At 32.5% G+C, this 72,089-nt stretch overlaps 1 protein-coding gene across 1 annotated transcript; it reads left to right on the top strand.

The window, feature by feature from the left end:
- Window positions 1–25,703: 25,703 nt before the first annotated feature.
- On the top strand, window positions 25,704–49,771 carry LOC129921419 (uncharacterized). Its single transcript, XM_056003234.1, has 4 exons — window positions 25,704–26,236; window positions 26,320–26,568; window positions 26,636–30,150; window positions 49,305–49,771. Exons 1-4 carry the CDS (start codon window positions 25,704–25,706, stop codon window positions 49,769–49,771), a joined length of 4,764 nt encoding a protein of 1,587 aa, XP_055859209.1.
- The last annotated feature ends 22,318 nt before the right edge of the window (window positions 49,772–72,089 follow it).

Below are 72,089 nucleotides of genomic sequence, written 5' to 3'. Positions count from 1 at the left end.
TAAATATTTTTTTTTTTTTTTTCATAAATACAAGTGTCATAATTTTTAACTTAATTTTGTATCTAGCATTAAGTTTTATTTAATTTTTCTTTTTTTTCTGTATTTACTTTAATTTTATTCTAATATGTTTTTCTTCATTTCATTATCTTGTCAAATTAATTAATTTAAATAAAACAAATATAACTTGCTTTTGTGTACCAAACTGATTCTCTTTTATTTATGCTACAAGAAAAACCACCCTCGAACACTTTGAACATTTTCTTTCTAGTTCGAGTAATTTCGATCACATTGATCATAAACATTTTGTTCACGATCATTTTACTCGATTATACTCGAAAAGAAAAATGATCGTTTGAACTCGTTTGAAATGTAGGATTACTTACGAGTCATCATACTCCTAAACAGGAAAGCTCGAACATATTTGAGTTGTGTTGATTCTGTTTGTTCGAGATCGTTTTTTTCGAGTAAGTAAACAATACTCGACTCGTTTGGTTCTCTGAACCTCTATTCGTGGTGGAAACACATTGTAGTTGCGATGCATAGCGATGATTTTATTTAATTTTGTAAAGCCTTTTAATTATTACTAAGCACGATATGAAGATAAATCTACTAAAATTTGGATTCGTGGGCCATTTCTAATTGGCCCGGGCAAAGTGCCAAAACATAAAATAGACGGATTTTCGTCATTTGTCGGGTTGATTTATACGTTTTAAGAAACAAAATTTGGATTATGGATACAAAAATAAGCTGCACGACTGGGTCGCACGAACTTGCTCTTAGGATTAAAGTTGCTAAAATGTTTGAGATTTTTTAAATAGAAATGTAGAAAATTAATATGAAAAAAAAACAACACCTGAAAGCAAATTGAGCTCCAAAATAGGTATGCAATCAGTGTTGTTCCTCTACGCGTCGACATTGACTGTCTACATTTCTTCGTAGACAATTGTGTCAAAAATGTAGACAATGTCGACAATGTAAACAATGAAGTCGACAATGTAGACAATGAAGACAATTCGTTTCAATCTGTTAATCTTGATGGTTATTTCGCGTGGTTTATATCAATTGAAGGGTCCAGGGGAAAAACGGCACATGTCCACTTTTTGTCAAAATAAACTAATGACGAGGTCTTGTAGTATTTACTAAGCAGTCTGATGGCATCATTACTTTAAGAAATTAAATTTAAGCCTGGCCAAGAAAATAAATAACTGACGTGCCTTTAGTACTAAATGCGCTTTTCTCGGAATTAGCTGGAATGGACTTGTGCTGTTTTTCTCCTGGACCCTTCAATTTATAAAACGCTTGTGTTGATTTAAGGTCAATATTTGAAATAATCAATACTTTGTTGTTGAAATATATGTCTGCTCGAACTCATAAAGAAAGGCTATGGTGAACTGGGTTTCTTTTAAATGAAATCTAACAAATATGTAGTAGTAGTTGGATATTGCACAGATGTCTGCACCAGCAGTCACAGGATAAAATAAAAATGTAGATATTAAATAAATTATAAAATCATATTATTTTTAAAAGGCAAAAAAGTTGAAAATGTGTAATAAAATTGATTGTTTACATTGTCGACATTGACATGTAGACAATGATGAATTGTCTACGTTGAATTGTCTACACGTACATAATCGCGTAGTCTACATTTTTTGTCTACATGGAACAACACTGTATGCAATTTTATTTCTTCAATTAAGATGCATTTTAGAAAAAAAAAATTCAAAATTGTTAAGCATGGAATACACAATCCAATCGTCGTACACGATTTGCGTTGTACCGATATCGTTAACAATATCGAAAGAAAGCAAATACACAATGCGATTCACTTACAATTTCAATAACTGTCATTCAAATGTTTTCATTTTTAATTTCAAAAATAAAAAATTGGTATGCCATTTTGTAGAAATTACTAATTAACATCTAAAACTAAAATTTCAAAAAAAAAAGATAGACCTTGCCTAAAAACAAACATTTGAATTTTTTAAACAAAATCGTTTTTTGACAAAATTAAACTTTTCCAAAATTGGTAGATATACCTACCAATATTTTTGGTCCAAAAAAATTAACTCCACAAACCCTCTGTAGAGACTCCAAATAATGCTTCATACCAAGTATGATGCTAATCGGTCCATCCGTTTAGGCTGCACCTCATTATAAAGTGCAACGAGTGAAACGGGTATGTTTGTTATTTGTAAAAAATGCAGTGGCATTGTATGCACAACCAAGTACATACTGCTGTTTCCTATTATAACATGTTTCAAACCGGTTTGAGCTAGCAAATAATATTTTTGCACCATAATATCAGGAGACGTTCGAATTTAAAAGTAAAAAAATATTTTAAAGAAATAAACAGATAGACAAATAATCAGCGTTACCCCTCAGGGAGGGGTCTCCTATGGAACGTGGTAGTCAAAGAACTGCTGCTAGACCTAGAGGAGGAAGGTTTTAAGGTTAAAGCTTACGCGGACGATGTGGCAATTGCCGTATCAGGCAAATACGCACAAACCCATGCAGAACTTCTACAAACAGCTTCAAACAAGTTAATTCACTGGGCTAAGGGATGTGGATTGGATCAAGCGTTGCCAACCCGTTCAGTCAAAATTATGCCTCACTTGAAAAAAAATTATGCCTTTTCAAATAAATTATGCCTCAACTTAAATTTCTTAGTTTATGCTTAAAAATTATATACAAAAAGTACACAAGTACACAAAACGAAATGTTTATTTAATCAATTTATACTTTAAGGGTCAATTTTTCAATAGTCAGATAAACCTCAGGTAGAGATTATTCCTAGGAATAAAATTTTTTATATTGAAATTTATTCTTCTGATAGTCTAACTGACGATTGAAAAGGCAACTTATTTGTCACGTAACGGAAACTTTTTTCTTCGAAAGGAATATTTCAAGACGTTGCTTCATATAATTGGAAGAAATTAGCGGCCAATTTTTTTCACCAATAAAAAATATTAGCCTATTTGCAAGCGTTTTAGACCATTTTACAGCAACAAAATTAGATTCTTTTCTATTAAAAGTTATTAGTGTGAACAAAATTCATCGAAAAATTAAACAATACCAAGAGTTAAATGGTAAAAACAAATTCTGTATATAAAATTTCGAACAATCTTTATTTAAAAGATAGAAAATATAAGTTTTTAGTCTTTTTATCAAAATATTTAAAAAATTATTAGAAATTTTTAAAATATAAATCAAGAGTAGAAAGAAAAAAATTATGCCTTTTTGGCAAAAAATAAGCCTCAATGCCTTAGCTAATAAAATTATGCCTAAAAGGCATAATTATGCCTCAGTTGGCATCGCTGATTGGATATTAATCCCCACAAAACGGAACTTGTGCTCTTCATGAGGAAATACAAGATTCCAGACTTTAAGGGGTAATAACACCTTGTAAACCATGAAATCGAGCGTCATATTCATCAGCGTATAAAACAAAGAAGAAATATTATTTTCTTTTGGTGTTTGTTTAGTTTAATTAAGTATATTAATAGGTAACAGAATAGGCTTATGTTAAATTTTTTTAATAATGTGAAATTTTTTAAATGGCGGTGTATTTCAGGATGATAGTAAAATCCTGTGCTCCCATCGGGCGACCAACTAACTCCTACAGTTTTTGACCGATTGGGCTGAAATATTGTGTGGAGCTTAGAAATACTATTCTCTAGTGAAGTACGTAGGATTTTTTTGAAATATTATAATTTAACGATTTTATGGTCTTTTTTTCAACGAATTTTCTTTTTGGAATGAAATAATTTTTTCAAATTAATGCCATTTCTTTATAAATTAATATTTCAAAAAAATCCTACGTACTTCACTAGAGAATAGTATTTCTAAGCTCCACGCAAAATTTCAGCCCAATCGATTAAAAACTGTAGGAGTTAGTTGGTCGCCCGATGGGAGCACAGGATTTTACTATCATCCTGAAATACACCGCCATTTAAAAAATTTCACATTATTAAAAAATTTAACATAAGCCTATTCTGTTACCTATTAATATACTTAATTAAACTAAACAAACACCAAAAGAAAATAATATTTCTTCTTTGTTTTATACGCTGATGAATATGACGCTCGATTTCATGGTTTACAAGGTGTTATTACCCCTTAAACTCCCTTAAATTATTTTAGAATAAACTGTTTGTAATCTTATTACTTAATTTCCTTTTTGAATACACTTTTTTATTAATCAATATAAAACACTAAGTTGTATCTATGGGTAAATTCACAAACGTCAAATTTTTTGGTAGTGATTACGCATCACTGCTTTTTGGTGATGCTGATCGTTGCTCAGCTGATGACGATGCGATTGGGCACATTTTTTACATCAAATAGGTACCAAATGACTAAAAAGTTATTTATAAGGAAAATTTTTCATTTTCTTGATACAGTAAACCCAACTAACAATTTTACTTTCACAAGTGTCTAACGATTTTAGAAATATTGCTTATATACGACCATAGAGAAGCCCATCTGGCCCACCCGAGAAGCTTGATATGCCTTAGAAGAGTCATATATGCAAGTTGATTGGAGAGACTCATGTCATAACATGTCTTTAATGCCTTATAGAAACAAGCAACATTCAAAATTTGAAAATGTGTATTATTGCTCCAGGCTTTTATTTTTATTTAGAAGCTCTGAGCAGACTTTCAGGGGCGCACGTTGAGTTGTCGGGGCCCCGGGGCAAGACTAAATTTTTGGGGCCCCTTTGATATAGAAAATAAGAACAAATAAAAAAGTACGTATACGCCCACTTATTTTTTTTTTGGGACCCCTGATGTACCTATCATATTGTCTCCTTACGGGGCCCTGGCGATGGCGTGTTCTAGTCATCCTCCAACGGAGTTTGACAATTATTGGCTTGACAGATAGAAAACAAAATATACCTTCCCGTCAGATATATGTTTCGTTCCAAATGTCACCCGGATGCCGCAACGGCGCACACTGGGGAAATTTGTATGGGAGTGCGGAAAAAATTAAATAAAAACTGAACCACTGAATAGATTTGGATGAAATTTTCAGGGATGAAAGTTTTCGTCGTAAGAAATTATTATTATTCATTTCCGCCCACTGCCACGCCCTTTTAAAAAAAATTGTGAGAGGAATAAAGAATTCCAATTCTCAATTTACTTGTACTTAGAGCATTTTTTTTTTTAATTTTTTTGTATTATTGGAACCACCTCACCGATTTTAAATACATTAAATGGAAAAGAATAACTCATAGTAGTACTGTTGTCGACGTCCACGCAAATTAAAAAACCCAAATTATAGTTAAAAATTATTAAAAAAAAAAACACACTTTTTTCATTTTTTTATACAAATTTTTCAAAAGTTTATTCTTTTAAGAGAGCCATTTTTTCCTCAATTAAATGACTCTGATTCTTCTTAATAAAGGAATGGGTCAGATGATCTGATGATGATGATGATTTCAATAATAATTTCAATTTAAATCTTGAGACATTCCATTAGATTTCTGCTTAGATCTTCGCATGAAATGCTTAAAATTCCCATTATTAATAAAATGTATAATAATAAGACGCATAATCCCTTTTCACTAGTTTTTAATTTGAATAGTTTTCAATATATTATGTACATACATTTCAGTTACATATAACGAAAATTAATTTTTCTGAGCCAAGTTCAAAAAATCAAATGTAATTTTATGTATATATATGTATGTATATGTAGATTTGTAAAAAAATGTGTTACGAATTAATTTTATTTTCTCTATTTGTCTTTTCGGATAAGAATTTCAAGCTTGCAGCCAAAAAAACAAAAATCTGACAAAAAGGAGATTTTTTACTTTTCAATTTTCTAGGAAAACTAGAAGGCATAGAAACATATGGTTTTCAGTGTTTGGTAAGGAATTAATTAAGGCAGTGTTCTTCATTATTCAAATTGAATTCAAATCCCCAGCCTTGTCAAAAATAGTATTGGATATGTTTTTTTAATTTTTTTTTTTCAAAATTTTGACTTTGAAATCGATTATTTCAAAAACAATTCACTTAAAGAACTTAATTTAATAGCTCAAATTAAGCCTATTTAAAAAAAGTGTCATTTATAACTGTAAGTATTACCATTGATTTTTAATATTTTTTTGTTATTTTAAGTAATTTTTAAGAAAATGATTTTTGCGACCAAATGATGTTTTCAATTACCAATAAAAAACGCAGTGGCACCTGGTGGCACCCAAATTTGGTCTTCATCGAAAGGGAATTTCATGAGAAAAAAGTTTTTAATTGTCTCTAACTGTAGGCAAGTGTAGCTAAAATTATATATACAAAAATATGAAAAAATCAAGCCATATTTTTCTCTTTTCTTTAAATAATTATATAAAATAATTAACATCTTTAAAATTAATAATTTCTTCGATTTACAATAGACAAACGATGGCTTCTTTACGGAAAAATAAAAGTGTATGAGTCGGCTCAAGCTAAAAAAAATTACACAGCTTTAATTTGAGGGTATTTTCACTTCGTTTTTTATACTTTCAACAACTTGTCCCTTTACAAAGCTCTAAAAAGTAAACTACAAATCCGATTTTAGTAATTCTTTCTGATTTTGATTCAGATTTTATTCTAGAATTTAGAAATACTATTGAAATATTTTTCGAGGAACTTTAAATTTTGGACTTTTTTCCGCAAAATCCCCAGTGTGCGGCGTATACAGGGGGGGGGGGGTCACGGGGTCATGACCCCCCCAAGAACTCAAAACTTAAACAAGAAATTGTTATGTGATTTGCAAAATGTCGAAGTTTTGGAACATGAACGAAAATGAAAAGTGAAAAAAATTTTCGGTATTCAAACCAACTATTTTCCTATATTTGGGGATATTTTTAGTAACCGCTATGCTGGATTAGGATTATTTTGATTCGTTCGATAATATAAGGCATTGATAGGCTACAAGTTAAGCTGTGTTGTAGAGTTTTGTATGGATTTAAAATCCAAATATTTGTTTAATTTTGACTAAACCGATAAAATAGATAATAATATAAACAAGCTTTTCTAAAGGCAAATTAAATATTTAAGCAAGCTTAGATCACTTAAAATATCCTTCGATAATCAATTTAAGAAAATCTAATAAATATAACTAAATATGATTTATATTTCAAACCGCCGATAAATACTTCAAAGCTGATGAAATCAGAGCCGAAAATTGTAAAATCCTTACTGAGTGATCTAAAGCATTTCTTTACTTAGTATTGGCGTTTGAAATTTCGAAAAAATATCTACCCTAAAACTAGCATAATTCTGTTTAATATTTTCTGTTACGACAAAAATATTTTTTTGTCTTTACTATATTCACAGAGGTACCTATTTGAATCCTGTAACCCCCTCGTCTTAAAAAAAAATAAAAATTCGCGTATACAATTTTAAAACAAAATTTAAAAAAATTATATTTTCAAACACAATTTTTTTGGAAAAACTTTGCGATTCGTTTGCCTGAGGTTAGGAAGACAATTAATTCGAAAGTTACCAGTGTTATTAAATTAAAATGGTTTTTATTTTAACTTATAAAATAATTCTGGACTAGCGGAAAACAATGCAGAGTTGTTTAAAGGCAAATAATTGAATCGAAGGAATTTTACATCACAAGGGATCGGGTTTCCATGCAAATGCATGTTTTTTTAGGAACACCTCGGAAGCATGGCAACGAAGTATGTACACGAATCAGCATATTTCCTTTAAAATGGCAATCAATCGTTAGTGCATATTTTTGCATTTATTAGCATTTTTTTTTTGCATATTTTGACATATTTTGGAAATAAATGCATGTTTTTCGTGCATATTTTCGCAAAAATTGGCAAAAATAACGAAATTTCACGCATAAATTTTTTGACTGAAAGTCAATTGGAAAAAAGTAAAAAACGTAAGCAAATGCTGTGCAAAACTGGCAAATCAACGTTGTCCAAACTCATAAAAAACACGCTCAAATTATAAATTGGATTATTTAAGAGTAAATTTTCGCCAATTTTATATATTGTTTTTAAAGAAAACCCCAATATTTCCAAAAAGTTACATCTTTGAACTCATCTTTGAACTGATCATTCTATGATCAAGTACATAGAATCACCTATGTCATTGAGAAAGCTCTTGAAGAAAAGAAAATTTGTTCAGCGGTCTTTTTAGATGTGTCTCAAGCTTTTGATAAAGTATGGCTCGAGGGTCTCAAATTCAAGTTAAGACAAGTCCTACCTGAAGGACTCTTTATCATTCTTAGAGAATATCTAGAGAACAGAATTTTTCGCGTTAGGCACGGAAATGATTACTCAGACTTTAGGGAAATAGTGGCTGGGGTACCACAAGGTAGTGTTTTAGGTCCCATTTTGTACCTTCTATTCACACGCGATATACCTCAAACAGAAAACACAATTGTAGCTACTTTTGCTGACGACACCGCAATACTTGCAGTAGGCAAAACAATTAACGAATCGACAAGTAAATTGCAAAATGCTCTTAACAATGTCAATGAATGGACACAAACATGGCGAATAGCGCTTAACGAATTTAAGTCAGTCCACGTGGACTTTACATATAAGAAAATAAATAGACTACCTGTTTTTATTAATACTACTCAAGTCCCATTTGCAAATGAGGCAAAATATCTCGGGATGACTCTCGACGCGAAATTAAAATGGAAACCGCATGTTAAAAATAAATGTGATCAATTAAATATTAAGTTAAGAGAAATGTACTGGTTGCTCGGACAACATTCTAGACTTAGTATTGAAAACAAATTATTAGTTTACAAGCAAGTACTTAAGCCTGTCTGGACATATGGTATTCAACTCTGGGGTTGTACCCGCGATACAAATTTAAATAGATTACAAACCTTTGAAAATAAATTATTAAGATCAATTGTAAATGCGCCGTGGTATATAAGAAACGAAGATCTTCACAGGGATCTTGGAATCCCCACGGTTCGCGAAGAAATAAAAACGTTTGCCCAAAAACATCGAAAACGGTTAGTCGAACATACTAATAGAACAATACTTTCTAGTATTAGTACTCGACGAGACAAACTTAGTACTACGTTTGCGAAGGACTAAACCTTCCGATTTGGTACAGTGAAATTTTTCAATTTAATTCCTTTATTTCAAAATATCGGCATTGATTAATATAAATTTAAATGTTTTAGAGATTTTATTTGTTTAACTTCCTTTAAAGTATTTTTTTGATAACAAAATTTAAACCATTACTTAAATGATTTAATTTAAAACGAATGTTATTTATTTATTTTTAAATATCATCAGTAGGAACTTTCATCGGAAAGTTACCTACAACACGTAACTTAACTTCGAGAAAGATAAATTGCTAGATAAGTTCCATCTGAACTTAGTTGCAATCGGGAGGAGGAGGTGGTTTTAGTGGTTAAGAGTCCCACATATCTATGAGCACGCGTTTTCCGGGCCTCATAGAATCTTTTGAAGATTTCAACACCTACCCACGGACAAAAAAAAAAAAAAAAAAAAAAAAATCTTTGAACTCGGAAATGGTTTCGTAAAAAGATTTCATAAATGTTACGTAAAATCTTTTTATAATTTTAAAGAAATATTGATATTTTACAAATTCATGTGGCCTTAAAAGCATATTTAAAGTGCATATTTTTTTTAAGAGTATACTTTGAGCGCATATTTTTCGTTTTTAAGTGTATGAAAATCCTATCCCTATACATTACACTGTACTTTAATGACAGGATGGTCTTAATTGGTTAGACTTAAGGTTGAACCCTAAACAAAAGCAAACGAATCACACAACGTTTTTGTTTGGTTATTCTTAGACCTCTTCGGAACTGCTCGATTCGATATGCAAAACGAACAAACTTTAATATTTTTAATTCAAATAGCACATTTTCAAGTTTATGCCCACTATCAAAACTTAAAAAAAAAAAATTTGGCATGACACCCCCCCCCAAGAAGAAATCCTGTATAGCCCCTGGGATGCCGTCAAAACGCATTTTCCCAAAGCAGAAAAAAAATCTGAAAAATATTGCATTTTTTGGAGATTTCTTTATCCTACGAGATCGTAGCAATCCTCCAACGGAATTTGACAATTATTGGCTTGACAGATAGAAAACAAAATATACTGTCCCGTCAGATGTATATTTCGTTCCAAATGTCACCCGGATGCCGTCAAACCGCGTTTTTCCGAAGCAGAAAAAAAATCTGAAATTTTTGTTTTTTTCTTAAAAATTAGAGAATGAGCTTTGTTTTGAGCTTAGATACAAAATCTAAAATGTCCATCACTATTTTATATTCGATTAAGTGAAGAAGATTAAAATCTTGTTTTCCTTTCTTCTTCACTTATTCGAATATGTATAAACTCCTAATTGGTCAATAAATCATCTTTAATATCACTATTTTAAAACAATTATCGATATATGGAGCAACTATAACACATCTATTTTGTGGAATATTTGTTTTAAAAGGCAAAACCGTTTAGCTGCGGTTTATTTGAAATTCAGCGCATTGTTTTTTTTATATGAATATCACGACTCACATTATTGACATACTTTCGACTCACATTATTGACATAATTTCGGTAATATACAATTATAAGATTATATGCATTTAACCCTCTACTGCATACGAAGCCAAATATGGTTTTGTCTGTTTGTATGCACGTTTCTCTTCTCTGTTACAAAAAAATGGTAAAGATTAAATATAATCCTCTTCTTTGTGTTTCTGAGAACCCATAGATATAGTTTTTTCGTGTGTCCGACACAAAATAAAGGTGAATTTTATGATCACAGGTGAGTCGATCAGTCGTGTGGATTGAAATCGAAAGTGTAGAATATATTCATACTTTAAGTGTTAATTACTGCGTTTGTTTGGAAAGTTAAGTGGAATTAAAAATTTATTTTGATCGATTGTCTAATTGTGTATGCTATGAACCAATTTTTATTGAAAAAAAAATTATTGGCCTGGTCTTGGGAGGGCAAAAAGTACGGAAGCCATATTTGGCTTCGTATGCATTAAGGGGTTATCAATCTACACAATTTGTTAAATTTTTTGTTGGAAAATTTTGTTTGTGTACATTGTTATTTTGCTTGGAAGCTATGTTTTACTTCAGAAATGGAGCCCCTTCGCTTTTAGAGACATTTTTCTCATGTTAACACCATTTCCAGCGGCGTAACCACAAAAATGTTAGGGGGAGAGGGGCTCACCTGTAATATTTTTCAGTCATTTTATTACTTTTTAGTTTTTGTAAGATCTGGGAGTGGCTGAAAATGTTGGAGCAAGACTTACTTGTACAGTGGAAAGAATGTGAACCAGAAAAAATATATACAACGGACAGAAATAAATTGCTTTTCTCGGTTCCATGTCTTAAAATGAGCCAAATTTGAATTAATTCTTAACCTTTTGTAATGCAATGTATTTATTTTACTTTATTTTGTTTTTAAATGATAAAAATTTATCTTTTGATATTTTTAATTGTATTCTTTACATAATCTGAATAAGTAATATTAGTAAAATTTCTTACCCCTTAATGCATACGAAGCCAAATTTGGCTTATAAACAAATTTTTTAAACAAATTAGTTTAAACAAATTTTTTTAATGAAAACCGTTTTAAAACAACCCAAAGAACCCATGTAAAGCATTTTTTAATTTTTTCGTCCGCTAATATTAATTCATGCAGTAGAGGGTTAAGGCAAATGTATAAGTTGTACTTCTACCATATTTAAAAACCTACTTAAGTAATTTTTGATTCTGATATCGGACTGAATTAAAAAAAATAGGTCAGATCTGCTTAAGATGACATACTTTTTCTATAAGGGTAAAAATAAAAAAATCTACAACTCATAGCATTGAAATTGAAATAAATTAAGTTTATTTATTTATTTATAACAAAAAATAAATTATATGCATGGAATTCCAACATATATTAGTATTTTTAAAAATTATTTTAAATTTGGTCCTCAGCCCTGTATAAGTTGACATACCTTTTGGTAAGATGACATACCCCTTTTTTTCATTCTTAATTGCAAAGCTCGCAAAGAAATTGTTACATTTTGTGATCAACACCGGCACACAATGCGTGGTAATATGTAGTGTATGCCTTGCAACACAGCCAATGCTCTCCTGGACGTGAAATACTATATGCTATCATCAGCAGCATTGTAGTTAATGCAAGATACATACCGTCATTATCTTCTGAAGTCTGGTGGAGTGGAACATCATTATTCTGTAATATGCGTCGTTTTGTAACTTTTTACGCTTTTTATATTACATTCCGGGTAAAATAATGTATGTCATCTTGGACGGACAAGCGTCATGTCATCTTACCCGACATGATCAAAAATGATTTAAAAGCATACAAATTACACGATCTAGTCTTAACTAAAACAAAAACTTCATAAAACACAAATTACTGTATTCATAAAATACTTGAGATACAACATTGTACCCACCTTAAAAAAAATATCTTCTATAGAACTTTTGCTCAAAAAAAGTTTAGGTGTGCAAAATTGTTCTTTCTGCTTCTGAAGATACACTTTTGCAAATTAAGGAAAGTAACAATAATTGAGGAACTGACATTTTAAAACTGTACATTTGTGCGATTTTAAAAGTCCCGTAAGAACTTTAGTTGCTGAGAAAATGCCACTATGTCATCTTGTCGACTATGTCATCTTAAGCAGATCTCCCCTACATTTTCTTTTGCAAAGAAGTAATTTATTGGCTTTTATTTCTTGTGCTACTACAATGGAATTTCATGTGCCAATATTGAAATTTAAGACTGGGTTCCCTTTTTCAGCGAAGTCAGATCTCATGTAAAAGCATTTGTGTGTATTAGTGAATGTGTTTTGCTCTCTCGCCATCGAATTCTCTGGTTTTTTTTCCTCTCAGGATGTTGGTTTTCCTTCATTGTCTCTTTATGAGATCGTCATCTCACTCACGCGTGCAGGGTGACATGCAAATGGATGTAGGTATACATAGATCTTTATATGGATATGGTGTTGTTGACGAAAAATGGTTTGAAATTCTATATTTTCATGAAAGATTTCTGGAGTGTATATCTATTTATTTTTAAAATGAAAAAGAAACTTGTTTTCATGTTGCTGTTGTGGATGGCATTTGAGTTTTCTGTGTATCAGAGAAATTTTTTGCATTATAATAATAATTATAGTTGTTCAGCGGAGTAGCAGTTAGAGGATGTGTTATGTGGGTGCTTTGATATAATATACTTGACAGTTAGCCCAGTCGGGATGTACAAAAAATTAAGCTGAAATGGAAATAATTAGATCGTGCAATTTTTTTTCATAGGACGGTAGAGGGGATCACTGAGAGCTAAAAACCAGTTTTTCGAGAAAATCAACCTTGTGCTTAAGCCGCCATATTGGATTAAAGGTAAAACACGTTTTAGTGAATAACTCGGCCATTTTTGATTTTTGACAAAAATTAAATATGTAAAACTAGTAGAAAATTTTATTTTCTATAACTTTTATCTTAACAAATTTTTCTATATGACCCAAATCTTTCGAGTTAATTTGAAAAAACTATACCCCTACTCAGCTGAAACTTTATACCCGCTTTGATTATAGATTTTAAGATCAACGCAATATGGGAGTGTTTTTATGTTTTTGGGGATGATAAATCTAGCTGCAATGTTAGTTTTTGCAAATTCTTGAAATATTATAATTGATGTCTAGCAAGACAATTAAGTCTTTGAATTTTTCAAGTCGGTTCATTAATGCCTGAGATATGACCAATTGTTTATAATAATAGCTTAAAAGAGAGAGTGAGTTATAAACAATTGGTCATATCTCAGGCATTAATGAACCGATTTGAAAAATTCAAAGACTTAATTGTCTTGCTAGACATCAATTATAATATTTACTAACTTTGTTTAAAACGACACTTACCGATTATGAGATAGTTCCTTTTGTTTATAAAATTTCAAGAATTTGCAAAAACTAACATTGCAGCTAGATTTATCATCCCCAAAAACATATAAAAACACTCCCATATTGCGTTGATCTTAAAATCTATAATCAAAGCGAGTATAAAGTTTCAGCTGAGTAGGAGTATAGTTTTTTCAAATTAACTCGAAAGATATGGGTCATATAGAAAAAATTTATTAAGATAAAAGTTATAGAAAATAAAATTTTCTACAAGTTTTACATACATAATTTTTGTCAAAAATCAAAAATGGCCGAGTTATTCACTAAAACGTTTTTTTTTGCCTTTAATCCAAGATGGCGGCTTAAGCACAAGGTCGATTTTCCCGAAAAACTTTAGCTTTCAGTCATCCCCTCTACCGTCCTATGAAAAAAAATGCACGATCTAATTTTTTCCATTTGAAATGTTTAATTCTACTGGGCTAAGTATCCTTTGTGATATTGATTGATTGATTTTCAGGTTCTTGCTCACTTTTGAGTTGTCCTTCGTTGACAAATTTTTTGTCTAGCACTCGCGCGTGCCGGCTGACATGAAAATGTTTTTACATACCTGTATTTAGGTTCTTATGTGTATGTTTTTTGAGGATGGACTAGAGATAAATCTTGTATGACATTTACCCCGTTTGTATGGCAAATTGAATCCGAATTGAATCAGGATTTAGGAATGGAATTGAATCCGGATTTGTCGATGCGATCCGATTCGGGGAGCTGAATCGAATCGAAAATATGCATATATACCTAACGAATTGAATATCTACTATCTACCTACTCTCTGCAGCATCTTCATAATTTCATGAATGATTTCTGCCTGCCTGAGTGAGAAAATAAGAAACAAAAAAAAAAGTATTATGTAAACACAAAAAAAAAAAAACAAAATATAACGAGAAAATCAGAGCGCAAGAGCAAGTTTTTTTTTCAATAAATAGAAAAGAACAGAAAGAAAGAGTTCATCAGCGCCAGCTTACGCAGTGGCATTCTTTTGAACTAGGTTTGTATGTGTGCGTGATTAATGGAATTTTCCAAGTAAAAAAAGCTAATTGATTTGGATTTTCCTAATTCCACTTTATTATTTTCTTTTTGTTTCATCTAAAAACACTTATAATTGGTAAAGTTATTTTAAGAAGAGTGAGTAAAAAAACATGAAATTACAACAAATAGACGAAGCTTTTTTTCGAATAAAAAAAAAAAAAAATCTGTTACACCTACTGCATGAAAACACATTTGATCATTATAAAACAAAAACAAAAAAAATAAAAAGTTTATAAACAACGGTGCCCCAACCAAAATTCTGATTCAATCTAAATTTGCAGGAAAAAAAATCAATTTCGACTCTTATAAAAATCGCAAAGAAATGTTTCTAAAATTTAAGTGATGCAAAAATGTGCATACGTTTATTACTTTTTCAGAAAAGTACGTTTATCTTATAAACTGCAAAAGTTATACAACAATAAGTTAACCATCTTCCATTAAAATTCTATGGAAACCCCCCCTTAAACGAAATGTTAAAATTAATGCTTGTACAAATTTGTAAATTCTAGGTTTCTAGGAAACTGTTAACCAAATTTTACCTTCGAAAGCTTGAATCTTCGATTCACAAACTAAATACAAGCCCTGTAGAGATAATAACTGCGAGAAATTAAAGATCCTAACATTATGGAAATAAAATTGTTAGTTGGGAAATCCACTTAAGTGCTTACCTCCCGATTAGCCGTGAAAATAAAAATGCACGTACAGTCCTAGAAATTTATTCTTTATTTTGTTTTTTTATTCAAGTTGTTTCATTAAGTAGTTTTTGAGCAATTAAGTTTTAAAGATGAAATTTACAAAAAAAAAAAAATCGTTAATTAATTGATTCTGTATAAAATTTAGCAATATCATGGACCTTTTTTATCATTATTGAATGACCTGGTAGTTTTAAGTCAAATAGAATTCATTCTAATAAATGACAAAGTTCCTAAGGAAATTTAAAATAAAAACTGAACGGGCAAACTCTTGGAAAGCAATATTGTTCTACATATCTAGCAGTTGAATAATATACAAGGTGATTCAGGAGCAATATGCCAAAAAGGTAGAGCGTGTAGGTTGGGTCAGGAAAAGAAAAAAATCGTATAGGTGGGGGGTCTATTCCCCTTCGTTTAGCGGGGAAGGGCAATTTAAAAAAAATTTACTTAATTTGGAAAAAAAATTATTAAAAATAAACGGTTATACCTACAATCACATGCTATACTTTTTTGTAAAGCCAAAACCCTAGTGTTTTACAAAAATTCTAAACAAAACCAATTTTTGAAAAATTAATTTTTAAAATCAAAATTAAAAAAAAATTAAAGCTAATTTTTTTTTAATTTTATGTAATTAAGGATTAATTTAGTTTTTAAAACTCGATGCTCTTATTTATTTTTAAACAAAAAACCGGATTCAAAAATATCTTGCCATTTTCGAGAAATCATCAAAAAACCACATAAAGTGGTACAGTATTGGATACAAGGACTTATTCACAAACTCTTTCAGATGAGGTTTCCAATTTCATTAATCAAAATTATTTACAGCTTTCTTCATTCCAGATCGTTCTTTGTACAATTAGGAAACAGCCAATCAATAATGAGGACAATTAATGCCGGAGTTGCCCAAGGATCGAAGCTAGGACCATTCCTCTTAGACGACCAGCCACCCCAGGAAATCCTAGAATACGCTCAGCCAGGAACTAGAGGAACATCAAGATAAGCCTTCCCCATAGAACACAAATTTCAGCAAAAAATAACTTTAATATCTGGGATTACAATTCGATGAGAAGAACCGATTCAACCCTCAAGCAGCAGCCGTTTTGAAAAAAAAAAAACCAATTTTGCCTTTCATCGCATTCATGCACTTATGCGGAAAAGAAACGGACTCAGCCAAAAGACAAAGCTTCTCCTGTACAAGCAGCCAGTGGCGTACCTTTCCCTGTGGAGGCCTGTATCCAAATTATTTTGAAAAAAAAAAATTTAAATAATTTTGTAAGTTCGAATTTTTTAGCAATTGTTAATCAACATCTAAAAAAATAAATGTTCCATTTTCAAAAATTATATATATAATATATAATAATATAGTTGAATTTTTTTTTATCCAAAATTTTAAATTAAATTAAATTTGTTTTTTGTACACTTACACGGACTTCATGTCAAAATTACAAAAACAACACTTTAAACAATAGGGCTTGTGACAATAGTGGGTCTCAAGTCCGTCTGCCTGTCTGCTTGTGAAGCGTACGAAAGTTTCCAGTCTTGGTATAGTTTGTCGATAGAAAAAATAATCGCGAAAAGAAACATAAATGCGATTAGGTACAAAAAGTAATTATTATCATAGTCATTCATAACAGTTTTAATTATAAAATTATATTTTAAGTAAATAGATTTAGTGAATGTTTTTACACGCGTCTTGTGTTTTGTATCTTTGGGGGCCCGTATAGCCCGGGGGACCTGTTACATGGATACAGCTGATACAACGGTAGCTACTCCACTTCAAGCAGCTCATAAGGCCTATCATCACTTACTCTTTCACGGTGACAAAATCCCATGCCCATCTAAACAAGTTGGCAATCCTGGAGAGGAAGATCTTAAGACTGGGTGAATGACGAACTCAGACTTCATGTAAATGAGCTTGTGTGTATTAGTGACCTTTCTTCGCCATACATCTCTCACGCAACCGAATTCACTTGTGTTTTCGTTTTCCGTGGGTTTACTTTATGTGCAAGAGTCATGGTAGGTAAAGGCATCTACAAACTATACCAAGACGGAAACTGAACGGTCAAATGACGTTTGCCTTCAAGCTGCGAGGTGTGGTGAATGTCGTGAATCTTTCTATGTGTGAGAGTTGGAGGTGTGGTGAATGTCGTGAATCTATCTATGTGTGCGTGTTAACGTCATTTACCAGCGGTGGCTTTCACATATATTCACAGACAAATCTGTACTCAAAAAGGTTTTGGGTGGTAAGACGTACGAAAGTTTCCAGTCGTGGTATTGTTTGTCGATGCGCAGGAATCTGATCGACTTTTTTTTCTTTGTTATGGTATTCAGTGATGATACTTATTTTAGTAGTTTAAAAAAACAAATTTTTTCAACTTTTTTTGGGCAAATAAAACGTTTATTTTTTAAAACTATTAAGTATAGTTTTAAAAAGGTATCATAACTATCCCACGTAACTGTTTCACACTAGTGATCCGCCTGTGGGGTTCGCCGGGTTGACCTCAGAAGAAAAATCTGGCCCACCTATAATAAATCCAAAACATATGACCTAATCTCTCGACCCAGAAAAGACATTAGCAGAATCGTTGCGGTGTGCACAGGACATTGGCCGATAGGGGAATATGCAGCAAAGTTGGGTATACCGCACAATACTTACTGTCGCAGCTGCTTGGACCAGCAAGAAAAAGAAATGGTCTTCCATTTCCTATGCCAATGTCCCGCCCTTGCTAGGAATAGATTACTCTCTCTGGGGAGTGAATGTCATAAATAACATCTCAAAATCAAAGATCAAAGATTTGATCTAGTTCCTAAATGCAACAAAGTGGATTTAGAATTGCCTAACACTTGTTTTTCCCTTTTTTTTTAAAACCAATTTAAAATTTATTTAAAATAAATCCAATTATCACTCACAGGTTTCATAAGTTTTGGTATCAAAACGGCGCATCCTGCGCTACTTGAGTCATCAAGCACGGTTTGCTTTGACCGCCATCTCTACCTACCACCTACCTGGCCTCAGAAATCGGCGGCAAGCCTCCCGGTTTTGTATAGTTCCATTTCTAAGGCCAACTGAATGCTGATGTTTTTGCATTTGCTTGTACCAGAAGTTTTTAGGCCTACCTTTCTTTTTATTTCATGTTGGAACGTTGTATGATATTTCTTTTTGACGGGGTTCTCAGGATCTCTCTTGATCGTGGCAATACCAACTGAGTCGGTCGTGTTCAATTTTTTGGGAGATGGTGTTTTTAACATGAAGGCTTCCTCGGATATTCGTACTTCTAATTCTATTAAGCTTTGTTAATCCTGCTGTCATACGAAGCATCTTCATCTAAGCTGCCGTTAACTTACTCTCATACTTTTTGTACGGTGCAGGGAAACCACGGGAATCTGCTCCACATGGGAATTTATTCCACTTCAAGTGGGAATCTATTACACTTTTTGAAGTGGAATAAATTCTCACCATGAAAGGGAATTTATTACACCTATTTTTTTGTGGAATTATTACCCACCAAAACTCTGAAAAATACATTGATTTCTGAATATTTTTGAAACATTTAAATTCATATTAATCAATACTCTATAGTATACGAAAATAGAAGGTTTGGTTTAAAATTTTTTTTTTTATATAAAACGACGTTGTATTCTTTTTCAAAACAAACGGTTATAGAACAATTTATTTTCAGAAAAAAGGCCAACTTGGCCATATTAATCTTAAATAAAACGAAATGAAATTTTCACAAATGTTTATTATAATTTCAATTCTTCAAAAAATAAGTTTTCTTTCAAGTTGGTCTTATTTACGTTTGACATTTGGACATAAATCTGCCCTGAAATTTGTGTTTATGTGTTTATAACATACCTACCTACTGATATTTTATACATACACATATGTATGTATGTACACTTATAAACTTATATGTCATATAATCCGGCAAACGCGAATCGGAAAAAAATTTGCTTACATGATAATTTACTCAAATTTCACAGCTCAAATGCGAAGCGGAAAAAAATTTTGACCACGGGAGAATCAATTTTGAGGTGTGAAAATAAAAATTCGCGCGAATTTGAGACCCTCCTGTCGACTTTTTATTCATAGGGCCACATACGTCACTGTGCACAACTTCTAATAGATCTTGGGAGCGGGTCAATGTTGCACTAGGAAATGGCTTTGCACATATTTTACTTTTCGCACAAGTCACGCACTCATTATTAGCTGGCACATCTCTAATTGTAAGTCCATTTACTAGTTTTTTAGTCGTCATTTCTTTAAGACTATCAAAGTTTAAATGACCGTATCGATTATGCCACTCAATTACATCGTGAGTTAAACCTCTTGCAATCATACATTTATTTGCATCAGCTTTAAATAAGAAAAGACCACCGCACATGAAGGCCTTTATTATGGCGTCTCCTCTTTGGTTTTTTATCGTTGCAGTCTCTTTCCCAAAAACAACCGACAGACCATTGTCCACTGCCCGACTTACTGACACAAAATTGCCTTGCATTGAGGGAACGAACAACACATCACGTAAATTCATATTTCGCCCATGAAATTTAAAGCAAACATCGCCTCTCCCCTCGGCCATTATAAAATTATCCCCTGCCAGAATAATTTTTTCTTTTCGCTCTGCATAAGAAACAAACAAATTTCTATCACAGCACAGGTGTGACGTGGCTCCGCTATCAATGCACCAAGAATCTAAGCTAAAGCCAGTAGATGTAGAAGCGAGAATGGAAAACGAATGTTCATTATCTCGGTCTCTTTTTGCCTCTTTGCAATGAGACGCGAAATGGCCGTGACGACCACAATTAAAGCATTTGCCATTTATTCGTTTTCCTTTCTTACTACTTTCGTAGCTTGATGAATTACTCCCGCCTGCACCGTTCTTAACCTTGGAATATTTTTTGGCGCGTGCAACAAATGCATGCTCTCCCTGATCCACATCTTTCACCTTATTTATTCTTTCATGCCTTCTAGCTCCTTCTTCCATAAGCTTCACTTTAAGCAACTTTAAAAGTGGGAGCTCATCGCGCGTCTCTATGGCAATTACAAAATTCTCGAACGAATCGGGTAGGCTAGAGAGCAAAATTATAACCACCAATTCATCATCAATTATAACATTGATTTCTGCTAGCTTATCAATTGTCTCACTGAATGTATTTAAATGCTCCGACATACGGGACTCGTCAGACAATCTAAGTTGAAGCAATTTTTTAAACAAAGTCACCTTACGTGCAGGACCTGAAGGTTCATAGATTTCTTTCAATGTGTCCCAAGCTTTTTTAGCTGTTGGACAATTACACACGTGGTTCAACTGAGCAGGTTTAATGCACAACATTATGCTCGCTAGCGCCTTCTCATCTTTTGCATCGAACAAAATAACTTCTGCTGGAGTTGCATTTTCTCGTTTTACAATTTTTCCACTGGTAATTCCCCAAAGATCAGCATGTATTAGGATGCTCTTCATGTGTATTGACCACGAGGAATAATTGGAGTCGTCCAATTTTTCAATGGAATACAAACCTTGAGAACTCATTTTATGCGGTTACCAGAAAAATAATTTAATTAATTATAAAAAAAATAAGCTAAACTTCCCTTTTAAATAAACTAATTAAATTTTACAAATCAAAAAAAATGTTAGGCTTGGGCACCATAACCTGTTAGAATTTAAGCTCGTTCGAATTAAAGAGACACGTCTTAACAAGGCAAAGTTTATTGAAAGAATAAGAATGTAATGACAAAAGGAATTACATGAAATGATAAATCAAAGAATATTACAATGGAACAAAGAAAAAAGAACAAATATATAGTATTGCCATAATAACATAATTTTAACAATAAATTCCCTTTCATGGTGAGAATTTATTCCACTTCAAAAAGTGTAATAGATTCCCACTTGAAGTGGAATAAATTCCCATGTGGAGCAGATTCCCGTGGAATTGTTTCCCTGCACCATTTTTAATACGTTCTACATTAAATCAATGGTGAAAAATATATGTATTCATTAATTTTCTAAAAAGCGTCCTATGCTTAAGTTACAGTTTGTCACATCAATTTTTATAAGTGAGATGGCACAGTGGTAAAGCACAAGCTTGTCAACCCAGGTGTAGCAGGTTCGATCCCCAGCGGATGCCAGTTTTACTTTTTTTTATTTTTTTTTTAATGTTTGTGGATCATGACGTTGGCTTTAGATATATTTTGGAAAGAAAGAAGAAAAAAGTGTAACAGTTTCAGAAAAATACAGGGTGTCCTTTAAAAAATGGATAAGCCTGAAATGGCTGATAGCTAAACTTATGACTCTACTAAAACCAAATAGAAAAAAATTTCTATCGGAACCATTTAAGAAAATATTAGCTTTTTTTCGTTGATTGTATTTTAAATTTCATCATCTTACGTTTTCGTCCACCACAGCCACGAATGAATGAATTTTTTTAATTTCTTTTTTTTTTATAATTTTCTACAATAATCGACTTAAACCATAATCACTTAAACAATTTTATAGCTGTTGCACATTTTCTTTGAAAAAATATTGAAATTCATTTTTCGATGCAAAATGTAAAAAAAAAAATACTTTATAAAAATTTTAAACACCTGTGGTATAAAAAAACCTATAGGAACGTAGGTGGCCAACTTTTTTAAACACCTGTGGTATAAAAAAAATCTATAGGAACGTAGGTGGCCAACTTTTTTAAAAATATGCGCGTCCAAAGGGTATTGCAGAATGGTAACAGTTTTTATCAAATCTTAAGTTACTAGGAAGTTATTGGTACCAGAGTAAAAAAAAAACCTATTAATTTAATAAATTATTTTAACTGTAAAATCTTAAGTTTTTTGACATTGCTGTGACAAATGCATGGATTCCATCAGTCTTTTTGATCAGTCATAATGTAAAACAAATTCTTCTAATACATTACCATAAAAAAAATGTTATAACCGTTGAATAGTGGCTATAAAAAAGTAATTTTACTGTTTTTAATGTAAAGTAGAAAAAAAAAACATTTGTTTGCTGTTTAAGCATGGGCATACAATTGTGCATCGGAACAGCTTGCTCTCAATTTTGACTTATTAATGATCTCGTTTAAAAGAAATATTGAGATTTTCTGTCCCGTTGGCCCAATGCAACCTTATCAAAAATGTTGGTACGTTTTCGAATTTATGTTGAGTTCCCAAATCCCAATCTTATTGGGCTACGAAAAACATGCAATATTTGTTAGATGCAATTTTATTAAGAGTTATAATGTAATCCCATCTTTATTTTATATTTTTAAACTTTTTAAACATTTTTTTTCTATTTTGCATTAAAAAAAAGTTATATTATTACTTTTTTATAGCCACTATTCAACGGTTATAACACTTTTTTTGGTGGTAATGTATTAGAAGAATTATTTTAAAATATGACTGATCAAAAAAACTGATGGAATACATGCATTTGTCGCAGCAATGTGAAAAACTTAAGATTATACAGTTAAAATAATTTATTAAATTAATAGGCTTTTTTCACTTTGGTAGGTACCAATAACTTCCTACTAACTCTAAATTTAATAAAAACTATTACCATTCTGCAATCCCCTTTGGACGCGAATATTTTTAATAAAGTTGGCCACCTACGTTCCTAGTTCCTATAGATTTTTTTATACCACAGGTGTTTAAAATTTTTCATAAAATATTTTTTTTTTAAATTTTGTATCGAAAAACGAATTTCAATATTTTTCCAAAGAAAAAGTGAAACAGCTATAAAAATTTGTAAGTGCTTATGGTTTTAGTCAATTATTGTAGAAAATTATAAATTATAAAAATTAAAAAAATTCATTCATTCGAGGCTGCGGTGAATGAAAACGTAAGATGATGAAATTTAAAATACACTGAACGAAAAAAAGCTAATACTTTCTAAACTGGTTGCGATAGAAATTTTTTTCAATTTGGTTTTAGTACAGTCATTAGTTTAGCTATCAGCCATTTCGGGCTTATCCATTTTTTACCGGACACCCTGTATAAACAAAATCGCATGATGTCCATACACCAAAAAAATAATGGGATCGTTTTGTAATGTGCAGTTTTCCTTGCACTTGATAAAAATGATCGTCGTTTTTTTAGTACAAAAGTATCTCCGCTTTTCTGAAGATATTTTAGTCTTTTCTTCTCGACTGCATCGTTAATAAGCAAGTTTTTAATTGATGATAGGCATTTGATTTCATACATATATGCCATCTTCGCCTACTAAGCCATCAGGTGTTGCTCCAAGGTAGTGAAACTCATCATCAAAATGAAATTATTTTCATTGTTTTCGATTTCAACGGGTATTTCGAAGTTTTCAACGCCCTGGGTTTCTACATAAGTTGGTGTTGTAACCGTTTCAGGGTGGCTCGCAGTAAAACTTTTATTTAATCTGTAACAATTAGATTGTTTACCAACAATGGTAATAGATACAAATTTAATCAGGGTCGGACTGGCCATATAACTACTTTGGCGATTGCCACTCGGGCCCTCAGTTATCCCATTGTTACAAAATAAAAATACATAAAGAACATGTAAAAAACAAGTACAAATACAAATTTCAAACAAAGAAAAGGGGCCCGTTTAACAAATGCAGGCCCTTACTCTAATTTTTTAAAAGTTATTTATAATTATATAAGAAGTTAAAATGTTTTGGGCCCCAGGGGTGTACAATTGGGCATACCCTTGTATCGGGGTAGTGCTCCGGGCCACCACGTACATTAGAGTGTCCCGACAATTTTATTTTGCTGCGGATCCCCACGTAAAACCCTGCGTATTCAATAGCACATTACGGGAAAAATATACTAAAACAAATATTCAGGGGTACTTTTGGGCCTCTACTAGCCGCACAAAGGAGAATTTACCCTCAAAAATCGGTCAAAAGTCCTAGTTACAAATTTCGGAAAAAAATCACCTAATTATTTTTTTATATTACCTGAACAATTAAGCTATCATAAATTGGTTTTAAAAATTACCTAAACCCAAACACCGCGAAAGGAGGACTGTTGAAAGTTAGACTTTATTATAGGTTTTATAGGGTTTATACATATTGGAAAGTTAAAAAACATTTTCCACGCCTTCCACCAATTATGATGTACGAAAGTACGTAAAAGTACACAAAAAGTACTAAAGTACTAAATCAAAATTAAATTATTAACGTACATGGCAATGATATTTAAATACATTCCACAAATTAAAATGTTATAAAATTAATGAAATTGCTATACAAATCGAATGTACAATTGGTCTTATGACCTAATAAATCACAACAAATTATTACTTCAAATATAAAGGTTGTGTTTTTAATTATTAAAGAAGTTGGAAATTTTTACATTTACATTTTTTGCTATTTTTTAATAAAAGTAGACGTTAACATTGGTCCTTCGAGCCTTTTTTAAGAACAATTAACAAACATTTATAAACATTTAATAAACATTTAAACAAAATAGTGTGTGCTGTGTGTGCAAATAAAAAAAAAAAATAAGAAAAAGAACAAATTAACAAATTCGCGAATTAATTTAAATTGCATTGACAATAATCGTTTAAATAAAGTGAATATCGAACTTTTTCTTAATATCTAATTATAAATAACTTAAAAATATCTTAAAGATAAAATTTAAAAAAAAAAATCCGTGCGCGTTATAATTGCAATCGTCAGCGGAGCCCCACCAACAACATAATTTCTTGAATAAGAAAGCAGCAGACAAATCCGTAAGTCTTGCACATTTACTTTTTTATTTCATATATCTTCTGGATTTTCTGAAAATTAAATATATAAATTTTAATAAATAAATATGGCTGAGAATAAAAACTTCAAATACGGTGAATTACAAAAGGGTATTTTAAGTAAGGTAATTAAAGATCTCACCTTAAAAAAGCACCGAAAGAACGAAGGGTTCCGGCATATGCTTCAGGTCGTCTAGCGAAGTTAGAAGACGACATGGTGACATCTTAAAAGTACCACGAAGCCATCATCGGTGCCGGTATGCTAGAGGAGAATCTGAAAAAGGAGGAGTTAGTGGTTGTTTATGACCAGATATTTGACATTTACCTCGAGTATAGGGCAGAGTTGGTGGACGCAATGGCAAAATCAACACCAGTCAGTGGGGCGTCTTCAAGTGGGGGTACTCTACCATCAACAGGGCAAACGTCATCGGGGATCTTACTTCCACGCATCGATCAACCAAAATTTGACGGGTCGTATGTTACGTGGCGTGGTTTCCATGATCGGTTCCTAGCTCTCGTTCATAATAACAAGGTTTTAGATGAGATCGATAAACTGCATTTTTTGCAGTCCTGCTTAATTGTAGATGCCAATCGGTTTCTGCAGAACATATCGGTGGAAGCAGCTAATTACCAGAAGGCGTGGGAGCTTTTAGAGGAGCGTTATGACCACAAGCGCATTTTGGTGCATATTCAAATGCAAAATTTGTTTGGTCAACCTTCTCAAACTCGAGAAACTGCTTCTGGTCTGCAAGAACTTTTGTACACCACAAGAGAATGCTACCTCGCTCTTGAGAATATGGACGTTCCGGTGTCTACCTGGGACACAGTCTTGATTTGGTTCATTGTCCAGAAACTCCCCAGCATAACTCAAAAACTGTGGGAAGAGAAGTTAGGAAATCGAAAAGAGTTGCCAAAATTTAAAGAACTTACCGAGTCTTTGGAGATACGTTTCCGGACTCTTGAGGTTGTAGGCCAACAGGAACTTGGTGCAGCAGGCAGAAACAAGAACGAGCAAACCGTCAACAGCAAGCCGCGTTTCCAGCCTGCGAAATCGAAGAGTTTCCTTGTGAAACAATCAGCCAAGTAGCCTTCCAAGCCAGTGCCGAAGACGAACACTGTGGAGCTGTTGGTATGCAAGCTATGCAACCAGGAGAAGCACTCGTTGAAGAGATGTCAGCAGTTCCTGAATATGGACAATGTGCGACGAAGAGATGTCGTTCGTAGGTTAAAGGTCTGCGAAAATTGCCTTTCTTACAGACACTCTCTCCACGAATGTCCCAGTTCCAGCTCCTGCCATTTCTGTCAACAACGACACAACACATTGCTGCATACTAATCAGCCGAGTTCCAGCACACACACACCACAACAACAACCACAGCCTGCAGCTACTTCAGCTCAGGCTAATATACCCAGTTCGAACGCGTTATACTCGTCCGTAAATCCGAACGCGCCTGAGTTCCAGCCAATGGGTCAACAACAACAACAAAGTTTTAACTACCACACGTCGCATGGTGACCGTTTTACAACACATCAGGTGCTTCTAGCGACAGCAGTTGTTAAGGCCCGAAGTGCAGATGGCCGGCTACGCCTTTTACGAGCTCTGATCGATACTGGGTCAGAAAGATCTTTCATCACAGAAGCTGCTGCACAACTGCTGAAGCTAGAAAAGCGGCGTAACATGGTCGAGGTATCTGGGTTAGGGTTGGTCAGCAGTGGCAAAACGCGTAACTCCGTCGAAGTAAGTCTTGCATCCCGCCACTCGACGTTCGAGATTGCCATTCAGGCATTGGTCTTCAAGTCGCTGACTGGCCATCTCCCGACCCAACGCGTGATACCTGGAAAATGGAACCATCTCGATGGTCTCTCGTTAGCAGATCCCCATCTCTACGAGCCTGCTCACATTGACTTACTACTGGGAAGCGATGTTTGTGCCCAAATATTTTTACCCAAAATAAAACGGCCTCTAGATGGTATCGGCCCGATCGCGCAAAATACGCAATTAGGGTGGATCGTGTTAGGGAAAGTTCCAGCGGAAATTCCCCGGCAAGTGCGCAACTTTCTTCAAATTGCCGAATTATGCACACAGATGGAGAAGTTTTGTGAGATGGAAGAAATGCCGTTCCAGACACATGAAACCCTTGACAACATTGCTTGCGATGAGCATTTTTCACAACACACTAGGCGTTTACCTGACGGGCGTTATGAAGTGAAGCTGCCGTTCAAAGGTGAAAGTCTTCCAGCGATGGGTTCCAGCCGACAAGGCGCTCTTCGACGATTACAACATCTCGAAAAGAAACTCGATGCCGATCCAAGACTTTTTGCGGATTACACAAAGTGTATTAAGGAGTACGAAGACCTCAACCATATGGAAGAAATAGATCCAAATGACCCGGTTTTGGCAACACCTTATCACTATTTCTTGCCACATCATGCGGTGTTTAAGGAAGCTAGCTCCACTACAAAGCTGAGAGTAGTGTTCGACGCAGCTTCAAAAGCTTTGGATGGGAAATCCCTCAACGACAGTCTTCTGGTGGGTCCAAAATTGCAGACTAGCATCATAGATCTAGTTCTTAGATGGCGGACTCACCGAGTCACATTTACGGCCGACATAGAGAAGATGTATCGGCAAATTTTGGTAAGTTTCCCAGACCGATACTATCAGCTGATTATGTGGAGAGAGCAGAGAACATCGCCAGTACAAATTTTCAAAATGAACACCGTAACTTTTGGAACAGCGAGTGCTCCATATCTTGCCATCAAGATTCTGAAAAAAGTAGCTGATGATGAGAGCGACAATTTTCCGGAAGGGGCAAAGGTGGTACGTGAAGACATGTATGTTGATGACCTGATCAGTGGTGCCGATTCGATCGAAGAGGCACGAAAGAAACGTGATGAAGCCAGCCAACTTTTATCGTCAGCGGGACTCAATTTAAGAAAATGGACCAGCAATGTCAAGGAACTTGTCGAAGACATTCCAGTTCAAGACCGGGAGCTTGATTTTGAACTTCCATTTAACTGGTCCAACCACGTCAAAACTCTAGGAATCAAGTGGTTTCCCATCGATGACTGTTTTTCCTATCAAAATTTACAACCTTCGACAGAAGCAACCACGAAAAGGTCAATATTATCGACCATAGCCAAGTTGTTTGATCCACTTGGTTGGATCTCACCATGTGTCGTCACTTCAAAAATTATAATGCAAAGACTATGGAACCGTGGTTGTAATAGGGATGATCCAATTCCATCGGCTTTGATGAAAGATTGGGAAGCTTTTCATCGAGAACTTCCTCTTATCGAGCGACTCCGAATACCCAGATGGACTCATATAAGTCTGACCAACATGGCGATCGAGCTGCACGGATTTTGTGACGCTTCAATGAAGGCATACGGGGCAGCAGTTTACGTACGCGTTCTTGATAGCAATGGCAACATCCACGTCAATCTCATCTTGTCAAAAACAAGAGTGGCACCAAGCAAGAGAACAATTACTTTGCCACGGCTTGAACTTTGTGGTGCCGTGGTTTTGGCGCAACTATTGCAGTACATTAAGGAAGTTTTGGCGATTCCAAATGTCAAAATGTACTCTTGGACGGACTCCACAATAGCTCTAGCGTGGATACGAGCAACTCCTGCTAAATGGACCACATTCGTGTCCAATCGAGTGTCCGAAATCCAGCGTTTAGTAGGGATCGATTGCTGGGGACATGTTGGTACGCTTCATAACCCAGCCGATCTGGCGTCCAGGGGTGTACTTCCATCAGAACTTCAGTCGCTGCAAACTTGGTGGAATGGTCCAGAATTTCTGCATCGCAAATGGGATTTCGATTCTCCAGATCAGCCCGTTGAAACCGACACTGAAGAAGAAAAACGCACGGTCAAGGTACTAACTGTACATGTTTTGGAAAGCGACAATATCCTTCAGGCTATTTTTAATTCATCAAATCTCCTAAGAGCAACCAGAGTCATCACTACGTGTGTCCGCTTCATCATTAAGTGTCGTCCTAAACTGTATGGAATCATCACCGGCTCATTTTATCCATGGGAGTTAGAATTAGCTCGTCTTCTCATGGTCAAAGCTGCCCAAAGTGAAATGTTTGAGACAGAGTTAAGCTACTTCAAGGCAAATTCTAAAATGCCTAAAAGTCTGAGTTCATTAAACGCATTTATTGATATAGATGGGATCTTGAGAGTTGGGGGTCGTTTAGAGAACTCCCTTTTATCTTACGATGCTCAACACCCCATACTACTACGAAACAACCACCACTTCACGACTTTGGTTGTCAGAGAAGCTCATAAAAATACGCTTCATGGCGGTATCCAACAAATGATAAGCTATATCAGACAACGATATTGGATTGGGCAAATTAGAAGAAGCGTCAAGTATCAATTATTCAGGTGTACTTCTTGTTTCCGGCAAAAGGCATCTGAAATGCAGCAATTACTGGGTAATTTACCAGCTGCTAGAGTGCGTATGGCTAGGCCTTTCAGCCATACCGGGGTCGACTATGCAGGTCCAATTGACATTAAATCATGGAAGGCACGTGGTGCGAAAATCCTAAAAGGATATTTCGCGGTATTTATTTGTTTGGCAACAAAGGCCATTCATTTGGAAGTTGTATCCGATTTGACAACCCAAGCATTTTTGGCCGCATTCCGCAGATTCACTGCAAGAAGAGGAAGCTGCCAGCATGTCTACAGTGACTGTGGAACGAATTTCGTTGGAGCTAACAACGAACTAGCGAAGATGTTAAATGAAGCAAAACACGACTTTAAAGAAATCGCGACAACCCTAGCTAACTATGGTACAAATTGGCACTTTATTCCCCCGGCTTCTCCCCACTTTGGTGGATTATGGGAAGCGGGTGTGAAATCCGTCAAGAACCACTTGAAACGCGTTGTAGGAATAGAGAGGCTAACCTTTGAGGAGCTCGCTACGCTTCGAGCGCAAATAGAAGCGTGTTTGAATTCGAGACCCCTATGCCCACTATCCGACAGCATAGACGATTTGAATGCGCTCACACCTGCGCACTTTCTAGTCGACGAATCGCTACATGCCGTTCCTCAAGGCGAAACCAACACTAACATCTCACATTTGGACCGTTGGAGACGCGTTCAATTAATGTCCGAAATGTTTTGGCAAAAATGGAATTCAGAATACCTGTCCCGACTTCAGCAACGTCCGAAATGGACCAAAATAAAAGAATTGCCGAAGATTGGCGATTTAGTTCTTCTAAAAGATGAGCGACTACCACCCACGTACTGGAATCTAGCCCGAATTGAGAAAACTCATTCCGGAACGGATGGCCTAGTGCGCGTGGTCACCGTCAAAACAAAAAACGGATCCATGAAGCGACCGATCGCAAAAATATGCCTCCTACCGTCAAACCAATCCACCGCTGAAACCACAATAATATAAAATTTAAATAAAAGCCAACCTGCAAACATTCATCAAAACTCAAATAACATCGATACAAAATAATTTAAAATCTTGAATTAATCTTAAAACCAAATCAAAATATTCATTCTCATTTAATAAATTTCAAAATAAAATCCTAAATTATTTCGAAATAAAAACACAAAATATTTAAAATATTTACTCAAATCAAATAAAAAACCAAATTTAATCGAAAATTGTATTTATTTAAGTACAAATGTACTGTAGAGTACTAAAAACAACAATAAATTTTCTTCGAATTAAAATTAAATGTTGTCACAAAACACATAAAACTTTAAAAATAATAACAAAATAATGTTCTGCAACAACACAAGCATTAAAATAATAAAAACAAATAAAATAATTTATTTCAATTAAAACTGAGAAATTACAAAATTCATCACAAATTATAGAATGTAATATGCTCCATATTGAGAAAAAACAAGATCCACACGCCTGTCAAAATGATCGTAAACAAACAAAATGTCAGCGGCATCATGTTTAAAATAAAATAAAACAACAATTTAAATGTACTTAAATTTTTTAAAATCAAATTCACAAATATATCATTTAATTTAATTCATCAAAATTATACTTAATTAAAAACTAAAACAACAATTCATATTAAACAAAACAATATTGAATACAAACATCAGTTTATAATTAAAATATAAAATACAACAACAATAATTTAAATACATTTTAATTTAATTAAATTCACAAAATTACATTTAATTCGAATCATCAAAATGATATAAATTCACATATTCAATCAATAACACATATTAATCAAAATAATAATGAATATCAAAATCATTTGTAATCAAAATATAAAACACAACAATAACAATTCACTAATCCATTTATTCACCACTTGAATTAAAAAAAAAAAAATAATGTCAACACGAATCAGCATTCAGCAACTGACGTCACAATTAAAATAATTTGTCGAAGACAATTCACAAATTTCATCACAAAATTAATTAACATTTTAATATTTAAATCGTATCAAATTGCTGAAAACTAATTCATCGACACTAAATTTCACCGAATTAAAACAATTAAATTGCAACACCAATTAATTTCATTGAATTTAATTCGTCACAAAAAAAAAACCACTTCAAATAAAAGTAAACAACAAAAAAAAATGTATCCCACTGTTTATAAACGTCAAACAAAATTTAATATCACTGTTTATCACTTCAAACATGTATGAACACTTTAAACTTGAAAACACTCAACTTAAAACTCACTCAATTTGAGATAAACAAACGTCGCGAACAAATAAAATTGGAAGTCGAGCGCTTTTCACTTTCCAATTAGAATTTAAATTTACCTTGCTATGTATGTATATAACTAAATACATAAATTCAACAGGTACCTATATAAACAGATCACGCCATATCTGTTTTATACCCAATGCACATACATACATATACAGGGTGTCCCAAAAGTTAACGTCGAAACGAAATTTTTTCATATTATTTAAGTTTTTGTATTCTGAAAGGTTCTGAAAGGGTACAAAACTTGAATAATATGGAAAAATTACCTCATAAAAAAGTCGGATTTCTTAAGAAAAAAAAATTTATCTCGGTTATTTATGGAATATTCCCAACAATGTTGTACCATTTTGAAAAGAGAATTGAACACACCAACTTTTAAGTCAACTTGCCGAAACATCGTAGTGCATTTTTTTTACACTACGGCTCATTGAATTAAAGTCATGTAAAATTTTTTAGTACTAAGTTGGATAAAAAAGTAATATTTTCCTTAAAACTGATGCAGCTGAGTTAAAATTTTTGAATGCATTTGATAGCAGGGTTATTCAAGGTTCCGTAACAAAAGAAAAAATGAGACAAATTAAGATTTGAAGTCACGGCACATGAAAAACCTTCAAAGGGTGACCATTTTTTTGACTTTTTTTCAAATGCCCATAACTCCCAAAATATATTGCTGCGATTTTTTTTTATTATTTTTCTGATAACTGTCACCACCTACCCTATCTACCGTTTTCGTTTCGACGTTAACTTTTGGGACACCCTGTATATGCATTATGCATATAAGACACTATATTTTAATCAAAATGCTATTGAAAGCCAATTAATAATTTATAATTCTACCAAAATTTAATGAAAATTTACAACACAACACTCATGCACACATTAAACATGCACACCCGCGATCGAAAAATTGTCATTATATGCGCGCGCGCTCACTTCGTCGATTTAACAATTAAAATCATTTAACCCACATTCAGCAAACACTTACCTGAATTAAAAACACATCGAATTAATAAAATTAAAACTACGAAAACTAAAACTCCGGCACTTTACAACTTAATTAAATTTATTTTAATATAAAATTTGCACGAGACTAAATACCACACACGACCGACGACCGCACTACGTCTTGTAAAACTACAACTTACTATGAGATGATAACGGCTATGGGTGTACGTGTATGAATGCAACGATGCTATCGTCATTCATTCAAGTCTTATTGTAGCAACAGAGATAAATATAAATTACTCATTTAATTTCTGTTTTTTGTTATATTGTTGACTTTGTTTATCTTTAATTGTCAAATGCACTAATTATGTTGTCTCTTTTCATGTTCCCATTGCAATGAGAAATATGAATTATGATGTCGGTAAAGCAGTTCCTGATGACGATTTGGTTGGAATTCCACATTAATGCCAGTATGCACCAGGCGAAAATAAATTCCGATAATTTCATCACTTTTCGAGGCGGGAGAATGTACGAAAGTACGTAAAAGTACACAAAAAGTACTAAATCAAAATTAAATTATTAACGTACATGGCAATGATATTTAAATACATTCCACAAATTAAAATGTTATAAAATTAATGAAATTGCTATACAAATCGAATGTACAATTGGTCTTATGACCTAATAAATCACTACAAATTATTACTTCAAATATAAAGGTTGTGTTTTTAATTATTAAAGAAGTTGGAAATTTTTACATTTACATTTTTTGCTATTTTTTAATAAAAGTAGACGTTAACATATGAAAAAAAGCATGCTTTGAAGTTTTCATTTATTTTCTTTAATTTGTTTAGCTTATAACTTTTTTAAACCCAAAAAAAAAATTTTTCTGGAAAATTTTAATACTAAATTGTATTAAGCTATCTACATATATAGAGTTTTGTGTAAAAAAAAATTCGTTGAAATCAGAAAAGCCGTTTAGGAAAAATCAACACATTAGTCCATTCTGGTCAATCAAACTAAGCCAAGACCAGACCTTACTGTTATGATACTTTTAAGGTTTTTAGATTTTTTTCCAAAAATATACTTCATTATATTTAAGCATCCCGAGTCGAACATTTGGTTCTATTTAACCCTTAACTATAGTGGTGAAAATTTGTGGTGTTTTGAAATGATAAAATAAAATACAAAATTGAATTTTTTTATAAATTTTGTTTTTAAGCATCAAAAGATAACAATTTAAAAAAAAATAAAAAAATAAAAAAAAAAAAGAGAAAATTCATTTTCAACGGTTTTTATTAACTTTTTAAAAGTTGATGTGGGTCCCCTGGACCCACCACTATAGTTAAGGGTTAAAACCCAAATATTCTCTGTTAAGATTTAATAGGCCATAAATATCACCCATTTTGTAAAGAAAATACCACTACTTAAGACCTCAAATAGTTATCGGAAAAAATCCCACTTTGGGTAGTTATTTAGGACCAACAAAATTACAATTTCTTGATATGCTACAAAAACTCATTATGTCCTATTTATTCTAATTATATTTCCTAAAATTCTATTGGTTTTTTTGTTCTCATAAGCATCTTAATATTTTTACTACAAATTCTAATTAATGGGTAATAACACTTTGTAGACACGAAATCGTTTCACCATTTTCATCAGCGTCTGGCAGAGGGAAGGCTGAAAAAAAACTGGCTTAAACATTTTCTAAATCAGGAAAAGGCAGAGAAGGTTAATATTTGGCCATCATATGGTTACTCTAAGCAAAAAAATATTATTTCAATTTTATAAGAAAAAAACAGAAACTAGGTGTTTTATATATGGAAAAACCTGTTTGGGAAACCTAACCGGCAGAGGGAATACTGAAAAATATCTGGCTTAAACTTATATTTTCTAAACCAGGAATAGACATAGAATTTTAATTTGTTACCATCATACGGTTATACCCAACAGAAAATAAGCTATTAGGTTTTTTATTAAAAAAATGCATTTCAAAATGCTTCAAAGCGGTCTGGCGGGCCGAAAGCTGAAAAAAAAACTTCTGGTACCCACATTTTTGAAATCAGGGGATTTTTTATGATTTTTTAGTGTATCATTTATTCGGTTAATACCTAGCAAAACGCCAAAAGTTGATTTTTGACTGCACTTTGGGTGCGTCTGGCAGAGGGAAGGCTGAAAATTAGCTGGCTAAAAATTATATTTTCTAGACCTGGAATAGACATAGAATATTAATTTGTTACCATCATACGGTTATACCTAACAGAAAATAAGTAATTAGGTTTTTTATTAGAAAAATGCACTTAAAAATGCTTTAAAGCGGTCTGGCGGGGGGAAAGCTGAAAAAGAAACTTGCGGTACCCACAGTTTTGAAATCAGTGGATTTTTTATGATTTTTTGGTGTATCATTTATTCGGTAATACCAAAACGCCAAAAGTTGATTTTTTGCTGCACTTTGGATGCGTCTGGCAAGGGAAAGCTGAAAAAGATCACTGCCAGACTTTTTCCGTTGACATACTGTGGTGCATATCTAGATATGTGCACACTCGAATTTCGGTTATATCAAAACTGCCAAAATATGCTGCCGGCTCTCGGTCTAAGAGTAACTAAACCAAATTATTAGGGAACCCGGCCGAACAGCTCTGATTTTGACGATTTTTTTTTCAAACGTAGGTTATTAAAAATACTAGTCTATGGATTAAAAATTGCCGATGTTGCCGTATTGATTTTTAAAATTAAAATTAAATTTTTTCTAAACTAAACCATTTTTTTTGCTAAAATTTCATAAAACAAATGATAGCAAAAGATTCTCTAGGTAATTTAAAAAAAAAATAATATATGGGAGTAAGGGACAATCTTCCATTGTTTGAGTGATAAATGCAATTTTCTCACAAACTGACTTCAAACACAAAAACTTTTTTTTAAAACAACGGCAACATCTACAATATTTACAAACACGTTTTTAAAAAGCCAGAATCTCATTTCTATTTGTAAAATTTAAATCCACTACATTTAATCAAAAGTTTTTGAAAGAATAGTCCTCAACTCAAAATTTTGAAAAAAAAACGTTAATAAAAAAATTTAAATGGATTTTTTTTAACTTTTTCGTAGTAAAATATGAATTTATTTAAAAAAAATTGTTTGTCCATAAATATTATCAGTTGAATTCCGAAGAGGAAATGGTAATATACAGGGTGATTCAGGAGTAATGTGCCAAAAAGCTAGAGCGTGTAGGTTAGGTCGAGATAAGAAAAAAATCGTATGGGAGGGGGGGGTCTATCCCCCCCCGATTAGCCGGGAGGGGCAATTTTCTAAAAAATTGACTTAATTTGGAAAAAAATATTAAAAATCAACGGTTATACCTACAACAACGAGTTATACCTTTTTGTAAAGCCAAATACCTCGTCTTTCATTTGGTATCTAAAACAAGCTGTTTTTTGAAATAGTTTTTGAAAAATTAATTTCCAAAGTCAACATTTTGGAAAAAAATGAAAAAAAAAATGTTTGAACTAATTTTTCTCAAAATTTTATGTAATTAAGTACTAATTTAGTTTCTTAAATTCAATGCTCTCCTATGTTTTTAAACAAAAACAGAAAACTAGATGCAAAAATATCTTGTCGTTTTTGAGAAATAAAAATAAAACCAACACAACTTTTTTCTAAGAAAAACCCTTTTTTTTTTATTTTACGTGGAAGGACTTGTAGGTAAATTAATTTATGAAACTTTAACCCTTTTTTTAATTATTTTTTTTTAACCCGGAAGTTTATTAGGGTACAATAAAGTTCATTGATAAAGCCTGAAAGACCACTTACCTGTAATTTTTTTCTTATTACGACCCCATGGGGTCGCTCGCTGCCGATAGTTTCTACCTGTTAGGGCAATAAGACAAACAAACCACAATTTCAAAAATAACAACAAACATAAATGTATAACCAAAAAGCAAATAAAGGACATACATCGCAGAAGAAAATTCAAATGGTAATTAGGGAAAAATTATTCTCTTGAAACCTTTAAAAATAAGAAAACAAATAATTTGATTTAAAATGTCCTTAAAAATAAAAACAAAAATTTTTTATTGAAATTAATTATAAGAAATTTTCGATAAGATCTCCATTCTTTAAAAGGTGAAGGTTATATCTCCTCCTAATGGAGCTACATAAGTTTATGATTGACAAATGCTCCTGCAATTTGACTCCAGCGACTTCAATCCATTGTTTCAGCTGCTCCATAGATCCTATTTCCACTTCGTAAACGTAATTCTTCATGAATCCCCATGCATAAAAGTCTAGGGGAGTTAAATCTGGTGATCTAGGTGGCCATTCCGTGGGTCCCCTTCTTCCTATCCAACGGTCAGTAAAATGATCATCCAGCCAGTTTCTTACCGGTAAGCTATAGTGTGCTGGTGCTCCATCTTGTTGGTAGATCAAATCATCTGCTATGGCCAATGGAACGTTGTCAATCAAATCCGGTAAAAGGTCTCGTAGGAACTGTAGATATGTTTCTCCATTTATACTAGAATTCAGGAACCTGGGTCCAATCACTGTTCTTCCAACTATACCAAGCCACACATTACAACTAAAACGGTGTTGAGATTTGTTTTGTTTTTTTTATGTGTGGATTGGTGCTGCTCCAATAATGTAAGTTGTGGAAGTTTGTTACCCCATCTCTGGTAAACTGGGCTTCATCCGTCTAGAACATCCTCCGAAAATAATTTCCTTCCATTTCCTCTCTATGTTAGGTGGTAGGGGTGTAATCTTTCCCTGTGAATGACTCTCCAAGCTCTCGACTGGGATACTCCAAGCATAGCAGTTACCCTCCTGCTGCTAATAGAGAGATTATGATCCACCAAATCCAAAATTCTTTCGTTAGCGGCAACTGTGTTGTGCCCCATATTACATCACTCAGAGCTGACCCGCTCTACTTAAATCTATTTATAATTAAATAATGAATTGCAGCAACTTTGTGTCACACTAATGTGACACAACGCTCAGTGGGTCAAGCCAACTTCCAGAATGCAACTCAGCAGGTCAAAGCTGAGTAATGCATTTTGGAAGTTCATGAAGTTCCGAGTTGGTCTTTAGAACTCGGGTTGAGTTTTAATTTAACCATCAACCGAGACGGTCCTTTTGTTTTTTAATTTATCTCTAACATATTGGCGCAACGGGTTCGCGAACCGAAAGAAAAAAAAATTAATATCCGTACCGTATCCGAAAGAAAAAAAAAATATAATATCCAAATCGTATTCGAAATAAGAAAAAAATATCATAAAAGAATTAATTGTGCTTAAGTTTCATAGCAAAAAAAAAATATAGTACAAATTTTACATTGTGCATTTAGTGATACATATTCAATGAAAAAAAAATAGTGGAAAAATATACCTACATTGTGCATTTGATTCAGTGATTAAATAAAAAGTTGAAAAAAAAACAACAAGCTACAACTGACGTGAGAAAATATCCAATATAGGGTATTTTAGACCACAGGTAAGTATACGTATAAATGTTTATGTAGGTACCTATCTTTTTGTTAAAAAAAAAAAAAATTATGAAGTGCAAAGCGGAAATTTGAGCTTGTGCACTTAATTTTTTTTTTCTTATTTATTATTTTTATATTTGGTGTTCTTTGTTGTAATATTTTTTTCCACGTGATTTAAAATAAAAAAAAAACAAAACATTTTTGTTGGCATAGGTCGATAATAATATAATATAACATAATATAATATTTCAAGGTTATTTCGATCCAACAAAACGTTTTTTGTTGGCGTAGGTCGCGGTAAAAATATTATTTTTTTTTTTGCATAAATACTTTTTTTGTTGGGAACCGTGAAATAATATAAGGTTGGGTTAATTAGCTCCAGTATCTTGTGATAGTTTTATGGACAGAACAGAAAGGTCTAAAGATCAATTGATAGAAGAAATCCTTCAATTGGAAAAACGATCCAAAGACCAAGGTGACGAAATTCAGAATTTCAATTACCATCTGTTAAGGGAACTTAAGGCTATCACAAGTAGGGAGACATATTCACTAATTTACTCACAGTTAAGTTTGCAGTGGGGTAAATTTACGCGACTCGAGACTACCGACACAATACTCGTTGAGTATTCAGAGGCAGTCCAAAGGCTCCAGGATAAAAATAAAAGAGAAATCCAGGAGCTGAGAGCTGAACTCAATAATATTCAAAAAATTCGTTTGAGTTTAAATCGGAGTCAGCTTGAGTCTGAAATCGTAAACGAACGGGCCGAAGAAGATATGGGGCATTTCACGTGAAACCAGCAGCGAAAAATGTCGTGGGTCGTCAAATTTGTTCATATTTGGTATATGTATTCCTCAATCGATTTAAAAAATACATGTGGAAGGATTTTGAATTTTAAGCCCTGATAGCGGAGTTATGGGCTTTTAAAGTTTTGAAAAACTCTGGGAAGAGTTTATTTGAAAAATTTATATAAATTAAACGAAGGGGTAACAAAATTATTTTAATGATGGATTATATGCAAAATTAGACGTGCTTTTCAAATATGAAATCTAAACCGGAAATAGATTTATTTTTTCGACAGAAAACCGGAAGTTGGCACTTCAAATCCAAATTTAAGAAACTTCGACCATTTTGATAACTTTTTTAATATAAAGAATATCGAAAAAGTTCTCTTAGCATAAAAGACGCGAAATTTAATTTCCTACGTATCTTGTATACACAACTTTTATGTAGGATAAATAGAAATCGAGATATTCAACAAAAACTAAAATCCAAGATGGCGGCTGAAAGGTGAATTTCGCGAGTGCGAAAAATCAGGATAATGATATTCAGCCAATGCTCTATCGAATGGGCAAAAAAAACTTGGGGGTGGTACAAACTGCTGGGTCAGAGCAGAGAAAACTGATGTCTCTCAAGTTAGCAGAGCAAGGTCAGCAGAACATATGTTTTGTTATTGGATCTTTTAGTGCTTATTAAGTGCTAATTAAGTGCCCCAAAATTAAATTAAGTGCTCCACTACTTTTGGAGAAAATTAATGTTCTGCTAACTTGATTTAAAGTTAGCAGAGCAATTGCCAGAAAATGCCCTAAACTGCTCGTAGAAAAATCGGGTTTGGTATAATATTTAGGTGCTAATTAAGTGCTCTACGAATCCCAAAAAAAATTTCCAAAAAAAATTTTTTTTCCAAAAATAATTTTTTTTCTGTGATTTTCGAAATTTTTTTTTTTTTTTTTTCAAACTCTCTTAAATAATTAAGTGCTTAACTAATATAAGTTAAGTACCCCATTTTCCGAAGAATTTTCCGAGATTTTCCATTAAAAAAAAATATTTTCATTTTCCATACAAATTCATGTTCTGCTAACTTGAATTTTGATTTTTTCAAAAAATTCCACTTTTTTCGACAAAATTCGAATTGAATAATTAAGTGCTCGACTAATTTGAATTAAGTGCTCCATTTTCCGAAGAATTTCCCGAGATTAAAAAAAAAAAAATTGTCATTTTCCATACAAATTCGTGTTCTGCTAACTTAAATTTTGATTTTCTCAAAAAATAAATTTTTTTTGACAAAATTCAAATGGAGTAATTAAGTGCTCGACTAATTTGAATTAAGTACCCCATTTTCGGAAGAATTTTCCGAGATTTTTCGTTAAAAAAAAATATTTTAATTTTTCATACAAATTCGTGTTCTGCTAACTTGAACAGGGGCGTACACTCCCCTGGGGCAAGCGGGGCGACGCCCCGGGGCCCCCGACCGACCTCAGGGTCCCCACTGAAGACAATGCAGAGAAGGAAACTGTTAGCATAAATTGAGTTACGAAGTAAATTAAAATGAGTTTGAATCACTTCGGATACAAGGGAGACAAATTATGTCATTCAGTGTAATGTATAATGTAGCCACATAATATATATTGATTTGATAAAAAGGTTACCCCAGGGGCTCCAAAAGGAAATAAACTGCTTTTTTAAAAGAAAAATTATAATTTTACCTTAGAGCCCCAAAAAATATTACTTGAAAAATCTTTGCAACCACAAATAATACATTAGGGGCCCCAAAACAGCAAAAAACAACTTCAAGCCAGGGCCCTGCAGGGACCCCAAATGCCTTTACTTCAGTACTTAAAAATAAAATTGAGTTAAAAAAAATTGTTTTTTTTTTTTTGCCCCAACATAAATACATCAGGGCACAAAACTAAATGCACAAACGGAATGTCACCGAATATTACATCAGATTAGAGGCTTCAATACCTATTAATTCTTGGCTCCAAAAAAATTATATTATATTTTAGGGGCCTCTAAGCACTTAATTTTGATAATTTTGAGGCCCCAAAAATTATTTTTCAGGGGCCCCAAAAGAAATAAACTATGTTTGATGATGGAAAATCAAATGTGTACACATTACTTTAGAACAGAGACCCCAAGAACTATCAATTCTAAGCTAAAAAAATTTTATTTTAGGGGTCTCTTAATATTTAATTTTAGTTTTTCAGGGGCCCCAAAATAAAAAAAAATATGTCTGATGATGGAAACTCAAATATGTATTTATTACTTCAGAACAGATGCCCGAAGAACTATCAATTCAAAGCTTCAAAAATTTTTATTTTAGGGGCCGCTAAATATTTTATTTTGAGGGCCCCAAAATGAATTTTTCAGGGGCCCAACAATAAAAAAAAATAATGTTTGATGATGGAAAATCAAATATGTACACTTGTACATTAGGGCGTTCGTTATTTTTGAATCAAGTTCCTAAGTGGAAAAACTGTTTCTAAATAATAAAAAAAAATCCTCTAATTTTTTCAGATTTTTATTTTGACACTAGATGGCGCCCCAAGAGGGTTAAAGTTTTTTAACATTTTGAAATTGGTATGGTATAGGTATTTTTTTAGATATAGACTTCAATCAAAATTTTTTGATGAGGTCCTTGTCTACGTTAAACAAAAAGGTATAGATCATTTTTCTAGGACCAGGGGTTTAGTCAAGGCATGCATGGCTTTGTTGGATTTTATTTTATTTTTCATGCTACTCATTTGCTTGTTTAAATAAAACATAAAACATACAAAACATTGAAAACGTTGTTTAACGTAGACAAGGACCTCATCAAAAAATTTTGATTGAAGTCTATATCTAAAAAAATACCTATACCATACCTATTTCAAATGTTAAAAAACTTTAACCCTCTTGGGGCGCCATCTAGTGTCAAAATAAAAATCTGAAAAAATTAGAGGATTTTTTTTTTTTATTACCTATTTAGAAACAGTTTTTCCACTTAGGAACTTGATTCCCGAAAAAAAACCTAAATAACGAACGCCCTAATGTACATATTACTTCAGAACAGAGGCCCCAAGAACTATCAATTCTAAGCTAAAAAAAAATTATTATAGTGGTCTCTAAACATATCATTTTAGGCAAAGTGCATTACGAACATATTAAAACTTTAAAATAAACCTAAAAATGTATAAGCCATACAAAAAAAAATGTATGGCGTATACGTACTTTTTTTGTATCAAACGGGCCCCCAAATATGAAAAGGGGCCCCAAAATTTAGTCTTGCCCCGGGGCCCCGACCACTCAACGTACGCCACTGAACTTGAATTTTGATTTTCTCAAAAAATAAATTTTTTTTTGACAAAATTCAAATGGAGTAATTAAGTGCTCGACTAATTTGAATTAAGTACCCCATTTTCCGAAGAATTTTCCGAGATTTTCCATTAAAAAAAAAATATTTTCATTTTCCATACAAATTCATGTTCTGCTAACTTGAATTTTGATTTTTTCAAAAAATTCCACTTTTTTCGACAAAATTCGAATTGAATAATTAAGTGCTCGACTAATTTGAATTAAGTGTTCCATTTTCCGAAGAATTTTCCAAGATTAAAAAAATAAAAAAATTGTCATTTTCCATACAAATTCGTGTTCTGCTAACTTAAATTTTGATTTTCTCAAAAAATAAATTTTTTTTTGACAAAATTCAAATGGAGTAATTAAGTGCTCGACTAATTTGAATTAAGTACCCCATTTTCCGAAGAATTTTCCGAGATTTTCCATTAAAAAAAAAATATTTTCATTTTCCATACAAATTCATGTTCTGCTAACTTGAATTTTGATTTTTTCAAAAAATTCCACTTTTTTCGACAAAATTCGAATTGAATAATTAAGTGCTCGACTAATTTGAATTAAGTGCTCCATTTTCCGAAGAATTTCCTGAGATTAAAAAAAAAAATATTTTCATTTTCCATACAAATTCATGTTCTGCTAACTTGAATTTTGATTTTTTTCAAAAAATTCCACTTTTTTCGACAAAATTCGAATTGAATAATTAAGTGCTCGACTAATTTGAATTAAGTGCTCCATTTTCCGAAGAATTTTCCGAGATTAAAAAAAAAAATTGTCATTTTCCATACAAATTCGTGTTCTGCTAACTTAAATTTTGATTTTCTCAAAAAATAAATTTTTTTTTGACAAAATTCAAATGGAGTAATTAAGTGCTCGACTAATTTGAATTAAGTACCCCATTTTCCGAAGAATTTTCCGAGATTTTCCATTAAAAAAAAATATTTTCATTTTCCATACAAATTCATGTTCTGCTAATTTTGAATTTTGATTTTTTCAAAAAATTCCACTTTTTTCAAAATTTAAGTTAGCAGAACACGAATTTGTATGGAAAATGACAATTTTTTTTTTTTTTTTTATTTTTTTTTCTTCGGAAAATGGAGCACTTAATTCAAATTAGCCGAGCACTTAATTATTCAATTCGAATTTTGTCGAAAAAAGTGGAATTTTTTGAAAAAATCAAAATTCAAGTTAGCAGAACATGAATTTGTATGGAAAATGAAAATATTTTTTTTTTTTAATGGAAAATCTCGGAAAATTCTTCGGAAAATGGGGTACTTAATTCAAATTAGTCGAGCACTTAATTACTCCATTTGAATTTTGTCAAAAAAAAATTTATTTTTTGAGAAAATCAAAATTTAAGTTAGCAGAACACGAATTTGTATGGAAAATGACAATTTTTTTATTTTTTTAATCTTGGAAAATTCTTCGGAAAATGGAGCACTTAATTCAAATTAGTCGAGCACTTAATTATTCAATTCGAATTTTGTCGAAAAAAGTGGAATTTTTTGAAAAAATCAAAATTCAAGTTAGCAGAACATGAATTTGTATGGAAAATGAAAATATTTTTTTTTTTAATGGAAAATCTCGGAAAATTCTTCGGAAAATGGGGTACTTAATTCAAATTAGTCGAGCACTTAATTACTCCATTTGAATTTTGTCAAAAAAAAATTTATTTTTTGAGAAAATCAAAATTCAAGTTAGCAGAACACGAATTTGTATGAAAAATTAAAATATTTTTTTTTAATGAAAAATCTCGGAAAATTCTTCCGAAAATGGGGTACTTAATTCAAATTAGTCGAGCACTTAATTACTCCATTTGAATTTTGTCAAAAAAAAATTTATTTTTTGAGAAAATCAAAATTTAAGTTAGCAGAACACGAATTTGTATGGAAAATGACAATTTTTTTTTTTTTTTTTAATCTCGGAAAATTCTTCGGAAAATGGAGCACTTAATTCAAATTAGTCGAGCACTTAATTATTCAATTCGAATTTTGTCGAAAAAAGTGGAATTTTTTGAAAAAATCAAAATTCAAGTTAGCAGAACACGAATTTGTATGGAAAATGCAAATATTTTTTTTTAATGAAAAATCTCGGAAAATTCTTCGGAAAATGGGGTACTTAATTCAAATTAGTCGAGCACTTAATTACTCCATTTGAATTTTGTCAAAAAAAAATTTATTTTTTGAAAAAATCAAAATTCAAGTTAGCAGAACATGAATTTGTATGGAAAATGAAAATATTTTTTTTTAATGGAAAATCTCGGAAAATTCTTCGGAAAATGGGGTACTTAACTTATATTAGTTAAGAACTTAATTATTTAAGAGAGTTTGAAAAAAAAAAAAAATTTTTTTCGAAAATCACACAAAAAAAATTATTTTTGGAAAAAAAAATTTTTTTGGAAATTTTTTTTGGGATTCGTAGAGCACTTAATTAGCACCTAAATATTATACCAAACCCGATTTTTCTACGAGCAGTTTAGGGCATTTTCTGGTAATTGCTCTGCTAACTTTAAATCAAGTTAGCAGAACATTAATTTTCTCCAAAAGTAGTGGAGCACTTAATTTAATTTTGGGGCACTTAATTAGCACTTAATAAGCACTAAAAGATCCAATAACAAAACATATGTTCTGCTGACCTTGCTCTGCTAACTTGAGAGACATAGAAAACTGGGTACTTCCGGTTTTACATGCACGAAGACCCCTCACTAAAACCTATGTATCTTCTAAACGGCTTGAGATCCCACTCTGAAATTTGGCATGTAGTTTTTAAATTGTATAAGCTTTATTTTAAGACTATTTAAAAAAAATATCAAAATGGTCGAAGTTTCTTAAATTTGGATTTGAAGTGCCAACTTCCGGTTTTCTGTCGAAAAAATAAATCTATTTCCGGTTTAGATTTCATATTTGAAAAGCACGTCTAATTTTGCATATAATCCATCATTAAAATAATTTTGTTACCCCTTCTTTTAATTTATATAAATTTTTCAAATAAACTCTTCCCAGAGTTTTTCAAAACTTTAGAAGCCCATAACTCCGCTATCAGGGCTTAAAATTCAAAATCCTTCCAGATGTATTTTTTAAATCGATTGAGGAATACATATACCAAATATGAACAAATTTGACGACCCACGACATTTTTAGCCGCTGGTTTCAAGTGAAATGCCCCATATATAAAAACTAAACTTCGAAATCGATATACTTCGTTCAAACCTCACTAAGGCAAACAGTGAGTTAAAGTCTGTCCAGAAGTCTGAGGCAGATAAAGAAAGGGAACTAGGGAAGTTTGGAATTAAAGCATTCCACGGAATTAGAGGTTTTAAAAAAGAAACTAGGAAATAAAAAAGAAAAAACAGTCTGTTTCCAAATTCCCGAAGATATTCACGCGTTTGCCTGACGTTTGACGGGCCTCCAAACAAAGGCGCACGATATAATAGACGCATGTTACGAAACAGCGGATCCCGAAGCTAAAAAAACTCCATCATTACCAGCTTCAAGATGGGGCTGTTGGATCCAGCTTTGCGTCAATTCATGCTGACCGTAAGCGGAGAAGATATGCAGACACTGGCAGACACGGCGACCAAAACATCCCAGCTACTTCATCCCCAATATAGCGGTAACCTCTCTTTCAATAACACCCTTTTCCAATACAACTCTCAGTCCCAGCTTCCTAAACAAATTTTGAAGTACGACCAAATGTGCGTACCACAACAACAACATCCACAGTTTCCACAAAGCAACCCTTTCTGGAATACCTCACCAGCAAAATCCAAAATTCAGGAGACAGGTAATTTGCATTGTAGTAATGTTCCAAATAAAGCAATATCGTCATAGATATTAAAGTGTGGTTTTTGTAACAAACCAAATCACACATATGCGGATTGCAGAATAAGGAAGAACACTCCTTTCTGCAAATCCTGCCAAGCCTATGGTCATACCCGTGGGACATGTCCCAAAGTCTTTGTAATGGAGGCTAAATCACGAAAGGTAAGGCAATGTGATTGGTGTTCTTGAATAAGCCACTCAGAAGATGAATACTACAGTAAAAGGAATTACCTAGCAAAAAAAGGGGAGGGAAACGGGAAAGGGGCCAGCCTAAACAACTGAGCTGTGCCCCAAATACGTCAAAAACTATTGAAAAAAGGGCCAGCCTAAACAACTGAGCTGTGCCCCAAATACGTCAAAGACTATTGAAAAACAAATCTTAGTCACCAAAAAATCTAATTCTCCAAAGAAAAATATTTATGAAGACAAAACTTTAAGGAAAAAACTAAATTTGGATAACAACGAGAAGTCCCCAGACAAAGGTATAACGCTTGGAAATAAAATTAGAACTCCTTCTCGTAAAGGTATTAAAAATCGTATTTCGATTTTAAGTAGGAACAAAATACCTCCAAAGGAGGCTATTAACGGATTAAAAAAAAAAAAAAAAAAAAAAAAAAAAAAAAAAAAATACCTGCAACTAGTTCTCTTAAATGTTTTAAAAATTGTATTTTTCCGAAACCTTCCTTCAAAATTGGAAGAAAGGTACAAAAACAAGTAAGGAACTTTATGGGTCTGTTTTTTAACTTATTTTTATTAGCATACATTTATGTAAATGAATATATAATACAGATAGTCAATAAATGTAAAAGTATCTTCAAAACAAATAGATTTTGTGACATAAAGCGAAGTCGATTTTGTCTAATAAATAAGTTAAATAAAAACGACGTTTTCGTAGAATTACCTTTTCCTGAGGCAAAAGGAGGTAAAGTTATCGTACTCGTAGATACAGGTGCAGATTTAAGCCTTTTGAAAAATAGCGTTTTAATTAAGAAAACTAAATTTTATTCAAAAGAAATACGAAAGTTAGGTGGAGCATTTGGTGGAAACACTACAACTTTGGGTACAGTCCAATCGTATAAAAGTTTGGACAATGTGTCCTTAAAATGGCACATTGTGCCCGCCGATGGTATAATAGGCCGGGATATTCTTTGGAACCATGCTATAATTGACTCTGTTACCAAAACACTAAAATTTTTGGACAACAACAGAAAGCTGGTATCACAATTTCCAATGATAAGCCCAAGTAAACAAAAAAAATGATGAAAATAGGGAAGTGAAACCTCGTTCTCAATCTATTCTGAAGCTAAAAGTAAACACTGGTTTAAGAGAAGTTCTTGTACAAAGTCAAGAATTAGAACCAGGAGTTTACTTGGCTAACACTATAACAAGAGTGAAAAAAAATCATTTGTTTATTTCTATCATTAACTCTACCGAAAAAACTTATTATTTACCTGACAATTTTATACCCAAGTTTCAAAATTTTAATAAGTTTCGGGTGCAAACCCAAGACAAGATAAATCGTCCAATTTTTAGCGTTACAGAACAGGAGCCGGATAAACGAATCTCTAAGCTCCTGAATACGCTGAAAATTAGTTCAGATCTCAATAGGGAGGAAAAACGGGCAATCGAAAATATATGCATTCAGTTTAATGACATTTTTAACTTAGAAGGCGACCCGTTGACGCATACTGAAGTGTTAACTCATAAGATCCCAGTAAAGTCAGATCAAGCAGCAATTAATCAAAAACAATATCGTTTGCCTCAGATTGCTAGAGATGAGATTAATAAACAGGTAAGCGAAATGCTCGCAAATGATATAATCTCACCTAGCAAGTCACCATGGAACTCACCTCTTTTGGTAGTCCCGAAAAAATCCGGACCTGATGGTCAAAAGAGATGGCGAGTTTTGGTCGATTTTCGTAAACTGAACAAGGCTACGATTAAAGACGTTTTTCCACTGCCAAGAATAGAAGATATTCTTGACCATAAACAAAAAATACCAAGACTGGAAACTTTCGTACGTCTTTCCCCCCAAAACCCTTTTGTGTACAGTGCTGTCTGTGAATATATGTGAAAGCCACCATGTTGGTAAATGACGTTAACACCCACACATTTATAGATTCACGACATGCACCACATATCGGACACGAACACAACGATAGGTTCACGACATTCACCACACCTCGCAGCTTGTAGGCAAACGTCAGTTGACGGCCGAGTTTCCAGTCTTGGTATTTTTTGTTTATGTTCTTGACCAGTTAGGAAATTGCCGTTATTTCTCAACCCTTGACCTGGCAAGCGGCTACCACCAAGTTCTAATCGACAGCAAAGATAGAGAAAAAACTGCACAGGTTTGGGACATTATGAGTTTAATCGGATGCCTTTTGGTATTACGGGAGCACCAGCCACGTTCCAACGGATAATAAACTACATCTTAACTTAACTTGGATGACATCGTGATCTTTAGCCCAAATTTGCATGATCACAATAAAAAGTTGATGCGAGTTTTCTCGAAGTTAAGGGAGTATAAACTGAAACAAAATACGGAAAAATGTAATTTTTTGTGTACAGAAGTCGTTTATTTAGGTCATGTATGTTCAGAGAACGGTGCCACCCCTGATCCTTCTAAGACAAGTTGTGTTAAGAATTTTCCTGTTCCGAAAAACATCAAAGAAGTTCAGTCATTTCTAGGTTTTGCTAACTATTATAGAAAATTTATACCTAACTTCGCTAAAATAGCAGCTCCAATTAATTCTTTGCTAAGAACAGAAAATTACTTCAAGTGGACAAATGTGCAGCAAGATGCTTTTGAACAACTCAAACAAGCCATTACAAAACCACCTGTTTTAATCTATCCAGATTTTTCTAAACCTTTTTTATTAACCACAGATGCAAGTAATGAGGCTCTGGGTGCAGTCTTGTCGCAGGGAAAAGTTGGTTCGGACAAACCGATAGCCTACGCAAGTCGTTCATTAAGTAAAACTGAAAAAAGGTATTCTACTATAGAAAGGGAAGCTTTAGCTGTTGTCTGGGCTGTTAATAATTTTCGTTCATACTTGTTAGGTCGTGTCTTCACTGTTTATACGGATCATCAACCTCTTAAGGGGGTTTTCCATGTGAAAGATCCCACAGCTCGGTTGTGCATGTTCCGTCATAAGCTTTCGGAGTACGTTTTTAAAATAGAATACAAACCTGGTAAGTTGAACACGAATGCGGATGCCCTTAGTTGCATACCTCATTGTCTGGCTATTTTAAGTAGTCGCATACCTCAAGCGCAGCATTGTCTGGCTATTTTAACTCGGTCCAAAGCTTCTAAGACACCTTTGTTAAATTCACCAGATCAACAAGACGCATAGTGGTCCAGAATGCACATTTAACGCGAATTAATTCCTGACTGTGTAAGAACCTCACAAAATGGCATAAATTCATATGCTTTAGTATCCTTTTATTTAATAGAAGTTGCATTTTGCCATAACAAAACAAATCCGATGTTTTAAATACGCTTTAATTAGCTTCACTTGTAAATGACAAAGTAACTCACAAACTAGCAATGTAATAAAATCTTGGAAGCCTGTTTTGACCCACTTCCAGTTTTCGTATTGAACTTAAACTTCGTACCTATATGTATGTAGTTTAGATGACAACACAACACAATATTTTTGTGGTCCGGACCTAAGGGAGGGGCAGTGGGGGTCGAAAAACCCCAAATCAATTTCAGCCTACTTAAAAATATCCTATCGAATTAAAAATTGTAAATACTTGTAGTTCGGATAAAAAACAATTTTTTCGTGGTCCGTATCTAGGGGAGGGGCATTGGAGGATCGGAATACCTCCAACTAATTGTAGTCTACTTCTAATTTTATCGTACCGAACTGGCACTTTATACTTATATTTAGTTCGGGTGGCAACACAGGAGCAGGGGAGGATCATTGGGGGGTGGAAATACCCCCAAATCAATTTATGCCTATGCAAGGTGTATTCTAAGAAAAAAATTCTTCTTGAGTAAGTCTATATCTCCAAATTTGTTAGGTACCTATCATTTTTCCATGATTTAAGAAAACCCTTACTTTGAAATACCTGCACCCACGTTTTTAACAGATATCATTGGTTTTTCTACAATTTCTTAAACTATATGGGCGGCATTTCGCTTACCAATCATCCATAAAGCAGATTAAGTTGCACGAGAAAGGCTTGCAATGAATTGTAAGCAACGATATTTTGAACTTTTTTTTTGACTCTTAGTACCAGAAACACAGATTTTTTTTATGTTCTTGCAGCTTTTGAGGGTCTAGGTTGAATATCCTTAGCTCCATTATCAGAAAATTTCATTATTGATTCAAGCTATGTTTTATTTACTTCCGAAAATCTCGTTCTGTAGTTGTTTGCCTTTTTCCAACGGAATTCAAAATTTTTCACAAAATTTTCTATTTTATTTTGTACATCCTCGTTTTTTAGGTGCTTAGTATTATAAATATGTAATTATAATGATTTAACACATTTCCCCCTAGTTAAATTTTTGAATTTAAGCCATTCTTTAAACAATTCCAAATATTTGATTTCAGGAGCAATTTCTGAAAAAAATTAAATAAAATACTGGGGCAACGCGGGGACTCAAATTTTTTTTCCGTTATATTGCTCAATATATGTATTAACTAATTCAAAAGTAGTTAATGTCTGCAATGATCTGCAATTTTTTATAGGGCTCGATATGTTTTTACTTTTCTTAAAATATACTCTCACAAGTATTTTTTTTTTTTTTTTTTTTTTTTTTTGACGGGAGGAAATCTTCAAAAGACACTTGGCAGTATTCGACACCAAGTAGTGTGGGACTCTTAACCACTAAAACCACCTCTTTATCAGGACCAATCTTGAGAGATCGACATCAGATTTTTCTTTCTTAACTTTGTAAAATCACTTTGGGGGAAGTTTAAACTTTTAATACTTTCCCATGTCTTTTTAGACCATAAGCTCATGAGGCTTGGTTCTTCTTAATCTTCGAACATGGTTTCTTGTATTCAAGACGGACACCATTTCAGAATTGGTATGACTTTGCAGTCTCTGATTATGCGATACAGCGTATTTTTTAACAACTTCTGTAACCGTTTCTATTTGTAAGTCACGATGTAGATCGCTATTTCTTATGTACCAAGGTGCATTAACTATTCCACGAAGGACTTTGTTTTGGAATTTTTGGATGATTTCGATATTTGTTTTCTTTGTACAGCCCCATAATTGGATACCATAGGTCCAAACAGGCTTTAGTACTTGATTATACAGCATTATTTTGTTTTGGGTTGATAAATGTCTTGAGTTGTCAAAGGCTTGAGCAACATCTAAGAAAATAGCTGAACAGACTTGTTTTTCTTCTAATGCTTTTTCTATTACATCCGTTATTCTATGAACTTGGTCTATCGTGGAATGTTTATTTCTAAAGCCAAACTGATGATTTGGGATTAACCTTCTTTCTTCTATAATTTTGCTAAGTCTCTTCAGAAGCAGTTTTTCAAAAACTTTTGCCATAATTGGTATAAGTGATATTGGTCTGTAAGACGTCACTTCTGTAGGTGGCTTACCTTGCTTGGGTATGACAATAACTTCAGCAATTTTCCAATGGTGTGGGACATACCGTTTCTTAAGGCATGCATTTATTATATATTGGAGTTTTATGAAGGCTTTCAAAGGCATTTCTTTCATAACCTGAGCAGTAATAAGATCGTAACCTGGTGATTTTTTATTTGATAGTTGATGTAAACACATACTTTTTATTTCTTTTAATCTTACAATTGGTATTTCACTTTCATCTATCTTATCAACAAGCTGTAAGCTATTTTCAGCCGCGTTTGCTGGGTATGGCTTAAAAACATTCGCAAGATGCTCCGCGAAAAGGTTAGCTTTTTCTTTTGGGTTACCGATCCATTTCCCATCTTGAGATTTCAAGGGAGAGTTTAGTAACTGCGGTCTTTTCAGGCGCTTTGCTGCTTTCCATAGCGAAAAATCGGTTGAAGCATCAGTCGTTAAATTCTTTAGGAATGTACTGAGTGAATCGTTTTTGAATTTATAAATTTGTTTTTTAAGATTGTTGCTTATACGGTTAAACGTTGTTTTATCATCTGGAAATCTAGTATTTTGCCATTTTCTTCGAGCTCTTCTTTTCTCTATTATCAACTCTCTTATCTCTAAAGGATATTTTATTTCATTTTGTCTTCTATTAGAAAATGTTGGAGTACTTTCTTCAGCGGCCTGTTGCACATCAGCAATAAATTGTTCCACTTCATGGTCAATTTGCTCGATTGTATCCATGGGAGATCTTAAATTTATAAAACTTAAAAGCCTTTCTCTAAAATCACTCCAGTTTGTTTTCTTATTTACAAGCTTTGGATTACTTTTTTCTATTACTTCCGATTCACTTAGATTTAGAATCACTGGAGTATGATCTGATGACAAGTCATAATTACCTTCGACACTAATGTGATTTCGTTTGATTCCTTTAGCTACGAAAAAGTCAATAAGGTCTGGTATTTTGTTAGTATCGGAAGGCCAGTAAGTAGGCGACCTGGAGGAATAGAATTCGCAATTGTATTTACGGCCTGCTTGGAAAAGTCTTTTGCCTTTTGTTGATATAAGTCTTGAACCCCAATGAGTGTGTTTCGCATTGAAGTCTCCACCAACAAGAAAGTTATGCCCAAGAAGATTTAATAGATCTGTATAGTCATCTTCTGTCGGGGAGCGCCTTGGTGGGCAGTATATAGCTGCTATCTTAAACTCTTTCTTTTTCATACCGATACTAATAGTTGTTACTTGCATATTTTCATTAGTAAGCTTGGTTTCTTCATAATGTTTTAAGCTTTCTTTTATAAGAATCGCCGATCCACCTCTTGCCTTGTCAGCTGGATGTGGAGCGTGGTAACATGAATAGTTTTCACAAGTATGCAACAAAAAAAACTAATATTATATAACATTTACCAACTGTTTTTATGTGATAGGTATAATGTTTAAGGCATTAAGAAAACACAAAAAAAATTTGCACAAATGAACATTCAATTACTTTAAGTAATCCGCGAAAGATTGTAACTCTTTTTTTGGATAATAAACAAAATGTTTACACTTTGTTATCTTTAGAGTTGCCGTACTACTAAAATACTTACAAGAGTGACTTAATTTTGTTGAAGTTGTTAATATATAACTATAATATCTACTTTAAATATGAACATTACTTGTTGTAGTTTCGATCTTTATTAAAATTGTTTTTAATATCAAATCAAATATTAAAATAAACTTTTGTATTCGAAATCCTATCAAACAATCAAGATCGTTTTTTATTTCTTAACGAGAATTCTTTGGAAACTTAGAAACTATAAAGGGTTATGGTCCCATCGTCGCTAATACGCGAAATACTTTTATAAAAGAAAATAGTTTTAAAAGAAGAAGTTTCTTAAAGGAGAAGAATTTTTAAGACGAATCTTGATTTTTTTTTTCAAAGAAGAATATCGAGAAATTTGGTTTCATAGAGATGGAACATTCAAGAAATATCAAACTTTTGTCTGGGGAAGGAGACTGGCCTATTTGGAAAAGAAAGATCCGAGATCTTTTGGATTACCATGAAGGGGCCTTAGATGTAATCGATGGAAAGCTGTTGAACCCGAATCCATTACCATCGAATGCATCAGATGCAGATGCTAAGAAATATAAACAAGAGTTTGATGCCTATAGAAAAGCGAATAGTTATGCAAAGACAATGCTAACTAATTCGATGACTGATGACGTGTACCAAAAAGTTATGGATAGCGAAAAGGCAAAAGACATGTGGGAAGCATTAAAAAGTTTGTTCGAAGCCACATCAAAAGATCAACTTTTTAAAAAGTGCACTGATCTTTTTTCTTTTGGTTGGACAGAAAATGAAGATGTTTCAACACATGTTGCCAAACTAAAGTGTCCTACCAGATTTGTTGTTGGTTTGCAAGACGCTTCAGATTCTTCCCAACAGTTTTGAGACGTTTAGGTCAAGTTGGATGCTGTTGACAAAAGGCAATGAAAAGACTTTTGACGAACTTACAATGCAGCTCTGTTTATTCGAGAGGAATACAAAGAAAGCTAATGAAGGTGATTCTGAAGAAGCTCTAATTGTAAAAGTCAACAATCAACAAAGACATCGTTTATCCAAACAAAACAAATCATCAAATAAAGAGACGGATGTATGCAACTATTGCAAGAAGAAAGTACACTGGGTCAAAAACTGTTACAAATGGATTGCAGATGGAAAACCAAAGAAGAAGTCTTGCAATAATTTTCCAAACGAAGTAAATTCCAACGTTGCCCTTCCAACTATTGCGAACGAAGTCAATCAGTTTGAACCAAATGAAGAAGATTGGTGGATTGACAATGGAGCCACCAAACATGTCACGAACCAAAAAGCATATTTCATTGATTTTGAAAAGTTTCGGGATGGTATCACCATTCAGTCTGCAGGGAGAGAGAGTCTAGCTGCACTTGGCAAGGGTACCATCCAAATTGTTTCAACTGTTGGAACTTTGAAGAAGACGATGACTCTAAACGATGTTTGGTATGTTCCTAATATATTTAGAAATTTATTTTCAGTTTTGGCAGCACAAGACAGAAACCCGAAAAGTGAGTTTACTTCAACACTGAACCAAATCCTTACGTAAATACAACGAAAAAATTCGTTGAGCCAACGAAAATTTAATTAATTTTCAGCCGATGAAAAATTTAATTGGCTCAACGAAATGGCTTTCATACGTTAACGAAGAACTTCGTCAATTAACGAAAACTTTCGTATTTTAATGAAATTTTTCATACAAATTTTTGATCGAGAATTAATGAATTTTTACATCACTTTACGAAATTTTTTCATCAATTAACGTAAACTTTCGTAAGCTAACGAATATTTTCGTTAATTTTATGAATATTTTAATTAAATTACGAAAAAATATTCGTTAGCTAACGAAACTTTTCGTTGTATTAATTATTCTTTTAGTAGATTATACTTACTTTATTTTCGTAATTTTTTCTTCCCTAAAATTTGGAATTCAAACCTGAAATTAAAAAAAAAGGGAGCGGAGCGAAAATTTTTTACCATTAAAAACAAAAACATTTGTTATTTTGAACTTGAATTTTTGGATTTTTAATCACGGAATAAAAAAATTAAATTAAATACACAGAAACATTTCAATAAAATAGGTATCTTCTTCAAAGAATTCCTTTCTTGACCTTTAGAAACGTTTTTTTGGGTCGGGATTAAGTACCCACTCATAAGGTACATTGGAATGACATCGTTGGAATCTGAAGGAAAAAAAAAAATAGAAAAACAAAACAAAAATTTAGAATATTTTAAGAAACAAAAATATTTTATTTTTTTAATATTAGAATCAATAATAATCGAATTTTACTTACTTTCTTATACATTTTTTCAGCATACGTTCGAAAAATATGTTGCCTCTGTGGGGTAGTGTTGAAGTACACACGTCGATATACACCTTTTGTTCCTTTTGAAAAGATGAAACATAAATCAGTTTACAATTAGAATAATTATTGAAAATAATTATATATCTTACCTTTACTAGGTACTTGAGTTTAAACTTTTTCAGCACACAATATTTTTTTATCTATTCCGCGTCTTCGCACTTTCGGGGTTGAATATTATCTGTGAGATGTGACATGTGAGATGTGACTTCGAATACCAGTAATACACACATGAAACGAAAATAAAGCGTGCTCTGTGTGCTTTTTTTCGCAATTATTTATTTTTGTATTGTATGTACATATGTATTTTTTCATAAGCTGATGTAAAATTTCATTAGTCTATGAAGAATTTTCATGAGCCAATAATTTATTTTCATAAATTAGTATTATTTTTCTTTAAAATGAGTATGAAATTTTTCGTTTAATGATGAATCTTTTCATTAAAATGGATTTTTGGGCTCTAAAATGGGAGAAAAAGTGTATGAAACGTTTTCATTAAGTGATGAAGGTTTTCATATTACGAAAAATTACATATTTTCGTTGAGCCAACGAAAGTTTCGTTGGGCCAACGAAAATGAAGTGTATGAAACGATTTTCGTAATTTTACGAAACTTATTATTTTCAGTGAACATCGTGTCACTGCTGGTTGAAGGTAAACAACAACATAGTGTTGAAAGGTTCACGACAAGTAGGGGGATCTCTGTTTAAGGCCAATATAAAAGCTGTTGTCAAAAGTAAACAAGAAGATGCAAACATGGCAGTGGTGTCAAAACCTCTACTTCAGTTGTATCATGAGAGGTTTGGTCACCAAGACAAGCGTCATGTAAAATCCCTGCTCGAAAACCAATTAGGCATCAAGGTCAAATTAGATAACGAAGTTTGCGAGTCTTGCGTATATGGGAAAGCTCACCGACTCCCATTTGGCACCAGGGAGAAATCTTCTGAACCTGGCCAGTTGATTTCAGCCGGTGTTTGTGGTCCATTTGCAGAATCGTTTACCAAGAAACGCTTCTTTGTAATTTTCAAAGACTGTTACTCTAAATTTCGATATTGTTATTTTATTCGCCACAAGTCTGAAGTCAAAGATGCTCTTAAGGAAATGCTAATCCATGCAAAAACATTAGGGCATTCAATTAAAGAATTTTTAAGTGACAATGGTGGTGAATTCAATAACGAAGAAGTTCGAAAAACTCTGAGTTCATTTGGAATAACACAAAGATTAACTGCACCTTATACACCCCAACAAAATGGTTCTAGTGAGCGTGAAAATCGAACAGTAGTTGAAATGGCAAGGACTCTTTAATATTGTAGTAAAGATGTCGTTTTTCCAGAAGCCATGTGGGCTGAACTTGTAAATACAGCCATTTACATATTAAATCGACCAAGCAAGTCCTCAGTTGAAAATATTACTCCGACAGAACTTTGGCTAAGGCAAAAACCGAGAATTCACCATTTAAGAATAATAGGCTCTACTTGTTATGTACACACACCTGATCAACGACGTAAGAAGATGGATCCAAAAGCTCAGAAAGGCTACCTTATTGGATATGATGGCGAAGAGAGGTATAGAGTTTACATAAAAGAGGAAAATAAAGTCATTTTCTCTAGAGATGTTAAATTTAACGAAGGATGTACCAAAGATCATGAATCCAATAACTACACTTCAGACCAAGCCAAACAAGAAAATAAAACAATCGTTCAGTTACCTATCAAGCTAATCGAAAATCAAGAAAAAGAAGAAAAAGAAAATCAAAACAATACTCAAGACATACAACAAGACATAGATTTAGAACAAGATCTTAACCAAGAAGAAGAAGAAAACTTGCAAGACCATGAAGAATTTCAAGATGCTGAAGACAACGAAGAAGAACAGACGATAGTTCAAAGACAATTAAGAGATCGAAGTACCTTAAAAAGACCAAATTACTTCCATAATTTTGTCTTTGAACTTGATGATTCCCTTGTAACCAATGATCCTGAAGATTACGAAGAAGCTTTAAATAGTGAAGATAAAGTACATTGGCAGGTTGCTATGGAAAAAGAAATTAACTCTCTTCAAGAAAACAATACCTGGAATTTGACGGATTTACCAAAAGGTAAGAAAGCTTTACCCTGCAAGTGGGTTTTCCGTATAAAAAAGAATCCTGATGGCAGCGTTGAAAGGCATAAGGCTAGGCTCGTTGTCAAAGGATTCAAGCAGAAGCGAGGTATCGATTATAACCAAACATACAGTCCAGTAGCAAAATTAGCTACAATAAGATCAATTATAAGTATTGCAGCATCAGAAAAGATGCATCTATCACAGTTTGATGTATCAACAGCGTTTTTGTATGGAGAACTTCAAGAGGATATATACATGCAACAACCTGAAGGCTATACAGATGGATCACAGAAGGTATGCAAACTAAATAAAAGCCTGTATGGTTTAAAACAAGCACCAAGATGCTGGAATAATCGCTTTGGTGGATTCATATCTAGATTAGGATTTAATGTCAGTGAAGCTGATCCATGTCTCTACACAAAAATAAGTGGTGAGAAGAAACTCATTCTTGTTCTTTATGTGGATGATGGATTAGTCGCAGCTACAGATTTAAAAGATTTAGAAGAATTCATACAAGACTTGAGAAAAGAATTCAAAATAATTTCGAAAAAAGCCGAATATTTCTTGGGACTCGAAATTAAATACGAAGATGATGGCATTCGAATAAGTCAAAAAGTTCATGCAAACAAAATTTTAGAGCGATTTAATTTTGCAGAATGTAAACCTGTTTCGACACCAATACTGAAGACCTCAGAGTTGCCAACACCTGAAAAGGAAACCTCAAGAAAACATAATTTTCCTTATCGACAAGCTGTAGGAGCTCTTATGTATCTAATGCTGGGAACGAGGCCGGACCTTGCATATACTGTTGGGTTCCTATCAAGATCATTGGAAAATCCAACTCAAGAAGATGTAGGTAGAGTGAAGAGAGTTTTCCGATACATTCAAGGAACAAAAGATACCGGAATCCTTTACCGATCAAATAGTAAAGAGAACATATTTGACTGCTATAGTGATGCTGATTTTGGAGGTTGTACTAAAACCGGAAGATCAACTACTGGAGTTGTCATTATCTATGCAGGAGGTGCGATATCCTGGATAAGTCAACGCCAAACTATGGTTGCTACCTCGACAACAGAAGCTGAGATAGTAGCTGCCAACGAAGCATCAAAAGAAATAATTTGGGTAACCAGATTATTCAAATCAATACTCAACATATCCAACATACCAACTCTTAAAGTCGACAATACAGCAGCAGTGAGATTAGCCCAAAATCCCGAATTTCATAAAAGAACAAAACATTTAACTTTGAAACATTTCTTTATACGTGAAAAAGTCAACGAAGGTGCACTGGGTATTCAACAAATCTCAACAGATCAACAAATTGCTGATATTATGACAAAACCATTGCCAAAAATTAGACTATGTATGCTTTGTAAAATGATGGGGTTGTTGTAATTATCATTTTGTTTTTGTTATTAGGTTTTTTTTTAATTAGTTTTATTAATTTAAAATTTATAGTTTCTTTTAACAAGGGGAAGTGTTGAAGTTGTTAATATAAAACTATAATATCTACTTTAAATATGAACATTACTTGTTGTAGTTTCGATCTTTATTAAAATTGTTTTTAATATCAAATCAAATATTAAAATAAACTTTTGTATTCGAAATCCTATCAAGCAATCAAGATCGTTTTTTATTTCTTAACGAGAATTCTTTGGAAACTTAGAAACTATAAAAAATTTAAGCGTTATTATTAGTCTAGCTATCCAACAATAGATTTATAAGGTGTTTGGGTAATATTATGATAAGTCAGAAACTGAATAAATTCGTGTTGGATACCAGTTCTGGACCACTGTGAGACGCTCCCAATCGAGATCAACAAGACGGTTCCAATGTTACCAAAAAAACTGATTCCCCTGAATTTTTAACAGACCAAAAAGAAATTGAAACGGTGTTAAAAGATTTCCATAATTCAGCACTTGGAGGTCATCAAGGGTATAAGAAAACGCTGGCTCGCATTAGACAACAATTTAAATGGAAACGTATATCCAAGGACGTTAAAAGTTTCGAAAAAAATTGTCCACAGTGCCAGCAGAATAAGTCTACCCCCAATAATAAAATGCCCATGGTGATAACTGACACTCCAAGTCTACCTTTCGACAAGGTTTATATGGACATTGTATGTGGTCTTCCCCTGTCTTATTCGGGAAACAGATATATTTTGACTTTTCAGGATGACTTAACAAAATTCACGGACTGTGCGGCTCTTCCTGATATGGAAGCTTCGACAGTGGCTAGGGCCTTTTACGAACAAATTGTGACAAGATACAGAATTCCAAAGGTACTCGTGACTGATAATGGTGAAAGCTTCACGTCGAAGATTTTTTCACAGACATGCAAGTTACTAGGCGTGAAGAAACTCCACACGACAGCGTACCATCCTCAAGCCAATGGTTCATTGGAGCGAAGTCATCGACCTCTAGCCGAATATCTTAGATCTTTTGCGGCAAAAGACGAAAGAAATTGGGACCAGTGGTTAAGGCAGGCAATTCATGTTCATAATAACCACGTTCATACCGCTACACAGCTAACTCCTTTAAATGCTTTATTTAGTTTTAAGTTCGAAATGCCAACTAACCTGAACAGAAAAACCACGTCACTTTATAACGCCGAGTTGATATTTAACCCTCTACTGCTTAAATGAGGCTATGAGAACAAGAGTGGCGTAACCAGCGTTGCCAACCCATTCAGTCAAAATTATGCCTCACTTGAGAAAAAATTATGCCTTTTCAAATAAATTATGCCTCAATTTAAATTTCTTAGTTTACATTATACAAAAAGTAGGTACACAAAACGAAATGTTTATTTAATCAATTTATACATTAAGGGCCAATTTTTCAATAGTCAGATAAACCTCAGATAGAGATTATTCCTAGGAATAAATTTTTTTATATTTAATTCTTCTGATAGTCTAACTGACGATTGAAAAATCGTGGCTAAGGCAACTTATTTGTCACGTAACAAAAAATTATTTTCTTCGAAAGGAATATTTCAAGACGTTGCTTCATATTATTGGAAGAAATACGAAGCCAATTTTTTTCACCAACCAAAAATATTAGCCTATTTGCAAGCGTTTTAGACTTTTTTACAGCAACAAATTTAGATTCTTTTCTAGTAAAAGTGATTAGTGTGAAAAAAAAATTAAACACCAGCAAGAGTTAAATGGTAAAAACAAATTCTGTAGATAAAATTTCGAACAACCTTTATTTAATAGATATAGAAAATATAAGTTTTTAGTCTTTTTATCAAAATATTTAAAAAAAATATAAGAAACTTTAAAAATATAAATCAAGAGTAGAATGAAAAAAATTATGCCTTTTTGGCAAAAAATAAGCCTCAATGCCTTAGCTAATAAAATTATGCCTAAAAGGCATAATTATGACTCAGTTGGCATCGCTGGGCGTAACCCACATTTTTTCAAAAATGAGTTTTTCATAAAAAAGGGTCTCGTAATATATCTATTTTAATACAAAAATAGATTTATGCAGCTAGCTACACTCAAAACTAGATGGCACTCAAAAACGTGTTGTTGCATTTTGTAATTTGATCATAGTTTGAGTGCAATAGTGACGTAACCTTCATAGTTTTCTTAAAATATATTTAGATTGTGACTGCTCACTCTACACCCGCCATGAAACTAATTTTTCATCCGCAAGATCATTGCGTAGTAGGCACTCGTAATCTAAAACGACTCTCTTTCTCCCATGCACTCCCAGGGCCGTCTTTAACTATCCTGGGGCCCTTGGGCACAGAAGAATTTGGGGACCTTTTGGAAAATAAAATAAGTACAATGGTTGGCTTAAAGGCAATGGTTATGGTTAAAAAGGGGTGCCAATATATCGTTTCATATAAAGTAAAGGGGGTGCTTATAATACGTGCATCGAGACATCAATCATTGCTACTGCCAATAATTGTACCCTGTATCCGTTATAAGTTTCAGTTTGAAGAACTGGAAAAAAGAGCTCAAACGGATTGATAAATTTGCTAAAAACTCGGTACAGACGATTTCTACGTAATTTTCAAGAGCCGTTTTTTTTATTTGTTGCCTTTTTATTTTAATGTCTCTTTTTCAACGGATATCTCCAATATAAAGTTTTCGCGATATTGCAATTTTCTCAAAAACGGATAACGATTTTGCTTTGAAAAAAAAATATGTTTTGCTGCAAATAAGGCCGCACTTTTGAAAGAAGGAAAATATTTTTTGGACCGTTATTAACGGTACCTACTTGCCATAGAACCGATTTCTTAATGAAAACGACACAACCAATTTTAATGAAAATTTTTACATAAAAAGGTTTATACTGATATTAAAATTAAGAAAACTTAAAAAAAAATTATTTTGGATTAAACAAAAAAATTATTTTTTTTTTTTGAAAAACAATTTGTTTAAAAGTTATTTATTGAATTCTATGTGTCAATCTTTAAATACGAGAGCAATTCGCAATTCAAATTAAAACCATTGTATCATGGCGTTTTCCATTGAACCAAAAGATTGATGTACCGTCGACGAGCCGGCAATAGTTTTTTCTCAAACGTTTTCCAACGGAAAAAGTATTGATGTTTTTTGCCGACGAATTGATTCTTTTTCGTCTTTTAATACGAATCTACTCATATTTTTACCCTGATTTTAACACGCACTACAAATTTGACAGTTTTGCAAACTTCAAACGTAATTACTATTTAAGTAAAAAGATAATGGAAGAGAATTCGTTGTTTTTATTAATAATTAATAAATAATCTTACCTACAGTGGAAAAAAGGTATTTTTCTTGTTTTTTTTGAAAATATTATTGTCTCATTTTTTTTTTGAAAATTGAATTTGGGTTTGGTGGTTTGGATTTAAAATTTATGTCCGCATACAACGCCACATAGTTTGTTATCTGTTTGAAAACATATATTTTCCGTTGCCATATAAAAACTAAAATTTTTTGGTAGATGGTCTGACCGACAAAAATGTTTTGAGAATATAATATTCGCTCCTTCGGGGCCCCCCTGAGAATGGGGGCCCTGGGCACGGGCCCCGTGTGCCCTTATGGTAAAGACGGCATTGTGCACTCCACTTGTTAATGCAAAGCAACAAGCAAAATTAAACTTACTAACGGTGCTTAATAATATGGTTTGTTGTTGTTTGCATAGGTGAGCAGTTACTTTTATTCTTGTTTTGTTGATAAGGAATATCACATGGTGCAAAAACAAGTTTATAAAAATAATTAAATTTTAAAATAAAAAAAAATTTAAATAAATAAATTGCATAAAAAAAAGATATTTGACGACTTATCAGATATTGAATAAAATTATTTAATTTTATTTATTACCTTCTTTGTTTTGCTTCTTTTAGTTCAGATTATTAAAAACGCATCTTTTTATTTAAGAAAATTATTTATTTTTTGGCCTATATATTTCGAGGTCTTACTTGCCTCATCTTCAGGGTCTAAAAATTACAATATGCGTTTTAATAAATTATATTAACAAATAATTTGAAATAAAAAATAAATTACCATTGAAATATTTTTGAAAAAATATGAACAATTTTCTAAAAAGTTTTTTCGACATTTAAAATAATTGAAAAATCAAACATTAATTTTAATAAAAATTAAAAATTTTTTTTTTTAAAGTATTGTTCAAAAAATATTTTAGAAAGTTTAAATTTAGTTACTTTGAACATTTCTATTAACTATAAGGTTATAATAAGTGTTTGTATAATCTTTTTTATCGGTTTTATAGTTACATACGATTTGTTCATTTTTAATAATTTGGTTTACTTCTTGAATTTGTGAAACAATATGGACATTCGTTTGATTTTGATGGGGCAAAAAATTCTAAAGTTTGAAAGAAATAAATTAAAATTACAAATTCAAGAAGTAAACCAAATTATTAAAAATGAACAAATCGTATGTAACTATAAAACCGATAAAAAAGATTATACAAACACTTATTATAACCTTATAGTTAATAGAAATGTTCAAAGTAACTAAATTTAAACTTTCTAAAATATTTTTTGAACAATACTTTAAAAAAAAAATTTTTAATTTTTATTAAAATTAATGTTTGATTTTTCAATTATTTTAAATGTCGAAAAAACTTTTTAGAAAATTGTTCATATTTTTTCAAAAATATTTCAATGGTAATTTATTTTTTATTTCAAATTATTTGTTAATATAATTTATTAAAACGCATATTGTAATTTTTAGACCCTGAAGATGAGGCAAGTAAGACCTCGAAATATATAGGCCAAAAAATAAATAATTTTCTTAAATAAAAAGATGCGTTTTTAATAATCTGAACTAAAAGAAGCAAAACAAAGAAGGTAATAAATAAAATAATTATAAAGTTCAACATAAAAAACAAATAAAAAATTATTTAAGATTAAGTAAAAATAAACATATAATTTGTTGTTGTTAAAAAATGAACTATAAGAAAAATAAAAAAATATATAAATAAAGTTTGGCGTAACTTTTCTTTTTTCTTTATTTTTACAGAAAACCATGAATGCAAGAGTGGCGTAACCCACTTTTTTTTCCAAAATGAAGTCGAATTTAAAAAAAAAAGCTTGCCCAACAAAATATGTCCTTTTTCAAACTCATCGACAATTTTCGAAAAATCTAAAATGTTAAAAGAAAAATTCAAAAAATGTTTTAAGAAACCCTGTTTCTTAAATCTCTCGTAGCTCAAATCTGAATTTTATGGCTTACGCCACTATTGCTCTCATAGCCTCAAATATCAACTCGGGGAAGCCCATAGGTTGGCTAACGAGAATCTCTAGAAAGCTAAGATTAAATCGAAGGTTAACTACGATAAGGGTGCTAAAACCATTGTTTTTAAAGTAGGGCAAAATGTTTTGTTAAAAAATCCCGCAAGGAAAAATAAATTTTCTCCTATCTGGTTAGGACCATTTCAAATAATATCAACAGGTGATGTGAACTCGAGAATTAAAATGGGCAGCAAAATTAAAAGAGTTCACAACAATGAATTAAAAGTTTTTTTTCATAACATCCAATTAATGCCAACAAAAACGCACCAAAAACAGATAAAAAATATATCTTCTATTTCAAATATATCTTTTTTAACAATTTTTGTCTTTCTTTTCAGTATTGATCAAGTGAAAACAAAGGAAATACAAACAATTATTTTATTTATAATTATTTATTATAGTTTCTAATTATATTACTATTCAATATTAAGATATTACAGTAAACAAAAAAAATTTTCAATTTTTATTGTTTTGAAATAGCTATGTTCATGTTAATTATTAACATCTACCCCGGGCACTCACAGAAACTCTACAAAATAACATCATTAGAAGAGAATTCTCGGGTAGTTTTCGAAACGGTAGAACACGCGGTCTTCTACAGCGATTCATGGACAATTTTAACAAAGTTCACACCGATTGACTACGAGATGGTGATAAATATGGTGGAGAAGTGTGAAACAAAACTAGAAAATATGTGCAGCAGTATTCCGGATTCCGATTTTGAGCGATATTGTCACTTGATAGTCCAAGAAACAGAAACGAATATAGTGAACCTTCAGCAAACTGCTAATCGCCTGAAAAAACTACTACACTCAAACCGCCAAAAGCGTGCATTAGATTTCGTCGGAGGTTTTTCGAAATGGGCTTTCGGAACGATGGACAGTGAAGATGCTAGGAAGGTCTACCATCAGCTGGAATTCCTTCATAAAAGGGAGGAGGAATAGTTCCAGTTAATGCATCGCCAAATGACTGTCATGAAATCGAACTTCGACACATTGAGCAAGCCCATAGCTCAATTGGCAGCGGAGGTAGAAAACATCACGGCAGGTGTGGAAAACCTTAGTGAGACATTCCTTGAATATAGCCAAAACACAAACAAGGAAGTCGCAATGTTAAAAATTAAAAATAAGAAGCGAAGCCAATGCAATGACATCAGTAATTACCGCAAAAATAATGGAGATCCAAAATCAACAAGCCCTGGAGTTGTCAATAGTAGATGATCTCTACAAAAATAAACTCCATCCTTTTGTGCTGGACGAAGGTAATAGGTATCACTGACTTGCTTCGAAGCATCCCTTTTAAAGGAGGGCTGTCATTCGACAACGTAATACATTCAGCGGCTAAAACGACAGTCTTTACAACTCAGGGAAACCTACTTGTGAAAGTAACGATTCCACTACCAGACTCTTTGCGTTACGACATACACAAAGTATACGCCTTGCCAACAGTGTTAGACGAACAATGGGATTTGGTTATCGACACAAGGTTCGAATACATCGCAGAATCTGATAACCACGACCATTTCATAATGTTTAACGAAGAACAGTTTTCCCGATGCTCACACGTGGCAATAGGAGAATCGACAAGAGATATAGCAGTATGCTGACACGAAAGCCCAGTACTCACATCAGGTTCAAATGATTGCCTTATTGAGCTCCTCCAACACGCACCTACATCTAAAACAGCATGTAAATACTCTGCAGTCCCCGCCAGCAGAGGAATCTTCCACCGTTACTCCATAATGTCGATGATCACGTTGGGAGCAGTTGCTATCATTGCCATATTTCTAGGCCGTTTTTTCTGATCCAGATCAAAATTCTCACAGTCCACCAAAACAAAAACACCATCACTAACAAGTCTACCACTCCGTGAGGTGAATTTGTACCAAACACCAAAGAGACGTGCTCCTGCAACACCGTTGGCCGAAACAAACAACAGTACAGCAGTCTTCAGCATCACCTTTGCCCGGGTGTAAGAGCTTAAACAAATTATTATATAAAAAAAAATCAACAAACAAAATACTAATTAATTATTAATTCCTCTATCATTTATAAATAATATTTTGTGTTAAAATTAATAAAATTAATAAATAATTAACTAATAATTAAAAAAAAATAATACAAGAAATATAAAAAATTCCAATACAAAAAAATATAAAAATAAAAAACAAATGTAAAAAAAATTGTATTAATTTCTTTATTTAATTATATTTTGTGTAAAAAAAAAACAATAATAATAATTAATTTCTTTATTTTATATTTTGTTAAAGAAAAAAAATTATTAATTTCTTAATTTAATAATATTTTTATATAAAAAGAAATTAACTTTATTCAATTAGAGAAAAGAAAAAAAAAATGTAAGATTTAAGTACTTACAATTAAATAAAGAAAAACTAACCAGTTCTGGAGACCTGGCCTGAACTTCGGAAGGGGGAGGAATGTTGTGCCCCATATTACATCACTCAGAGCTGACCCGCTCTACTTAAATCTATTTATAATTAAATAATGAATTGCAGCAACTTTGTGTCACACTTAATGTGACACAACGCTCAGTGGGTCAAGCCAACTTCCAGAATGCAACTCAGCAGGTCAAAGCTGAGTAATGCATTTTGGAAGTTCATGAAATTCCGGGTTGGTCTTTAGAACTCGGGTTGAGTTTTAATTTAACCATCAACCGAGACGGTCCTTTTGTCTTTTAATTTATCCCTAAGTGGTATCGGTAAGTGGTCTTTCGCTTCATCGACGTTCTAGCACTCCGTACTCTCTCAGTATTCGGTGGGTTCTGGAAAAGGTCCCACGAGTAGGACACCGCCTGTTGGGAAATCTTTCAGCATAGAGTCTTTCGGTTTCACGATCTCGACCATTAGCTAAACCATAGCAGAAGTGTATGTCTGTTAATTCTTCCCAAGAGTAGGTATCTGTACATCGCGTTGATGAGTAAAAATTCAAACTGGAAATAGTTACTTAACCAAACTGTGTGGGCTTTTATTTTTCTTGGGGCCCCAAATTTTTTGTTTTTCATTAATGAAAAATTGCGGTTTTATTGACCTAATGCCCTATCAGGTAGAAACTATCGGCAACGAGCGACCCCAGGTCAGTGGTCTTGCAGGCTTTATCAATGAAAAAAGGACTAATCCATGTTCATCTAATACTATGTAACATTATTGTACCCTAATAAACTTCCAGGTTAAAAAAAAAATAATTAAAAAAGGGTTAAAGTTTTATAAATCAATTTACCTACAAGTCCTTCCACGTAAAATAAAAAAAAGGGTTTTTCTTAGAAAAAAGTTGTGTTGGTTTTATTTTTATTTCTCAAAAACGACAAGATATTTTTGCATCTGGTTTTCTGTTTTTGTTTAAAAACATACGAGAGCATCGAATTTAAGAAACTAAATTAGTACTTAATTACATAAATTTTGAGAAAAATTAGTTCAAAATTTTTTTTTTCATTTTTTTTCCAAAATTTTGACTTTGGAAATTAATTTTTCAAAAACTATTTCAAAAAACAGCTTTTTTTAAATATAAAATGAAAGCATGGTATTTGGCTTTACAAAAAGGTATAACACGTTGTTGTAGATATAACCGTTGATTTTTAATATTTTTTTTCCAAATTAAGTCAGTTTTTTTTAGAAAATTGCCCCTCCTGTCTAAACGAGGGGGGGGAATTGACCCCCCCTCCCATACGATTTTTTTCTAATCTCGACCTAACCTACACGCTCTAGCTTTTTGGCACATTACTCCTGAATCACCCTGTATATTACAGTTTTGGAAAAAAAAAAATATAAAAATTACTTCAATTTCATCGGATTTTCTTGATAAAAACTGAATTTTTGCATTGAAAAAATAACTTTAAATTTTTTCTATTTAACTTTCAACAAAAAGGGTATTGAATGAATAAAAAATAACTTTATATTTAAATGTTGAACTTTAAAAAAAAAATAAGTTAAATTTTTTTCAAAACTTCTATCAAAAAAAAATTTCTTCGAAAATGAAATACTTTTTAATTTTTTTTCATAAACCGTAATACATTTTGACATTTCCTTTTATAATTTCAAATCATAATAGATGTGGCCAAACAATTTTGAAAATAAATGCATTTTATAATTTGAAACAAGTTTTAAAAACGATATGTTAAAATTATGCCAATAATTTTTTTTTTTTTCAAAAATCTGAGTTCAATTACCATTCTTTCAAAAGCCCTTCACTCAATTAACTTAATTTTAATTTTACAAATATGACTAAGCTTCTGGCTTTTTAAAAATGAATATTTAAATATTGTAGGTGTTGCCGTTGTGTTCAAATATTTTGTTTTGTGTTTGAAGTCAATTAATAAGAAAATTGCATCTATAGCTTGAACGATTGAAGATTGCCCCTCACTCCCATATATTTTTTTTCCTTGAATTTCCTAGACAAGCTTTTGGCATCAATTAATTTTTGAAATTTATGAAAAATTTTTGTAAAAATTTTATTTTGTTCACAAAAATCTTCAATTAAATTTAAAAAATCAAAACGGCAACACCGGCAATTTTTAATATATAGGCTTTAAAGTATTTTTAATTACCTACGTTTGAAAAAAAAGATCATCAAATCTAAGATGTTCGGCCGGGTTCCCTTATATTGCCATTTTTTGAGCTTTAGTTACTCCACTAAAAGGAGAAAGAGTATTTTCTTTTGGTGTTTGTTTAGTTTGTTAAGTTAATAGTTAACAGAATAGGCTAATGTGAAATGTTTTAATGATGTGATTACCGCACACTGGCTCATATATGAGCCAAAACATAAAAAGCATTAATATGTACTTAAAAGTTTTAAAACAAAATTTAAAACATAATTTAGTAGTGTTTATACTTTTCGAATTAAGTAATATACAGCTCTGTGAAAAAAAAATAGCACCAACCGCTTATTGTAGTTTTAAATGAAAGATTTTTTGAACAAAGAATAATTAGAATTTTATGTTACATTTTAATAACATAAGTGAATTTAGAGTAATCAAAAAACGTAAGCACTTATCCTTTATAATTAAAATTAAATAAGCTATGCTCATTAAAATAAAAAAATTCCACTTTTTCGGTGTGAAAAATAATAGCACCAGCATTCGAAATTCGTAAAAAAAAAAACAATTTCTTGTTAAAATAAATAAGTTTTTGATTTGGAATGATATCAATGAATGATATCATATCCACTAATGGTTGACATCGCTGAAGTGGAATATTTCTCCATGCAGCCTGCACAGCTTCCCATAATTACAGCGTGTTTTTCGACTTGGCTTCAAATACAGCTTTTTTTACATCTGTCCAAAGATTTACGATGGGGTTCAGGTCTGTTGACTCAGCCGGACATTCCATAACCTGAACCCTATTTCAAGCGAAAAAATCTTTTGCTAATTTGCTCGTTTGCTTAAGCTCATTATCCTGCCGCAGGGCCAACTTGAGAGGCATATTCCATTCAGCGTACTTTCCTCATAATATCAACATAAATTTGAACCTTCATCATGGGTTAACTCCAAAATTAGAGACCAGTACCACTATATGAAAAGCATCCCCATGTATTATTTTTGCGCCGCCGCGCCGTCGCACAGTGGTCCCATATGGCCTTAGGCGTCTCAAAAATCTGTAACTTTGTTGTCTTTTGTGATAATTGCTTCAAATTTGGAACATAATGCCTTTGATATATAACGAATCATTCAACTTACTTTTTTTTGAAATTAAAATTATTTTTAAGCTTTTAAAAATTAGTCAAAGTTCAAAAAGTACGATTTTCGCTTGATTTGGGAATTTAAAAATATCTGTAACTTTTTTGTCTCCTGAAATAATTAAACCAAATTTGGAACATATAATCTTTAATGTATCAGAAATCATTGAGCGTAGCTTTTTTTAAATGCAAATTATTTTTGAGCTTTGAAAAGCTAGGCAAAGTTCAAAAAGTACAATTTTGGCTCGACTATGGCGTTCCAAAAATCTGTCATTTCTTCGCGTCTGAAAATAATTAACTCAAATTAGGAATATATTACCTGAAATGTTTAATAAATTATTTGATACACTGTTTTTTTAGCATATATTTTTATTTAAGTATTAAACGTTTATTCAAAGCTAAAAAACTACGATTTTGACTAGGCTAGAACGTCTCAAAAATCTGTAACTTTTGTATCTTAAAAGATTATTTTCTCAAATTTTGCAAAATAAGATAAAACTGGTTTCTTAATTTTATAAAGGCCTTCCCTTCGTGTCTTAAAATTACTTAATTATTTGTATGAGTATAAAATAAAGAAAAAATACATTTCAATGTAGTTTGTTTGTGTTACGTTATTTGAAATTAAAGCTATTTTATTGAAAAATTATAAGAAAAATATTGATTATACTCATTTTAAATAAAATTTCGTTTGTAAGGCAAAGTGAAATAGTAGAAAAACTACGCTTTTGAGAAAAGAGCAAAAAAAAAAAGAAATTACAAAAAAAAAATGGTTGTCAATTTTCACGAAAATCCTTCTTAATTAAATACTTTAAACGGCTCTTTTGAAAATCTTCGAGTAAAATCAAAATCAGTAAATAAAATCTCGATCTAACTTTTTCCATAGATGAAAATTTTTTCAACAATTACAATATTAAATTCTAACATTTTTCTGCTAACTTAGACTTTTTCTAATAGTACAATGACTGAATTGTTCAAAATACAAATATCTTCAATTTCGGGTGCATATACTAAGTCTAAGAGCCCACAGCAAATTTTGGGAGTTGAGGTATAGCGTATAACCAAGATGTGAGAATGCAGTTTTATAGCCTTATGCGTTCTAATAACGAATTCAAAAGTCTGGCAGCTTTAAATCGCGGCTTTATATGGTTTCCGAGAGGTTAAATATCGCGAGTTTTCCAATTAATGTGAGTAGGCTAAAATAACACAAAATCACATTCTGAATATAAGGACTGATGCTCTGTCATTTCCCCAAGGCCTGAAGACATCAATCTTGACAGTGCGATCAATAGAACTCAAGATATGTATTGAAACAGGTCAGGATGCACCAAAATACGTTTTTTTGTACTATGTCTTTCGACAGATATATCGTTCTCTATCAAAGAAAAGCAGATAAAAGCATCCAATTCTTTTTGTATCTTTTAGTACATAAACCAAAGAACAAATTTGTGAAAAAAAGTAGACAGCGGAAGACAGCGGAAACATTTAAAACTCAATTCGAAATTAAAAAACTGCAAATAAAAGCTTATTGTGTGAAAAAAATAATATTAATAAAAACTATATTTTTAAAAATTTTTATTTTCAGCAATATAAATAGCAGTTAAAATAAGCTTTCCAACGACATACAACACTTATATAATTTATTCAAATATAGTTTTG

The sequence above is a fragment of the Episyrphus balteatus genome, chromosome 1, assembly GCF_945859705.1.
Source record: "Episyrphus balteatus chromosome 1, idEpiBalt1.1, whole genome shotgun sequence".
Taxonomy (NCBI): domain Eukaryota; kingdom Metazoa; phylum Arthropoda; class Insecta; order Diptera; family Syrphidae; genus Episyrphus; species Episyrphus balteatus.
Note: the sequence above shows the minus strand (reverse complement) of the source record. Positions and strands in the feature narration are given on the sequence as shown.

Coding starts and splice junctions, on each gene's coding strand:
- LOC129921419 (XM_056003234.1), top strand. CDS start 25,704: ATGGCAAAATCAACACCAGTCAGTGGGGCGTCTTCAAGTGGGGGTACT. Junction 26,237..26,319: donor CAAAAACTGTGGGAAGAGAA/GTTAGGAAATCG, acceptor TTGAGGTTGTAG/GCCAACAGGAACTTGGTGCA. Junction 26,569..26,635: donor GCGACGAAGAGATGTCGTTC/GTAGGTTAAAGG, acceptor TCCCAGTTCCAG/CTCCTGCCATTTCTGTCAAC.